The sequence below is a fragment of the Oncorhynchus nerka genome, linkage group LG9a (genome assembly GCF_034236695.1).
Source record: "Oncorhynchus nerka isolate Pitt River linkage group LG9a, Oner_Uvic_2.0, whole genome shotgun sequence".
NCBI classification, from domain to species: domain Eukaryota; kingdom Metazoa; phylum Chordata; class Actinopteri; order Salmoniformes; family Salmonidae; genus Oncorhynchus; species Oncorhynchus nerka.
The window spans coordinates 58,381,820-58,453,908 of record NC_088404.1 but is presented as its reverse complement, the minus strand read 5'-3'; the positions used below and the strand labels follow the sequence as shown (position 1 = coordinate 58,453,908).

At 42.0% G+C, this 72,089-nt stretch overlaps 2 protein-coding genes and 1 pseudogene across 6 annotated transcripts; all 3 read left to right on the top strand.

Annotated features, from left to right (window-relative positions):
- The first annotated feature begins 11,830 nt into the window (after positions 1 to 11,830).
- LOC115134590 (lissencephaly-1 homolog B-like) lies at positions 11,831 to 45,983 on the top strand. 2 transcript variants are annotated; one of them, XM_065022726.1, is made up of 11 exons: positions 11,831 to 12,024; positions 27,679 to 27,805; positions 31,508 to 31,592; positions 31,722 to 31,794; positions 33,957 to 34,165; positions 35,508 to 35,676; positions 35,936 to 36,038; positions 36,980 to 37,208; positions 37,321 to 37,422; positions 37,684 to 37,840; positions 41,970 to 43,593. In XM_065022726.1, the coding sequence occupies exons 2-11, from the start codon at positions 27,774 to 27,776 to the stop codon at positions 42,032 to 42,034; spliced, it is 1,224 nt and encodes a 407-aa protein (XP_064878798.1). In that variant the 5' UTR covers positions 11,831 to 12,024; positions 27,679 to 27,773; the 3' UTR covers positions 42,035 to 43,593. The 2 variants fall into 2 exon arrangements, with proteins under 2 accessions (XP_064878798.1, XP_064878797.1); XM_065022725.1 differs by lacking the exon at positions 41,970 to 43,593 and adding an exon at positions 44,731 to 45,983 and having other exon boundaries at positions 11,839 to 12,024.
- Positions 45,984 to 47,820: 1,837 nt separating this feature from the next.
- LOC115134589 (large ribosomal subunit protein eL28-like) lies at positions 47,821 to 58,274 on the top strand. 4 transcript variants are annotated; one of them, XM_065022728.1, is made up of 5 exons: positions 47,821 to 47,855; positions 54,381 to 54,471; positions 55,102 to 55,225; positions 55,466 to 55,584; positions 58,062 to 58,274. In XM_065022728.1, exons 1-5 carry the CDS (start codon positions 47,836 to 47,838, stop codon positions 58,149 to 58,151), a joined length of 444 nt encoding a protein of 147 aa, XP_064878800.1. In that variant the 5' UTR covers positions 47,821 to 47,835; the 3' UTR covers positions 58,152 to 58,274. The 4 variants fall into 4 exon arrangements, with proteins under 4 accessions (XP_064878800.1, XP_064878799.1, XP_029524600.1 ...); XM_065022727.1 differs by lacking the exon at positions 47,821 to 47,855 and adding an exon at positions 53,267 to 53,313; XM_029668740.2 differs by lacking the exon at positions 47,821 to 47,855 and adding an exon at positions 53,541 to 53,563.
- Positions 58,275 to 71,939: 13,665 nt separating this feature from the next.
- Positions 71,940 to 72,058, top strand: LOC115134885 (5S ribosomal RNA; annotated as a pseudogene).
- The last annotated feature ends 31 nt before the right edge of the window (positions 72,059 to 72,089 follow it).

Sequence of the window (72,089 nt, the reverse complement as noted above, 5' to 3'; positions counted from 1 at the left end):
TTAGTAGTCCCCAAATTGTATTTTTTTAATTTCACCTTTATTTAAATTAACCAGGTAAGCTAATTGAACAAGTTCTCATTTACAACTGCGACCTGGCCAAGATAAAACAAAGCAGTGCAACACAACAGTTACACATGGAATAAACAAGCGTACAGTCAACACAATAGAAGAAAATAGTCTATATACAGGGTGTGCAAATGGTGTGAGGAGGTGGGCAATAAATAAATAGGCCATAGTAGCGAAGTAATTACAATTTAGCAGATTAACACTGGAGGGATAGATGTGCAGAAAAGTAAATAAAAACAATATGAGGTAAGTAGATTGGGCGGGCTATGTGCAGCTGCAGCGATCGGTTAGCTGCTCAGATAGCTGATGTTTAAAGTTAGTGAGGGAAATGTAAGGCTTCAGCTATTTTAATTTTTCATTAAATAGATTTTTTTTCTGATGACTAGTTCAATTGCTTCTGTTGTGGAGCCCAGTTTCATAACCATATTTCCCAGCTGCTTGCTGTTATTGTGGAAAAACAGGCCTTATTTTAATTCCTTTTTCACCCTGCCAGCTCCCATTAGTTCTACTGCCGACCAACTCGCCTTCCGAACGTTCTATTCCCAGCTTATTGTTCAACGTTACAATGCCTGCTTCACTATTAGAAAGAAGAGGAAGGGAAGCGCTGCTAAAGTACACAATAGTACATTTTGTTAGACAGAAGGTGCTCTTGGGTAAAATGGCTATATTGGTGCTCAAAAAGAAAGGAGGACCAAGGCACTCTTCATATAATGAATTAAAATGCCTTTATTTGTATGGCATGTTCAATAGAAACAAAGCGTTGGATTTTTAAACTTTCTATTGTACATGCCATACAAATAAAGGCATTTTAATTAATTATATGAAGAGTGCCTTGGTCCTCCCTTTTTTTTGATGGCCTGCTTCACTATTGTTGGCAATAAAACCTCACGTTGTGTTATAGTTCAAATGTAAACAACAAATAATATTGCACTCTGGTCCCATGTTTCCTATGGTGGAAATCCAAGCATTTGTCTTTCGTCAAATATCTCACAATGTGTAGTTTATTTATTTTATTTTTAAGTCTGGTGTGAAATGGCTGGCTAGTTGGTGGGGTGCCTCTAATTGCGTTTCAATTGGTGACGTCAAACCTTGATGTTTTGTTCCCCTTGCTCTGCAAGGGCTGCTGCTTTTGTGGAGCGATGGGTAATGCTTCATGGGTGACTGTCTGTGGGCAGAGGGTCCCTAGTTCGAACCCAGGTAGGGACAAGGAGAGGGACGGAAGCTAAACTGTTATACAGGCACCATTTTAACCAGGAGAATCTCATCTTTGTAATTATGTAAGTCTTGGCAGCGACCCCGTTTGTCAACGATAGCTAGACCAGAAAGTGTCTTATTTTTTCATTACGCAGACATAAGCACAGTTGACACCATAGAGGTGCTGATGTCTACTTTGTACACTGTTTCATCCAAACAGATTGTACTGGTAAAATAAAGGGATACATTTTTAACCTCTTACAGCTACCCACCCCACTACTTTTTTCAATTTCAGCCTGAAGACATACCCAAATCTAACAGCCTGTAGCTCAAACTGTCCACTTAGGAAGCAACACTGATTGACAAATGTCACATGCTGTTGTGCAAATGGAATAGACAACAGGTGGAAATTATAGGCAATTAGCAAGACACCCCCAATAAAGGAGTGGTTCTGCAGGTGGGGACCACAGACCACTTCTCAGTTCCTATGCTTCCTGGCTGATGTTTTGGTCACTTTTGAATGCTGGCGGTGCTTTCACTCTAGTGGTAGCATAAGACGGAGTCTACAACCCACACAAGTGGCTCAGGTAGTGCAGCTCATCCAGGATGGAACATCAATGCGAGCTGTGGCAAGAAGGTTTGCTGTGTCTGTCAGCGTAGTGTCCAGAGCATGGAGGCGCTACCAGGAGACAGGCCAGTACATCAGGAGACGTGGAAGAGGCCGTAGGAGGGCAACAACCCAGCAGCAGGACCGTTACCTCCGCCTTTGTGCAAGGAGGAGCACTGCCAGAGCCCTGCAAAATGATCTCCAGCAAGCCACAAATGTGCATGTGTCTGCTCAAACGGTCAGGAACAGACTCCATGAAGGTGGTATGAGGGCCCGACGTCCACAGGTGGGGGTTGTGCTTACAGCCCAACACCGTGCAGGACGATTGGCATTTGCCAGAGAACACCAAGATTGGTAAATTCGTCACTGGCGCCCTGTGCTCTTCACAGATGAAAGCAGGTTCACACTGAGTACGTGACAGAGTCTGGAGACGCCGTGGAGAACGTTCTGCTGCCTGCAACATGACCGGTTTGGCGGTGGGTCAGTCATGGGGGTGATATTTCTTTGGGGGGGCCGCACAGCCCTCCATGTGCTCGCCAGAGGTAGCCTGACTACCATTAGGTACCGAGATGAGATCCTCAGACCCCTTGTGAGACCATATGCTGGTGCAGTTGGCCCTGGGTTTCTCCTAATGCAAGACAATGCTAGACCTCATGTGGCTGAGGTCCCTCAGGAGACCATCCGCCACCTCATCAGGAGCATGCCCAGGCGCTGTAGGGAGGTCATACAGGCACGTGGAGGCCACACACACTACCGAGACTCATTTTGACTTGTTTTAAGGACATTACATTAAAGTTGAATCAGCCTGTAGTGTGGTTTTCCACTTTAATTTTGAGTGTGACTCCAAATCCAGACCTCCATGGGTTGATACATTTGATTTCCATTGATAATTTGTGTGATTTTGATGTCAGCACATTCAACTATGTAAAGAAAAAAGTATTTAATAGGAATATTTCATTCATTCAGATCTAGGATGTTTTATTTTAGTGTTCCCTTTATTTTTTTGAGCAGTGTATATATATTATTATAGACCTGCTAGATCTACGGTCTCATTTGTATTATGACATTTCAGCTAGCTCTACTGTCTATTATATTATGACAGTCCAGCTAGATCTACTGTCTTTATTATATTACAACAGACCAGCTGTATCTACTGTCTCCATTTCACATTTCACTGGCCATTGTTGTGGGCCTGCCCTCCCCTTAACAGCCTCAAATAGGCTATTTCATGTGGGGGTGGAGCGGCAGACACGCATCTCGGCCATGCTCCCTCTAATCCACAATATGTGTATATATACACACAGTCTATGGGTCATACACATACATACAAACACCCCCACCCACAATGTATAGCCAACGTGTACTTTATACGTTTCATTACATTTTTATATATTGCTACTAAAAATGTTAAAAATCACATATTTTATATTAATTTCTAACAACGGCATTAGCATGAGAAGAACTTACCAGTCCAAACGATGTCCTCTCTGTAATACCTACATGGTTTAAGCAGACCACCATAGTCCCTATGCCCAAATATTCCTCCATTTTGTAATCAAAGCTTAGCTAGCTAAATGAATCGTCCAACAATTTCTGTCTCACTTTCCCGATCAATTTATTCTAAAATTGTGTGTACATCTGTATATCTAGACTTAGATTTAGCTTTCCCTGACTTAGTCGCCATACTGATTGACATATAAACAGCTGAAGATGCGCTTTACCAAATAGTGCTGTGCGTAACATGCGCTCCTTCCAGTATGAATCTTCAATGGCGAATGACCCTCTTTACGCCGGAGTTTACTTCTTGGGTTGGTCTTCCAATACAACCATTACATATTGCCGTTTACCTCAGCTCATTGGCTATCTACCCAGCTAGATTTCAAGATGATCAGTGGTCATTAGGTTAAAATACTGTCAATCAACGAAACAGCGGGCAAATCATTGGTGCACAATGTCATTACTTGTTGTCTTCAAATCAGTTTCTTTCAGTCAATACGTCCCGCGAAATGACCCATCATCATTTGGTTGTGTTACAAACAAACCAGTTGATTGCAATGAAACCAAACATGACTGGAAAAGTCACGTTTAGTGTGTTTTTACATCGAATGTGTAGTCAAATTGAATGAGACGGAATTCACGACAAGCGGTTCACAAAATGTTTTGTGTTAGGCTATAAAAATGTATTTTATCAAACAAAAGACCATTCATTGTGTAACAATGAGCATTGGGATTGCAAACAGAGGAAGATCGTCAAAGGTAAACGCTTTATTTTATTGCAATTTGATTTTGTTACGCCTGTGCTGGTTGAAATAGTTTTTTTTATGGGGCTCTATCCTCAGATAATCACATTGTATTTCGAGGTAAATCCTTTTTTAAATCTGACAACGCAGTTGGATTAGCAAAATTCTAGGCTTTCGAATCATGTGAGACACTTGTATTTTCATGAATGTTTAACATGACTATGTAGCGATCACCGTATGTAGTCAATTTTAATCCTGCTAACGGGTTCGGTGCGCAGAGGTTAATGTAATTAATTCTAAGCGTCACTCCAGTCAAAACAGGCTCTGCGAACGTTCAATTCCATTAATTTGCTATAGGCTCACGCTATTGTTCCAGTGTAGCCAATGTTAAGCTGTTTTTCAACCTTGGGTGACTCATTCTATTTTCCAGCCTATAGATAGCCAGAGCGAATTTACGAAACCACCCAAATGTTCTTTGAGAAAGCACAACGACTATACCATTTAGCTAACCTAAGAATAATTTAGCTAACGAGAATTTAGCTAACGAGAATAATCAAGTCAATAAACGTTGGGTAGTTTGATAGCCTATAGTTAATATACTGGCAAGTTTGATGTATAACTACTAACGTTAGGTAGCTAGCTAACATACCGGTACATACTGCTGTAATGATATGCTATGTGGTTCGTAAGGACAGAGTAGCTAACATTGTCAGGCAACATAACGTAAGGTAACTTATTTGAAAAGTCATTACTTTATTACATAGAGTAGCAAGCTAACCCTTGGTCGTTAGGGCAAATCTGGTCTAATAGGTGTGAAAAAAAAACTAACGTTAGCACGGCTATTAGACTATTCTTTAGTAAAGGTTGAATAGTCTATTGTTCAGCTGTTCCCATCTCATTATTTTCCCTTTTCCACGCATCATTCTGCTCCTGAGTGGCTCACTTGTGGGCGTGCTGGCAGGATATGGCAGCATCTTCAGTTGTCAAGAATTCTGCATACAGTAACACATTTGTATGAAGGTGTGGTTATTTACAAGTAAATTGTTATATGCTATATGGAGATACATTTGTGTATTTGTCACAAGCAACTTTTTTTTATTTCCAATCAAAAATGATTGTTCTGAAACCAACTTTTTTCCAACCCAAAGGAATTCGAAGCGGACACATACGAAGATGGCATCTCAGGTAAGCAGCACTGGGCTGTATTGACGTATTCTGAAAATGACTTCTGCTGCTTCACATTTACTTTTGCGTACGGTCATATCTTGGTTATCTTCATATCTATAAAAAAAAAGCTGTTCTCTTTCAGAGAGCGAGCTGATCAAGGGGTCAAATGTAGATATTGCCAGATGTTCACTGTCCAAGGAACAGGCCGTGGAAGCTTTATTACTGGCAAGTGTCAATAACAGGGGTAATTAAACTGTTCTGTTTTTCTCCATCTCTGCCGGTCCTGTTGGACATGGAACCTGTCTCACATGCATTCATTAAAAAAAACTTAATGTCAGCTGCTAATTTTCAGACTTGCACCACACAAACACAGTCCAGTCCAGTGAAAATGGCTATCTGTTGCTGCCAAATTATGACTTCCCTGCAGGTTAGCCTTGCAATAACCAAGTGATGAGACACATAGCCCTCTATATTTAAATGTTTCAGGTACACTCCAATAGGTGTCTGCGTCACATAGTATCTTCCATTGTTTGTCCTCGTGTCTGTTTTTCAGTATAAAGTACTCTGTAGCCACTTAGTGTGGACACCAGGTGAGACCACAAACAATAACACTCTCTTCATAGGTGAGATGAAACTTGGTTGGATCAACAGGAAGAATTATTAAAGATACTTTACATTGAAATACAGACAGATGTAGTAGTCCCAGAGTTAATGATCCAAGGTCAGTTTGGAATTTCACCTCCTGATTTAAGATGACTGGCCGTGTTAGAATAAAACAAACCGGGTTTAATCATGCTCTCTCTCTCTATCCATCTGTCTCTCGTCTGCAGGTATGTTTTGATGTGAGGAAGCCAGTCCCGTCCTTGCCACCTCACCCGCTCTTAAGATAACCTTGGGCCCCTAGTTGGCCCGACGGTTGGTTAGGAGACACCGCAATTGTGATGAACTGAGAGAATATTAGGGTAGCACTCTAATTCATTAAACATATGCTGTCTGCCACTGTTCTTACCTCTCCCCACCACGTCTTCCTCGGTTTATAACGCACACCATATGTGCATTGAAGTACAGATTGAACTTGCAAAATATATAAATACATCTATTTAGTAACACCTAATGACCTTTCAATAAAGTGTTTCACATTCTCCACTGGTTGAAATTAAGTGTCTCATTGAAATACTATCCTGTGTCCTTAGAATAATGCAGATGAACGGAGTTAGATATGAATTACAAATCAAACTATGCATATATACAGAAAACGATCATGTTTCTAGTCTATTGTATAGTTACAATATGTAATCATTGTCCCAGGAGCAGCAAACACTGAAGTGTATAATTGTAATGCAGACACAGTATCATTCAAATAATGGAATTTGATATGACTGAAAAAATGTCTCAGATTCATACGTGAACCGCACTTTTATTTGCCAAGGAAGAGTACACGAGCAGTGAAAATATTCAATGTACAGGCTATGATGTGGGAATCTCATGCGTGGTAATAACTACAGTACATGTATATAGGACTTGCATCCTTGGCACAAAGTTATTATATTATGCTCTAGGCCTATCCATAGGCTTCAATGCCATTCAGACTTGAAGTTGATACAACTATGATAGCTGAGGTTTAGGTTCTGTACTAATAGTCATACCCATCTAACGTTTTTACAGTCCATACACAGATCAGCTACGTACTGTAGCTAGCTACACATCCATAGGCAGTTATTTTTATCCTCCACCACACAATAAGCAAGTAAATAGTTGGCTACCTTACTTCAGCTGCATTGCAAGGCAAGCTTATAAATTGTACATTCAATGCTTTCGCTAGCTAGATTCTTTACATCTACTGTTTCACAAGACAGCCTGGTTTGCTGGTTTTTTGTTCCTAAAACTAACACAAATGACAAATTAATTCTAACACTAGCTAGTCAGGTAACTTGCTAAATAGAGGTTTTCATGAACTATGACAATATGCACAAACGTCTCTACATTAAACATTCCTCTCAATTGTACTTTTTTTGCTTGACTCGACTTCATAAAAATGTACATTTAGTTCCGCCGTAATGTTTTGTCAGCCATCTTTGAACGCCGCAAGGGTGGCTCGCATCAAAATTCGTCATTGGAACCACTGTTCATAAAAAACCTTAACACTTGTGCATTTGGGTCCCAACTCCCCCTTGTGGTGGTCTGGAGCAATGAAGCTGGGTACCTCAAGTCCCGCGGTGCATGCTCACAACTTTTAAAGGAGGATCACTAAGTGCTGTTAATGTGAAGTGGAAACGTCTAGGCCTAACAATGGCTCAGCTGCGAAGTGATAGGCCACACAAGCTCACAGAACGGGAGTTCTGAAGCGCATAAAAATCATCTGTCCTCTGTTGCAACATTCACTACATAGTTCCAAACTGCCTCTGGACGCAACATCAGCACAAGAACTCTTCATCGGGAGCCGAGCATGATCACCATGCGCAATGCCAAGTGTTGGCTGGAGTGGTGTTAAGCTCGCAGCCATTGGACTCTGGAGCAGTGCAAACGGGTTTGGCAGATGCCAGGAGAATGCTACCTACCCGAATGCATAGTGCCAACTCTATAGTTTGGTGGAGGAAAAATGGTCTGGGGCTGTTTTTCATGGTTCGGGCTAGGCCTCTTAGTTCCAGTGAAGGGAAACCTTAACACTACAGCATACGCAATTTTGTGCTTCCAACTTTGTGGCAACAATTTGAGGAAGGCCCTTTCAGCATGACAATGCCCCGTGCATAAAGCGAGGTCCATACAAAAATGTGTAGAGAGAGGTGTGGAAGAACTTGATTGGCCTGTACAAAGCCCTGACAACTCCATTGACGCAAAGGGGGACCAACTCCATATAAATGCCCATGATTTTGGAATGAGGTGTTCAACGAGCAGGTGTCCACATACTCTTAGTCATGTAGCGTAGCTAGACACACACACCTCTCCAGCAAAACCAGAATACTGGACACCAGAATGTGTCAGTCTGTGTACACATACGAACAATGCTACATCATACAATGACATTCTAGACATTTCTGTGCTCCCAATTTTGTGGCAACAGTTTGGGAAAGGCCCTTTCCTGTTTCAGCATGACAATGCCCCTGTGCACAAAGCAATGTCCATACAGAAAGGGTTTGTTGAGATTGGTGTGGAAGAACTGGCCTGCACAGAGCCCTGACCTCAACCTCATCGAACACCTTTGGGATGAATTAGAACTCCGACTGCGAGCCAGGCCTAATCGCCCAACCTCATTAATGCTCTTGTGCCTGAATGGAAGCAAGTCCCCGCAGCAATGTTCCAACATCCTAGTGGAAGGCCTTCCCAGAAAAGTGGAGGCTGTTATAGCAGCAATGTTCCAACATCCTAGTGGAAGGCCTTCCCAGAAGAGTGGAGGCTGTTATTACAGCAAAGGGGGGACCAACTCCATAATAATGCCCATGATTTTGAAATGTGATGTTTGATGAGCAGGTGTCCATATACATTTTGTCATGTAGTGTATGTTATGAATTGCAATTCATACAATATGTTACGAGTTCGCAAAACTTATTTGACTAATTCCAATTTGTTTTGGCTAACGTTAGCTAGATATAGTCTAAAACCAGAATGCCCGACGGGGATTGTGCAAAGGTAATTCTCTTTGCGCACCCAACAGCATCCAGGTCTCCACCGAATATCGATGGGAGCCACACCTGTTGACTGAGGTAAACAATGCAATTGTATAAACAATTATTGCATATACTGTAGTCTTTCAAATTTGTGATTGACTTGGAGTTGTTTGTCTTACTATTTTAGTATAACATACTTTCAGATCACTGAAACCCCACCTGATGTGGGAGTTGTCGAACTACACTACCAGTCAAAAGTTTGGACACCTACTAATTTCAGGGTTTTTCTTGAATTTTACTATTTTCTACATTGTAGAATAATAGTGAGACTTCAAAACAATGGAATAACACACATTGACACATGTAGTAACCAAAAAAGTGTTAAACAAATCAAAATATATTTGAGACTCAAATATAGATTTGTTTAACACTTTTTTTGGTTACTACATGTGTCAATGTGTGTTTTTGTCTTCACTATAATTCTACAATGTAGAAAATAGTACAAATAAAGAAAAACCCTGGAATTAGTAGGTGTCCAAACTTTTGACTGGTACTGTATATATGTATGGGGGGATACAACCATCCCAGCTCTGCAGATTTTGCTGCGAAGAGACAGAATCATTAGATCAGTTGTTTTGCTACAGTCCATACAGTATGTAGCTTGTTTTTGGTCGCAGGTTTAGGAATGGCTGAAGAATTGCAACATTTACCTGGAGCTAACTCTGCAAATAGCACTGCTGGTGATTTGAAAAGTCAGTCAATCGATCAATAATATACTAACATTTTTTTGCTAAAAGTATATATTTTAATTTACAATCTGTAAAAACTGAGAATAGAAAAGTTTAGAAACTTATTTTTAAACAGCACAGTTGAAATATACATGGCAAATAGAAATCAATTGGAAATGACGCAGACAATTACATTGATGAAACCCACAATCTATATGCAATATTAAAGCAGATGTTTCTTCACTGCCTCAGCATACGACATCTTCTGCACAACTCTGACCTTGGACACCTCCGATCCCCAGCAACATGGGCACCCCTACAGTTGACACACACCATTTTCCCCCACAGAACCTACACATTCCTCTGTCCCATGTCCTCCTGCACACACTTCCCACATCTTGGATTATTTTACCTTTGTCAGGTAAAAACTCTTAATCAAAGCAACAAAAAAAAAGATTCTGTCACCACTCTCCCCATCGGGTCTGCGTCGCACCAAATGGCAGGCATCACCAACACCAGGAATATTCAACTTAAATTGCTCCACCTCCACACTTAACGCCACCCCAGAAATGGCTCCCTTCAATGGTGCAAGATACAGGTCTATCCTTAAATTGCATCACACAGAGCGCCTGATCCCTCTGATCTGAAGAAACACAAAAGTCCACTTCGGGTTACCTTTCACCGACTCAACAGCACCCAACAACTTTTCCAACAAACCTGAAACCACCCATGGATCAGCCAAAAGCAGTGGTGGAAAAGGTACAAAAATCTCATACTTGAGTAAAAGTAAAAAATACTGTCATAGAAAATGAGTCAAGTGAAAGTCACCCAGTAAAATAGTACTTCAGTAAAAGTCCAAAATTAGTTTGTTTTAAATATGCTTGAATATTAAAAGTAACTGGAGCTGCTGAAATATACTTAAGTATGAATAATAAAAATTCCATTAATGCAAACAAGACGGCACACTTTTTCTTGTTTTTTTCTCGTATTTACGGAGAGCCAGGGTCATACTCCAACACTCAGACAGAATTTAAAAACAAAGCATTTGTGTTTCGTGAGTCCGCCAGATCAGATGTAGTAAGGGATGACCAGGGATGTTCTCTTGATACGTGTACGAATTGGACTATTTTCTGTCCTTCTAAGCATTCAAAATGTAACAAGTACTTTTGTCAGGGAAACTGTATGGAGTAAAAAGTACATCATTTTCTTTAGGAATGTAGTGAAGTAAAAGTAGTGAAATATAAATAGTAAAGTACAGATAACACAAACTACTTAAGTAGTACTTTAAAGTACTTTACACCACTGGCCAAAAGGCCTGGTTCCACCCTCTTCAAAAATATCACTCACACTGGACCAAACGTATCTATTATAACCATGTCCTTAAACCAAATACCTGACTCAATATTAAACTTCTCCAAGCCAAAATATCATTTTAGCCCCCTCCAGGGACATGCTAAACCCAGTAGTCCCTCCACCTCAAACACTCATTAGTTCAACACTCTAAGACTCTAGTGCTGTGGTCACTAGTTACCACAGAATTGGCCTTATCGTACAAATGTATGATAAAAAAAAAAAAGAGGTCTTAATTTAAGGTTTGGCATACGATTAGCAGTGTGGTCAAGGTTAGGTTTAAAATCAGATTTTAAGATGATCAAATGTAGAAATAGGCAGGGTTTATTCCTTTGTGGCTGTGGTAACTAGTTACGACCCTGTGCTGTGGGAAGGAACGGCCTGATATTTGATTGATGGAAAAATTCAGCCAATGGTTGCAGCAATAGGCGGCTGTGTCGGGGAATTTATTGGTCAGGAGTAAAACGTCCTGCACCCAGAGCCATCGTGTATTTACTAATGCAGACAGATTACAAGCAAAAGCATGTGTTACAGCTGTGCAAACCCCGGATTTACAACTACAAACCATTTTGAAACAAATTAGACGTTAAATTTGTCAACCCCGAGCTTCCAGATTCGGCATGTGCAAATATGTTTTATTCACAGAAGATTCATAATTCGAAGTTTTCTAAATGAGTTGAATGCTTGCAAATGTGAAATTACATTTTTCACACATGATACAAGGTTGCGAAATTAAATGACACATTTGCGAATTATGATACAAACTTGCAAAATGAACTAACACATTTGTTTATCGGATCTCAGGGATCTCAATATGCGACCAGGAAATTCAACATGTGCGTACTTTTAGTATCCGGTGTCCCAAACCTTCCTCGAGGACAGTTGGACTGCGCGTGCGCGCCGTGCTGCCAGCCCACGCGCGGTCCGGAGGCGGTAGTGACGCCTGACTGAAATACAGCAGCAGAAAACAAGATGTCACCTAGCAGGGTCTGAGCAAAAACAAAACATTTGATCGGCTTTTTTATTATCGCAGAACAAGGACTATGAGACAGATCATTCATAGAAGGGTGAGTTGATCTTGTTTTGCCATAAAACGAAGCGGTAATGATGACGATGTGGCTGCAGATTTATTTTTGTGCGCCTCCCGTCTGTCTCAAAATGGCGAAGAGGCTGTTACAGTAACATAAGGTTGGGAAACTGATTCTTGTAGCTAGATAATGTCATGATCTTGCTCTGATACATGTCTTATGTTGCCTCACAGTGAATGTTTTGGCATTTGCATCGAGTTCGTTTACATGGCACGTTAACTGGATGGATTTTAAACATGGCTATTTATATAGCAATTAACCACGGTTCAATTGGTTCACTTTAATGGTCGGGAGGTGGATTGATTAACTAACGTTCGATATTTATGTACGTTATGTTGAGACGACAATGTCATGTTTGACAAGAGGACTTTTGTAGTAAAATGGTAACGAATCGGCTGCATTTCTTTAGCCATCCCGTTAGGTGGCTAGTTAGTTAGCTGGAAGGGCGTGTTAATTGGCCATCGCTGCAACCTTGTCCCAGCTGGCTAGCTAACGTTCGCTGTTAAAATTCCTTCAATGTTAGCTATATCATGCACTGGTAAATTGGCTAAACCACATTTTAGTCTCACCTTTGCAGTAATGCAAATGTTTAATCTTGCTAAGGAGTTGCCGACTTATGTAACGTTAACCACTAACGTTAGCTACCTAGCTGGCCTTTTGGAAATTTAGCTAGTCAACAAACTGTTAATTTCAGAAGGTTAGCTAGCTATCTAAATGGTTTCCTGTTAACGTTAACTAAATTAGTAACATACTTTCTTGCTTTGGCGGTGGTTCATCATAAATAAGTTCAACAGAACGTGGTCCTGTGGTTGGCTGGCGGCCACCTTCCAGAGGAAGAGCAGTCCATCTCGGCAGAACCTGTCTCCCTCCAGCAGGTGGCGTTTCGCCCACCAAGCAAGGCGTTTTGGTATGGAGGGCAATGGGTGTCAAATTTGGTAAATCAAAATGTATGGCTTGTTTGCTATGGAATTTTTACTTGCTCAAATAGACATTTCGTAATGTTTAAGTTGTTAGCAGTGTACTGATAAGTAGGGCGCAACATGGCGTCAACTGTGAGAAAAAAACCACTATCAGAGTTGTCTTGAGATTCAAGGAATGAGGCTTGATTTGATTTATTAGGATCCCGATTAGCTGACCCCAATGGTGACAGCTAGTCTTGGAAAAGGGATTACAGACAGGACTTTACAATTTACATACATTTTAAAATCATTTAGTGTGTGTGTGCATCTATCAGTTACACATGTCAGTATATAAACAGAAGTATGTCACATGGGGGAGAGGCATTGTGCCGTGAGGTGTTGCTTTATTTGTTTCTTGAAACCAGGTTTGCTGTTCACTTGTACTAAGATGGGAGCTCCATGCACTCATGGCTCTGTATAGTACTGTACATTTCCTTGAATTTGTTCTGGACCTGGGGACAGTGAAAAGACTCCTTGTGGCATGTCTGTTGAGGTAAGTGTAAGTTGAATAAATTTTGGAATTTGTAACATTATTGTTTCTTATAAAAACAAGAAGTGACGCAAGACATGCAGTTCTGTTCTCTGCCAGCTGCAGCACTTGCCCATATGCCTGGACAATAGTCAAGATGAGCTGAAACTAGAGCCGGCAGGACTTGCTTTTTGGAGTGTGGTGTCAAAAAAGCATAGCATCTCTATATTATGGACAGACCTCCCCCATCTTTACAGCCATTGAATCTATATGTTCTGACCATGACAGTTTTACAACCTGTCTAATGTCATATCTAGGGTGTTCCTAATTTGTGGTGTGTTGCTTAGGGCACTATCCCAAGTTGATAACTACATACGTCTACAGCTGAAAGGCACCAGCTGAAAGGCAGTCTACAGGGATGACCTATTGACCTATTTTCAACTTTACTAAGGCTGGTATTTTGTTCGGACCCTTAAGTGATCCGAGTAGAAATCCTCAGTAAATATTCCATTGTACGTGTGCTTTTATGTTTACATAAGCGCACATGCCAAGGGAAAGAACCAAGTATCCTGATGGACTCATTCGGAACAGGTTGCAACCTGACTTCAACAGATAATTTCCATGTCGATGCCTGGAGGTCAGTAAGAGTTTACGTCAACCTCAACACATATGTTAAGGTGTCCGGTAGTAGTTTTACTGCACGTTAATGTGTCTTACACCATTATAGACTCCTTCATACCTATCACCACTATCTCATAGCTATGTTATCCACGGAGGAGCTAATCTCATGACGGAAGTACTCTATAAGCACTGAACCAGTCGTACGCGGTGTGATCATGGTTTATGACTCCTGAATGGAGGGTTCTATTAGTGGTATGTGTGTTGACCATCAGAAGTGTGTTCTGGAGATTCCATTCCACGTATTGCAATCTGAGTGACTTAACTCATCTGTCGCTATTATCAATAGCAATTTGACTTGTGCTGTCTCTAATCCTCTTACTGGCTGTTGCTGGACTGACTGTGGTAGCATTTAAAAAAAAAAAAATCACCTTTATTTAACCAGGTAAGCTAGTTGAGAACAAGTTCTCATTTACAACTGCGACCTGGCCAAGATAACGCAAAGCAGTGCGAAAGAAACAACACAGAGTTACACATGGAATAAACAAGCATACAGTCAACACAATAGAAAAAAAGAAAGTCTATATACAGTGTGTGCAAATGGCATGAGGATGTAAGGCAATAAATAGGCCATAGAAGCAACGTAATTACAATTTAGCAGATTAACATTGGAGTGATAGATGAGCAGATGATGGTGTGTAAGTAGTGATACTGGTGTGCAAAAGAGCAGTTTGTATTTACTTTTCTATGTGGATGAGGTATGTGGATTGGTTGGGCTATTTACAGATGGACTATGTACATCTGCTGCGATCAGTTAGCTGCTCAGATAGCTGATGTTTAAAGTTAGTGAGGGAAATATAAGTCTCCAGCTTCAGTGATTTTTGCAGTTCGTTCCAGGAAGGAAAGGCAGCCAAAGAAGGTGTTGGCTTTGGGGATGACCAGTGAGATATACCTGCTGGAGCGTGTGCTACGGGTGGGTGTTATCGTGACCAGTGCGCTGAGATAAGGCGGGGCTTTACCTAGCGTAGACTTATAGATGACCTGGAGCCAGTGGGTCTGGCGACGAATATGTAGCGAGGGCCAGCCAACTAGAGCATACAGGTCTCAGTGGTGGATGGTATAAGGTGCTTTGGTAACACAACAGATGGCACTGTGATAGACTACATCCAATTTGATGAGTAGAGTATTGGAAGTTATTTTGTAGATGACATCGCCATGGTCAAAGATCGGTGGGATAGTCAGTTTTACTAGGGTAAGTTTGGCGGCGTGAGTGAAGGAGGCTTTGTTGCGAAATAGAAAGCCAATTCTAGATTTGATTTTGGATTGGAGATGTTTGATATGAGTCTGGAAGGAGAGTTTACAGTCTAGCCAGACACCTAGGTGTTTGTAGTTGTCCACATACTCTAGGTATGAACCGTCCAGAGTAGTGATGCTAGTCGGGTGGGCAGGTGCGGGCAGCGAACGGTTGAAAAGCATGCATTTGGTTTTGCTGGCGTTTTAAGAACAGTTGGAAGCCACGGAAGGAGACTTGCATGGCATTGAAGCTTGTTTGGAGGTTGGTTAACACAGTGCCCAAAGAAGGGCCAGATGTATACAGAATGGTGTTGTCTGCGTAGAGGTGGATCAGGGAATCACTCGCAGCAAGCGCAACGTTGTTGATATATACAAAGAAAAGAGTCATCCTGAGAATTGAACCCTGTGGTACCCCTATAGATTACTAGACGTCCGGACAACAGGCCCTCCGATTTGAAACACTGAACTGTCTGCGAAGTGGTTTGTGAACCAGGCGAGGCAGTCATTTGAGAAACTAAGACTATTGAGTCTGCCGATAAGAATGTGGTAATTGAAAGCCTTGGCCAGGTCGATGAAGACTGCTGCACAGTATGGTCTTTTATCGATGGCGGTTATGATATTGTTTAGCATTGGTACTTGAGGGGAACAGTTGTCCTACCAATTTTTTTTCAGAAATGATATCCTACAGGAACACATGATATGGAGCATTTTACTAGTTTTATTGTAGTTGAATCTACACATGGCAAGGCATGACTATTTTTGCAATTTGTTTTGGAAGTGGAAGTCCACTGGACTTCTTTTACAACCAGTGTGGGACACCTCAGTAATATCTTAATGTGTTCTAAGATTACCCCTGTCTAGGGGCCTGTCTGCTCCTCACTGTTCTCATAGGGGAGTTTACAACTAGATTTGTTTTCTCCTCTGGAGGCCTTGTACGGTGATGCATGTAGTCTTGACCACCACCACCAGCGGTTGGTATCACAACCAAAAAGGTTGGACCCTATGTACAAAATGTCAGTGGCTGCATAATAGAATGACTGTAACCTTTCAACCAAATCTCCTGGTGTTTGTGCTTGAAAATGCTCAGTGGCTGTCGAGGCCTGTCAGTCACCACAGCGTCTGAGTATGGTAACCTCTTCAGTACCTGCGAACTGAGACAAGGATATCTGTCTGATATCGCAAAGAGTGATCAGGTCAGTTTTTCTAGATTGACACCATTAGTGTAATTGTAAGGGGTGACAGTCCCCCACAAAGCAGAAGATGTATCATCAGAAGCAGAGTACACTCTGCGTGTCAATGTTTTTCTTGCGGAGACTGCCGCAGTGCTTGCGGAAGTGTCCGAAGGGCAAGATAAGTTAATCCCAGCTACAGTATTGCACGACTTCAAGGAGGAGGGAAGTTGCTCATTCACAGAGACTGCTGGCTCGAAATCATAAAAAGAATAGTCAATCAGGTTTGCTGATTGAATGAGATCGTAATATCTCCTTGGATCGGATTCTGCACCGAGAGGTTTACAAACGTCTCTTTTCCAAGGGGTGCTTATGACAGATGCCCCTCGTGGATGACCGTGTTGCAGCTAGCGTTAGGGGAAGACTGTGTGGTCAGTGGAGAAGGCACTGTGACCTGTGACAATACCTGGTTGGTTTTCTGATCCATCAAGTCTGCTCTGAGTACCAGTGGTTCCGATTTGAGGCTGGTAACATACACAGGGTGAATGAGCACTACGTCCTGGAAGTGTAGTTTCAGCATGACTTTCAATGTGAGAGGCGAGGTAGTCTGAGTGAAACCTCGAAGTGTAGTGTCGCATCTTTCCACTTTTAACCAACGTTTAGTTTGCTTCAAATCCCTTTTGAGATTGTCAAACAAGGTTTGAGAGGTGAGCGATATTGTCGCGCCAGAATCAATTAGTGCATGACAAGTTAAGCATTTACTCCAGGACCGTTTCCAGATATGGCTGTTAAGATTTGCACTTAGTGGACATATGTGGAGTGGTTGTTCGCAACGATGTGATGTGTCATTTCTGTTCAAGGTGAAAGCAGTGTTCTCTGCTTTAACGGAGCTTTGACAATTTTCTTCACAACCTTTGTATCATGGTCTATAGACACAGCCTGTGGGGTTGTTTTTGTTGATCAAGCGGGCCCGGATAGCGTCTTAAATCAAATTCCTCTCATTCAACTTCCTTGCTAAGGGTGTTAAATCCTGCTGGCCTGGTGCCCCACAATTCCCCGTCTAGTCCTTGTGACTTATCTTTGACCCTTTTCTCAAATTTTTCTCATTCTTCTCGCTTTAGTTCTTCACGTAGTTGAACTTCTGGAGAACATTGGTCTACGTTTTGATCATCCGTCAACCCTTTGTTACCTGTGAAATCTGACACTTTGTGGGTTGGGATCAGGAACGTAGCGAACAGCTCGATTGTAGCAGCAGTCTTTTCAATGCTTTGATGCTTCAAAAGCTGTGCTTGCAAGCTCTGAGTTGTAAGATGGGCCCTACAGCCCACGTTAACTTGCCTAAGTAGGTAATGAAGGTGGGATACATGTTTAACAAACATTTTGTTTGAATGTTAACTTCATATGGCTGCAGGGGCAGTATTGAGTAGCCTGGATGAAAAGGTGCCCATTGTAAATGGCCAGCTCCTCAGTCGCCTTTGCTAATATATGCATATTATTATTAGTATTGGATAGAAAACAATAACGTTTCCAAAGCTGTCAAAAATATTGTCTGTGAGTATAACAGAACTGATATTGCAGGCGAAACCCTGAGGAAAATCAAAACCGGAAGTGGCTTCTATTTTGAAAACTCCATGTTCCATAGCCTCCCTTTGCTGGATTTAAAGGGATATGAACCAGATTCCTTTTCCTATCGCTTCCTTAAAACCTCTTGTAACTACCCATCCTGGATCCGGGAGAATTGTCATCAACTGACACTAAGTAGCATAACGCAACAGACAAAAAAAATCTTACTAGAAAATATTCATATTCATGAAATCACAAGTGAAATATTTTCAAACACAGCTTAACCTTTTGTTAATTACCCGGTCATCTCAGATTTTGAAAATATGCTTTACAGCCAAAGCAATACAAGCAATTGTGTAAGTTTATCGATAGCATAGCATTATGCCTAGCTAGCAGCAGGCAATCTGGTCACGAAAATCAGAAAAGCAATCAAATTAAATCGTTTACCTTTGAGCTTCGGATGTTTTCACTCACGAGACTCCCAGTTAGATAGCAAATGTTCCTTTTTTCCATAAAGATGATTTTTGTAGCCAAAAATAGCTCCGTTAGTCCTTCATGTTCGGCTGAGAAAACGACCGGAAATCCCGGACATGACAACGCCGAAAAATATTCCAAATTAGCTCCATAATATCGACAAACATGGCAAATGTTGTTTATAATCAATCCTCAAGGTGTTTTTCAAATATCTATTCGATAATATATCAACCGGGACAGAGCTTTCTTCAGTAAGACCGGGTGGAAAAATGGCTACCTCTGTCTTTTGCGCGAGAAATACACAAAGAGCCATCAGGTGCACACTGACGCAATGTTGTCGCTCAGGCTCATTTTTCAAAATAAAAGCCTGAAACTGTCTTGTGATACTAGACACATTAAGGAAGCCATAGAAAAGGGAATCTCGCTGATATCCCATTCACTGCTCAATAGGGAAGCATAGGAAGGGACTCTTATTTAGAAACCGCTGCGTTCCTGATTGGATTTTTTTCATTCTTTTGCCTGCAATATCAGTTGTTATACTCACAGACAATATCTTAACAGTTTTAGAAAACACTCAAGTTTCCATCCTAAGCTGTCAATTATATGCATATTCAATTTTCTGGTCCTGAAAAATAGCCTGTTAACTTTGGGAACGTTATTTTTCACACAAAAGACCCCTAGATTCAACAAGTTAAGGTATCAACAGTCTTCAGACATAGTTTCAGGCTTTTATTTTGAAAAATGAGCCAGAACGATTACAAGTGGTCAAGTGGTCACATGAGTTTTGCTCGCGCAACAGAGTTTGGATAGGTATTGCGTTTCCCTCTACTACTGTGAAAGACATTTGCGGTTGATATATTATCGATTATATATTTTAAAAACAACCTGAGGATTGATTATGAAAAATGTTTCTGTGGACATTATGGAAACTGTTTGAAATTTTAGTCTGCGTTGTGACCGCTCTTTCCTGTGGATTTCTGAACATAACGCGACAAACAAACGGAGGTATTTTGGATCATCTTTATGGAACAAAGGGAACATTTGTGGTGTAACTGGGAGTTTCATGAGTGAAAACATCCGAAGATAATCAAAGGTAAACGATTACTTTGATTGCTTTTCTGATTTTCGTGACCGAGTTACCTGCCGCTAGGTGTACATAATGGTTTGCTGTATATCGATAAACTTACACAAACGCTTGTATTGTTTTCTCTGTAAAGCATAATTTCAAAATCTGAGACGACAGGGTGATTTAACAAAAGGCTAAGCTGTGTTTCACTATTTCACTTGTGATAACAGAACTTATTTAGCAGGCGAAACCCTGAGGACAAACTATTCAGATTTTTTTTTGAGCTCACTCTCTTTTCAATGGGAATACAGATTTCAAAGGGACCTTCTTGCAGTTCCTATCGCTTCCACTGGATGTCAACAGTCTTTAGAAATTGGTTGAGGTTTTTCCTTTGTGTAATGAAGAATTACAGCCATCTTGAACGAGGGTAACTTGAAGTGTACTGTTAGATAGAGGCGCGTGACCAGAAAGCTAGCTACAGTTTGTTTTACTCCTGTATTGAACACGCATCATCCCGTCTTCAATTTGATCGATTATTTACGTTAAAAAATACCTTAAATACCTAAAGTTGTATTACAAAAGTAGTTTGAAATGTTTTGGCAAAGTTTACAGGTAACTTTTGAGATATTTTGTAGTCATGTTGCGCAAGTTGGAACCGGTGTTTTTCTGTATCAAACGCACCAAATAAATTGACATTTTGGATATTTATCGACGGAATTAATCTAACAAAAGGACCATTTGTGATGTTTATGGGACATATTGGAGTGCCAACAAAAGAAGCTCGTCAAATGTATGGCATGATTTATATTTTTATATCTGCGTTTTGTGTCGCGCCTGCAGGGTTGAAATATACTTTTTGTTTACTATGGTGCTATCCTCAGATAATAGCATAGTTTGCTTTCGCCAAAAAGGCTTTTGGAAATCTAACATGTTGGCTGTATTCACAAGTGTAGCTTTAATTTGCTATCTTGCATGTGTGTTTTCATGAAAGTTAGTTTTTAATAGTAATTTATTTGAATTTGGCGTGCTGCATTTTTCCTGGCTTTTGGCCAGGTCCCACATATCCCAGAGAGGTTAAATAGCTAATGGAGGACTCTTTTCCCCATGGTTTATGTTTATGCCAGCCAGGTAGGCTATACTCTCGTTGTAAATATAAAAGTTGAAAAAAATACAGTAGTCCCAGCCTACAGAAATTGTTTTTAGCGGCCATCGCTCTGTTTTCTCCCGCAATTGCATAGACTATAGAAATGTTGCGCCACATGAGCTCACGTGCTCTCGTTAAGTGTTTGAGTTACATTTTCAAATACAATCGTGGCCAAAAGTTGAGTGACACAAATATTAATTTTCACAAAGTTTGCTGCTTCAGTGTCTAGATATTTTTGTCAGATGTTACTATGGAATACTGAAGTATACTTAGAAGAATTTAATTAGCGTCCGACTTTTATTGACAATTACATGAAGTTGATGCAAAGTCTATTTGCAGTGTTGACCCTACCCTCAATTAACTTCTGGGCCACATCCTGACTGAATACATAATCAATGTTTGGAGTTTGTCAGAATTGGTGCATTTTTGTTTGTCCACCTGCCTCTTGAGGATTGACCACAACTTCTCAATGAGATTAACCTCTTGGATTTAGGGGGGCGCTATTTTAATTTTTTGATGAAAAACATTCCCGTTTTAAACAAGATATTTTGTCACGAAAAGATGCTTGACTATGCATATAATTGGCTTTTAGAAAGAAGACACACTGACGTTTCCAAAACTGCAAAGATATTGTCTGTGAGTGCCACAGAACTGATGTTACAGACGAAACCCAGATAAAAATCCAACCAGGAAGTGCCGCATTTTTTGAAACCGCCTCATGCCAATGACTCCTTATATGGCTGTGAATGAGCTTACGTTTTCCACGTTTTCCCCAGGGTGTCTACAGCATTGTGACGTCTTTTTAGGCATTTCCATTGAAGAATGGCTGTAAGGGACCATATATAGCATGTGGTCACATTTGTCTCCTGCAGAAAATCTTGCGTAAAATACTGAGGTAGCCATTTTTTCAATCGCTTCTTATGAGAAACCAATTGCCTCGACGGATATATTATCGAATAGATATGTTAAAAACACCTTGAGGATGGATACTAAACAACGTTTGCCGTGTTTCTGTCGATATTATGGAGCAAATTTTGGAAAAGGTTTGGTGTTATAGTTGCAGGATTTTCTGGTCGATTTCTCAGCCAAGCATGGTGAAGAAACGGGAGCTTTTTCACCTACAAAAATAATATTTTTGGAAAAAAGCAACATTTGCTATCTAACTGGGAGTCTCCTGAGTGAAAACATCCGAAGTTCTTCAAAGGTAAATGATATAATTTGGTTGCTTTTCTTATTTTCGTGGAAATGTTGCCTGCTGCCAGCAGAGCCTAGCATAGCATTATGCCTTGATAAACTTACAGCCAACGCTAGACAAGCATTTGTGTAATGCATATTTTGAAAATCTGAGATGACCGTGTTGTTAACAAAAGGCTAAGCTTGTGTTTGAATATATTTATTTCATTTCATTTGCGATTTTCATGGATAGGAAAAGTTTATGTCCGCTGGGTTATGCTAATGCATTTGAGGCTATGATTACGCTACCGGATACGGGTCTGATGAGTTTCCTGGCCATGGACCCAAAATATTGATGTTTTATTCGTAGAGCTACTTAGTTATCACTTTTGCTTTATGGCAAGGTGCTCCATGCTGGAAAAGGCTTTGCTCATCACTAAACTGTTCCTGGATGGTTGGGAGAAGTTGCTCTCGGAGGATCTGTTGGTACCCTTCTTTATTCATGGCTGTGTTCTTAGGCAAAGTTATGAATGAACTCACTTCCTTGGCTGAGAAGCAACCCCACACATAAATGGTCCCAGGATGCTTTACTGTTGGCATGACACAGGACTGATGATAGCGCTCACCTTGTCTTCTCCAGACAAGCTTTTTTCCGGATGCCCCAAACAATCGGAAAAGGGATTCATCAGAGAAAATGACTTTACCTCTGGCCTCAGCAGTCCAATCCCTGTACCGTTTGCAGAATATCCGTCTGTCCCTGATGTTTTTCCTGGAGAGAAGTGGCTTCTTTGCTGCCTTTCTTGACACCAGGCCATCCTCCAAAAGTCTTCGCCTCACTGTGCGTGCAGATGCACTCACACCTGCCTGCTGCCATTCCTGAGCAAGCTCTGTACTGGTGGTGCCCCGATCCCGCAGCTGAATCAATTTTAGGAGACTGCGCTTGTTGGACTTTCTTGGGCGCTCTGATACCTTCACAACAATTGAACCGCTCTCCCTGAAGTTCTTGATGATCCGATAACTGGTTTATTTAGGGTGCAATCTTACTGGCAGCAATATTCCTTGCCTGTGAAGCCCTTTTTGTGCAAAGCAATGATGACGGCACGTGTTTCCTTGCAGGTAACCATTTTTGACAGGAAGAACAATAATTCCAAGCACCACCCTCCTTTTGAAGCTTCCAGTCTGTTATTCAAACTCCATCAGCATGACAGTGATCTCCAGCCTTGTCTTTGTCAATACTCACACCTGTGTTAACTAGAGAATCACTGACATGTCACCTGGTCCTTTTGTGGGAGGGCTGAAATGCAGTGGAAATGTTTTTTGGGATTCAGTTCATTTGCATGGCAGAGGGACTTTGCAATTAATTGTAATTCATCTGATCACTCTTAAGATTCTGAAGTATATGCAAATTGCTATCATACAAACTGAGGCAGCAGACTTCGTGAAAATTAATATTTGTGACTTTCTCAACTTTTGGCCATGACTGTACATTTGCATCGATGTCAGTGATTTAAAGGCACAATAGAGTGCTGAGTACCAGGCAGTTAACAAGTTTGGTAGGTTACTCATGACCAGCAGCATCAGAGTTTGGATAAGCCTAATTCTGACTAAACGGTCATGTGGAATTTGACTGCCTTCGTGACTCGTGACTACCTGTGTGGTGGTAATATGGTCACCACAACAACCCTACCTAGGAGCTAGGTAAACTGTTGAAACATGGGAAGATATTCTGTACCTTGTTGACTCTTCTATTTGTGCCGAACATGGTTTGATCAAATGCAAAATCCATAACACAGGACTAAACCCAGGCTTTCTAAAATCGATCCTGATGTCGTCCCTGTTTTGCAACAGGAGTCGGCAAGCTCCTGCTTCAATAATACATGTTTTGGTCCAGCTTTTCTCAACGTAACTATTGGTCTGCCATCTTTGATACCATATCTAAAAGTATTACAAATGCCTTTTGATCCTACTGCCATAACTTTGTTTAGGGTAATACCTGATGCCTTAACACTACCAAAATACACATCTGACTTTGTAGCCTTTGAGTTTGTTGGCAAGAAGGTTGATTTTTACTTCTGTGGCAATCACCCTCTCCTCCCTCTCATTTTGTGTGGATTAAAGATGTTTTTCACTTTAGTAAATTGGAGGAGATAAAATATACCCTATGGGGATCTTCTGACAAATTCTACCGAATATGGCCACCTTTTTTAAACTTATTTTTATTTAAATTGGCATGTCCGTTAAGAATAAATTCTTATTTACAATGATGGCCTACCCCAGCCAAACCCTTATCCGGACGACGCTGGGCCAATTGTGCACCACCCTACGGGACTCCCAATCATGGCTGGTTGAAATTATATTTATCGGACATTTGAGAAATGTACTGGTCATCCATATGCAATGGGTGCGTTCCCCAAATAGGGGGCCGCGTACCAAATCTGGTTTGCGGTAGATTTTATTTGGCACCCCAAGTTTTCTGAGCAAAACAAATATATATTGTATTCTATATTTTCTTTTAAATTGTTGGACATAAGACTATAAAAGCACCAACAAATAAGCTCCAAGTGATTTTAATTTTGTAAATGTGTTCCAAAGTATTACCACGCATGGTTTATTAGGTACACCAGTCTAATACCAGGTCGGACCTCCCTTTGCGTCCAGAACAGACTGAATTGTCGGGGAATTGAAACGTTGCTCAATTGGTATCAAGGGACCCAATGTGTGGCAGGATAACATTCCCTACACCACATATGTGAACAATATATGTAGTCAAAAAACAATTGCATTTTGTCATAAGTTAACAAGCAATATGTGAAAACTGTTGTGGAAATCTGCAGAGCTCAAGTCGACTACAAAACTCAAAATGCAACGCTCTCTAAAGTTTGGCTGGCTAGCTAGCTAGAACACGTAGCTACACACAATACCAAAGTCAATATCAGCATGTGAAGTAGTTAGCGAGTTGTAAAGTCCCTGAAACTGCAGTATCAAATGAGGAGTTACAATCTCACCATGTATGATCCATCTTCATAATCAACAGTAGCCTAGGCGCCTGTCGCGTGCTCTCTCAGCAGCAGGTGAGACATGCCTGTAAGGCAGCGTTCAAGGAGTGAGAGTGGTGCTGAAGCCCGGAACATTTGTCTGGCTACAATTTTATTTATCGACTTTTAATTGATTTGATTGGCCAAAAGCCGGCAATTACCGGTTAACGGAAACCCTGTGTTTTTAAAACCAACCAATAACTATTTCTGTCCACATATCACTCACTTTATACAAGATGTCACCCTCATTCGCATCTCACATAGTTTCCTAGCTCTCTCAACATGCAGGTGCCGGTCTTTTAACACACACACAAGATGCAGTGTACACACTGACTAGATCCTATTGTACACGGACTCACCCTATTTTTGCTATGTCTAGATTCGCCTCATGACCCATTATGGCTTCTCATAGTTTTTAAGCTGAGAGAAGAGGGATTTGGTTTGGGAAATGTGTGACAAGACAGCGCCGTCTCTGCAGTTTTAAAGGCTGTTGCTGTCTGACTACCTGACCGGGGGCTTTAAGTGAATGGAGCCTGGTGGTGGGCCAGGCTCCTGGTGGTGGGCCAAACATTCAAATAATCAAAGCTTGATGATGAGTTGGCTATTTGAATCAGCAGTGTAGTGCTAGGACAAACAACTGGCCAAGTCCTACCTTGAAATGATATGTCAACTTTTGTTGCACTGAAAGTTTGACTGGAAGGGATTGGACCGCAGTGAAAGTTATTCACACATGTACACAGATTTACTTCCAGTGTGATAAGGGTAGTGCATGGGACCTTGAACTCTATAGTAATTTGATTGACTCAACATTGAATGAGTAAATCGTTTTATTGAAGGGTATTGATCATGAAAGTAATGTCTGTTTCTCAAAAACATTGCAACTTTAACAGTTAGTTTAAATATAAACGTTAACATTCTTGTCCACAAAACACGCTTGAGTACACCCACTTGTCACTCAACCACGCACACACACGCGCACACACACACACACACACACACACACCAGTCCTGGCATAGCTGAGTTGGCTCTTGCAGGTGTCAGAGCTGGCATAGGCTTGGTGACAATGTCATATGTGAGAGGTCAGGCTAATTTGGTTAGCGGCCTATTTATGAGCTGGACAGTCAGTGCTGCCCGGAGCCTTCCTGCCTGCCTGCCTTCTCACCTTTCCCTTGTCCCCTCCTTTCTCCACAGTCCTGTGAGACTGGTGATTAACAAGCCAGCCCACAATGGCTTTTGGTAGGTAGCCTATACTGTTTGTTTCACAGAATAAATGACTTGATGGCATAGTTTATTCTCGTGGTTCGGTGTCTCAACATGAGACAACAGACAACAAAACCGAATTCCACTTGTGAATCCTTGTGTCCTTTTCTGGTGTGTTGTGGTCTTAAACCCTGTCTCATTCTTTTTGTGGATCTGTCAGCTGGGAGAATGGACTGTCATTTCTCTTTGCTAATTTGAGCTGTTCTTGCCATAATATGGGCTTAGTCCTATTTGGTAAAATACCATATTCTGTATACCACCCCTACCCTGTCACAACATAACTGATTGGCTCAAATGGATTAAGAAGGAAATAAGTTACACAAATTCACTTTTAATGGGTCACACCTGTTAATTGAAATGCATTCCAGGTGACTACCTCCATGAAGCTGGTTGAGAGAATGCCAAGTGTGTGCAAAGCTGTCATCAAGACAAAGGCTACTTGAAGAATCTCCAATATTTTGATTTGTTGAACACTTTCTTGGTTACTACATGATTCCATGTGTTTATAGTTTTGTCTTCACTATTCTACAATTTAGAAAATATTGAACATTTTAAGAAAAAACATTGAATGAGTAGGTGTGTCTGAACTTTTGACTGGTACTGTACATTTATTTACACCTGTGGAATTTGCCTTCGTGAGAAAGGTGCCCGTCAGCATTAAACCAACAGAATACAGACAAGTTCACATAGACCTCATACAGAATATACAAAATCGGTACAGTAAACTTAAAACATAAATCTGGCATCATTGTTTGGAATATCAAATCGCATTAGAATTGCAGTATCACATCTCAATAGAATCGTGATACATATCGTATCGGCACATACTGTAAGTATTGTGATAATATCGTGAGGTCTGGCAATTCCCAGCGATACTCCTCAGTCCTGCACTGTCAGCTGTCTGGACGACTAGTCTCTGGCACACACACACAGATCCCACGCATACAAACATTTCTACAAAGAGGATGGCACCCCCACATAAACACTTGTAAGCATGTGTACACACACAGACAGACTCTTTGTGGTCTAGCCAATAAGCAGCTTAACGCCACTCACCCCAGCTACTAGCAGTCTTATGGCTCAGGAAGTACATGCTTTGCTGCAGAACCACAAATGGCTGTTGGTTTTGTTTCTGTTTATTAGTAGATTAGGCTACCCTATCAATATGCCGTACTATTAGCCTAAATATGTTCCACACCTGTCAGAGGCCAGAATGAGAGAAGTGAGCCTTGCCATTAGGCAGAATGGCAGATATCATTGTGTTTGTACCGCATTGATTAGTAATCTAATTTTTCTGTCAATAACCGTAAACTAATTTAATTTTTCCTTCTTGCTCTCCCTCCACCTCTTTGTTTTGCTCTCTCCCCTTATTCTCGCCCTTGTATCCGCCCCTCTGTTTGGAGTACCAGTTGTAGTCTCTGAGGACTGAGCAGCTGACCTGAGGACCCCCCCCCCTACACCCTCACCCCTAGTCCAGAGGGCGAGAGCAGCCACTACAGCCACCATGGTGCTGTCACAGAGACAACGAGATGAACTGTGAGTACACACACACACACGACACGGGTTTTGTACGGTCATAAATCCTGGATAAGTTATGGGAAATGACTTGTTTTCCAGGCTTGTTGGATTCTAAACTTTGAACATTGAGATATTAAAGACATGATAGATCAGTCGCATAGTATATAAAGGAGTGAGATCTGTAGAAAGACAGTGTGGCTGTGGAATGTGCTGGGTGGAAGGGAGGAGATCACAGGATTGCTATAGGGGAAACAGATGGACATCTGTGGATTAGGTAGAGGGGTTGAGGTCAGGTCAGATCCCCTGAAGGGAGTAATAAGGGTTTAGTATCCTGTTACCCTCTTCTTGTGGAACCTTAAGATGTAAGGATTGTCCAGAAGTGTCCAAAGTGGGGATATATATATATATATATATATATATATATATATATATATATATATATATATATATATATATATATATGAAAAGCTTAAATAAATCATTATCTCTACTATTATTCTGATATTTCACATTCTTAAAATAAAGTGGTGATCCTAACTGACCTAAAACAGACTAGGATTAAATGTCAGGAATTGTGAAAAACTGAGTTTAAATGTATTTAGCTAAGGTGTATGTAAACTTCCGACTTCAACTGTATATTCCCGTTAATTCCCACGGAAAGTTTCCACCTTCCCCAAAATGTGGAACCAGTCAAGGGGTCTGAATACTTTCAGAATGCGCTGTTTTTGACAGGGTCTTAAAACCTCTTGGAACTACCGCTCCCGGATCCGGGAGAATTGTCATCAACTGACAATAATTAGCATAACGCAACGGACAAAAAATATTACTAGAAAATATTCATATTCGTGAAATATATTGAAACATAGCTTAGCCTTTTGTTAATCACCCTGTCATCTCAGATTTTGAAATTATGCTTTACAGCCAAAGCAAGACAAGCATTTGTGTAAGTTTATCGATAGCCTAGCATAGCATTATGCCTAGCTAGCAGCAGGCAGCTTGGTCACGAATCAGAAAAGCAATCAAATTAAATCGTTTACCTTTGAGCTTCGGATATTTTCACTCACGAGACTCCCAGTTAGATAGCAAATGTTCCTTTTTTCCATAAAGATTGTTTTTGTAGCCAAAATAGCTCTGCTTGTTCTTCACGTTTGGCTGAGAAATCAACCGGAAATTGCGGACACGACAACGTCGAAAAAATATTCCAAATTAGATCCATAATATCGACAGAAACGTGGCAAACATTTTTTTATAATCAATCCTCAATGTGTTTTTCAAAAATATTTTCGATAATATATCAACCAGGTCAGTTGGGTTCTTAGTAGGAGCGAGAGAAACAATGGCCGCATTTGTCTATTACGCACATATCACTGAGCCACCAGCTGATCACTGATGCAATGTTGTCGCTCACGCTTCAAAATAAAAGCCTAAAACTATGTCTTGTGACACTAGACACATTTAGGGAAGCCATAGAAAAAGGAATCTGGTTGATATCCCTTTCACTGCTCAATAGGGACGCAGAGGTTTGTAAATAAGATTCACTTCCTGATTGGATTTTACTCAGGCTTTCGCCTGCATAATCAGTTTTGTTATACTCACAGACAATATTTTTACCGTTTTGGAAACTTTAGTGTCTTCTATCCTAAGCTCTCAATTATATGCATTTTCTATTATCTGGTCCTGAAAAATAGCCTGTTTACTTTGGGAACGTTATTTTTCCAAAAATGAAAATGGTGCCCTCTAGTTTCAAGAGGTTAAACATGCTCATTCTGATACTATAAAAGAAATCAAACTGTTACTTGCATGTGACTCTGATGGAGGATTTTATAAAGTGATGCTCCTTTTCCTGTCTGTCAATTACAAGATGTGCTTACAAGATCTCTTCTTGTCCAATTTGACAACTGAAAGTACTGCCACTCATCAGACTGTCAATTTAGTCTTGCCTATAGGCTAACTCTTATTGTGTGTGAAATTTGTTTTTGAAGAGTTTAGGTGTAGTATTGCTGGGCTGTGCAGGCTGACTGGCATCGTTTTGTTTCCCCTTGGTCATCAACTTGGATAAAGTCAAGGATATGTTTTGCATTATTCTAAAGGCATACTGCAACACGTAGCATGTTTTCCTTTCCCTTACAATCAATGTAATTTAGTCGTAGCATTATAGTAAACAAAACAGCCCCATATCAACTTATTTTTACAAAGTAAAGCGTAACAGAGAATCTATCAACCCCCAAGTCGGTTGTGATATTAAGATGAGCGCCAACGATGATAAATCCGCATCGTTAAAAGGTTGTTCTAAATTATATCTACCTCTTCACCCTCTACAATTCAGTTAGGCCTCATTTTTAAATTTGATTGTGAAGTAACGTGCACAATTATCGCCCATTCGTCATCCATTTAGTGGGCTGGCATCGTTTGCTTTCCTTTCGCTCGGATAGAGTCAAGGATAAGTTTTGCATTTTTCTAAAAGCCTACTGAAACACCTATCATGTGTTCGTTTCCCTTTACAATCAATTTGATTAGCAATAACGTTATAGTAAGTAAAAGTCCCGTCAGTTTCATTTTACAAAGTAAAATGTATATTAAAATTATATCAAACCACAAGGCGTACGGTCAAATTATTTGCTATAAACATGAGTGACAAAGCTGATGAATATGTGAATCATTACAGTATAGTCTTTCTGAATTAAGTCAACCTCATATCAGTTAGGCCTAATTTTAAATTCAATTGTAAATTAAGTGCACAATTTTCACCCATTTCATCCATGTGTCCATTCAGTGAGGTGAGGGCGAGGGAGACTCATTAGCGCCGGGCTGTGTACCAACGTCCTACAGCACGTTGTCTTGGCGGGTTAAGTTGGCAATAGGTCTGAGGTGAAGAAAAACGCTAAAGTTCTAAATACTTTTCTGTTTGTGATTTCAAAATTCTGACATGAGCAATGTAAAATATTTTTTTACATTTACAAAATCAAATGTCAGTGGCCGTTGGCCTTTGGCAGTTCTAGTGTTAAAGAAAGATTTTTAAGCCTTGAGACATGGATTGTGTATGTGTGCCATTCAGAGGGTGGATGGGCAATAGTAGAGATTTAAGTGCCTTTGAACGGAGTATGGTTGTAAGTTCCAGGCGCTTCTTGGTTTTAGTCGCGTGTCTCTGTAGTGTAGTACAGTCCAGTAGCTCTGCAGACAGGAAACAGCCTTTAGAAACACACTGCTCTCTGATGGCACACTGGGCCAAAGGTTGACCTCATAGACACACCACATTCTCTCTGAAAGTGTGCCCAGCCACACGTATACTTGAACACACTCACTCACACAGGTTACACTGATCCAGCAGCCACTTGAGGAGTGCTGATGTCCTGCTGCTCATAAAACATTTAGCCCACATCAGAGAACGGAACCATGCTGCCACTTTATGCTTCTTCTGAGTGTTCCATCCCTCCAGCAGTCGTCATGTTTTCATGACCACCAGAAACACTGGCTGTGATTCATTCTTCAGCATTGTTTTCCTAGAGGAAACATTTCACTGGACACACACACACTTTTCTGATACGGTATTTAAGGAGGTATGGGAGCTACCTGCAGTCAGAACACTGACTGAATGAAACATGCTGGGTTAAAACTGGATTTTGAGATTGTCACATACCCAGCATGATTATGAAGACGACCTTGGAATATAATGTGCATATTGACGGTTGTTTTGTGCTCTTTATTCTCTCTATTTCTCAGAAACCGAGCGATAGGAGACTACCTCCGCTCAAACGGCTATGAAGAAGCCTATTCCACCTTCAAGAAAGAGACTGAGTTAGATATGGTAAGCAAACGCACGCACACTAACATGCTCCAAAACTGCCTCACTAACCTATTCTTTGATTTCCTTGCAATTATTTGAAACCTAGAAATCACGCTCTCATTTGTCAATTTCTGTCTCCTACTCCCACAGAATGAGGAGTTAGATAAGAAGTACGCTGGTCTTTTGGAGAAGAAATGGACCTCTGTCATCAGATTACAGAAGAGAAGAAATGGACCGAATATGCTTGGAATTGATAGTTTTGGAAAGAAGACAGTCTTACGTTTCCAGAAATGCAAAGATTTTCACTGTGAGTCCTTAGAACAAATGCCAAAACCAAGATCTGTCATCAGATTACAGAAGAAGGTGGGTTGACGTGACTTTTATGGTGTTATGGTATTTTGTGTGTGTGTTGATTTTCCATCCCATATTGGAATTGCAGATGGTTTTTAAGCTCTGATGTACTTTGCACCATTTTAACAGTTAAGAAAAAAAGTTATTTTGTGTCATGTGTTTACTATATATACACTGCTCAAAAAAATAAAGGGAACACTTAAACAACACAATGTAACTCCAAGTCAATCACACTTCTGTGAAATCAAACTGTCCACTTAGGAAGCAACACTTATTGACAATAAATTTCACGTGCTGTTGTGCAAATGGAATAGACAACAGGTGGAAATTATTGGCAATTAGCAAGACACCCCCAATAAAGGAGTGGTTCTGCAGGTGGGGACCACAGACTACCTCTCAGTTCCTATGCTTCCTGGCTGATGTTTTGGTCACTTTTGAATGCTGGCAGTGCTTTCACTCTAGTGGTAGCATGAGACGGAGTCTACAACCCACACAAGTGGCTCAGGTAGTGCAGCTCATCCAGGATGGCACATCAATGCAAGCTGTGGCAAGAAGGTTTGCTGTGTCTGTCAGCGTAGTGTCCAGAGCATGGAGGCGCTTCCAGGAGACAGGCCAGTACATCAGGAGACGTGGAGGAGGCCGTAGGAGGGCAACAATCCAGCAGCAGGACCGCTACCTCCGCCTTTGTGCAAGGAGGAGCAGGAGGAGCACTGCCAGAGCCCTGCTAATGACCTCCAGCAGGCCACAAATGTGCATGTGTCTGCTCAAATGGTCAGAAACAGACTCCATGATGGTGGTATGAGGGCCCGACGTCCACAGGTGGGGGTTGTGCTTTACAGCCCAACACCGTGCAGGACGTTTTTCATTTGCCAGAGAACACTACTGTTCCACTGGATGTCATAAGGTGAATGCACCAATTTGTAAGTCGCTCTGGATAAGAGCGTCTGCTAAATGACTTAAATGTAAATGTAGTGTAACACCAAGATTGGCAAATTTGCCACTGGTGTGCCCTGTGCTCTTCTGAGATGAAAGCAGGTTCACACTGAGCACATGTGACAGTCTGGAGACGCCGTGGAGAACGTTCTACTGCCTGCAACATCCTCCAGCATGACCGGTTTGGCGCTGGGTCAGTCACGGTGTGGGGTGGCATTTCTTTGGTGGGCCGCACAGCCCTCCATGTGCTCGCCAGAGGTAGCCTGACTGCCATTCGGTACCGAGATGAGATCCTCAGACCCCTTGTGAGACCATATGCTGGTGCGGTTTGCCCTGGGTTCCTCCTAATGCAAGACAATGCTAGACCTCATGTGGCTGGAGTGTCAGCAGTTCCTGCAAGAGGAAGGCATTGATGCTAAGGACTGGCCCGTCTGTTCCCCAGACCTGAATCCAATTGAGCACATCTAGGACATCATGCCTCGCTCCATCCACCAACACCACGTTGCACCACAGACTGTCCAGGAGTTGGCAGATGCTGTAGTCCAGGTCTGGGAGGAGACCATCCGCCACCTCATCAGGAGCATGCCCAGGCGTTGTAGGGAGATCATACAGGCACGTGGAGGCCACACACACTACTGAGCCTCATTTTGACTTGTTTTAAGGACATTACATCAAAGTTGGATCAGCCTGTAGTGTGGTTTTCCACTTTAATTTTGAGTGTGACTCCAAATCTAGACCTCCATGGGTTGATACATTTGATTTCCATTGATGATTTGTGTGATTTTTTTTGATGTCAGCACATTCAACTATGTAAAGAAAAAAAGTATTTAATAAGAATATTTAATTCATTCAGATCTAGGATGTTATTTTAGTGTTCCCTTTATTTTTTTGAGCAGTGTAGGATGCTTTCTTGGCCAGGGCTCACTTGTACAATAGATGCAATTCTCAGTGTGACCTCTGGTTAAATAATCAATAAAAACGTGTGTGGAGTATGAGTGAAATAAACAACCAACTGAACTTTCACGTCTACTACTCTCTCGTTGTCATCTTTTCCACTCCTTTATCTTCACTCCCCTACCTTCTCCCATCCCTCTCTCCCCCAGGTGATGGAGCTGGAGTCCAAGCTGAACGAGGCGAAGGAGGAGATGACTCTAGGGGGTCCTGTGGCCCAGAAGAGGGATCCTAAGGAGTGGATCCCCCGTCCCCCAGAAAGATACGCCCTAAGCGGCCACCGCTCCCCCGTCACACGGGTTATCTTCCACCCGGTCTTCTCTGTCATGGTCACTGCTTCTGAGGACGCCACCATCAAGGTCTGTATGTGTCAATCATTTTCTAAGAGCTTGGTGTACCAGGGAGCCATAGCTCTATGCAATATAAGTTTATTTTATCTAGCACATATATACAGTTGCGGCCAAATATATTGGCACCCTTGCACTTTTCTTCAGTAATTCCCTATTTCTTCTCAAATCTGTTGTAATTTAAATAATTGCTCTCCACGCCTTGTTGGGTTTTCGACATTGCAGAACCAAATAGAATGTTGTAAAAGTAAGTTTACAAATTTAATTTAGAAAATAAAGTCGGGCACCCTAAATCTGTGGGAAATGTTCTGTGACCCAATAAAACAACATGTAGGTAGTACAGCACTGTGTTTACTAACGACTAAATGAATCATTCAATGAAAAGAACGCCCTCCTACAATCAAACATGGAGGTTTGATAATGCTGTGGGGCTGCTTTTGTCACCACTCATACTGGAGGCTTTGAACGTGCACAGGGAATCATAAAACGAGGAGATTATCAGATCTTTTGGAGTCCAATATTCAACCCAGTGTCCAAAAACTGGGTCTCTATTGGAGGTTGTGGGTGTTCCAGCAGGACAACGACCCCAAACACACATCAAAAATCACCCAAGAATGGTTTAAGAAGAAACACTGGATTGTTCTGGAGTGGCCAACCAAGAGTCCAGCTCTGAATCACATCCAAAAACCTATGGCGAAATCGGAAAACAGCAGTTGGTGGAGGGCACCCCTCAACCAGTGAATAATTAGTGCAGTATGCTGCTGAAGAGTGGGCCAAATTGCCAGTAGAATTGTGCAGCAAGCTCATTGAAGGCTACAGGAAGCGTTTGCCTGCACTTATCTTGCCCAAAGGCTGTGAAACCAGGTACTAGCTCTGGGGTGCCAATAACCTTGTTCAAGCCATTTGTGTTCATTTTTAAAATTATATTTGCAAACTTACGTTAGATATCTCTGCAGCTGCTATAGCTGCTATTCCTCCCCTTCATCTTCTCGATATCCTGTCTTCTACTCTCTTTCTCTCCTCTTCCTCTCTCCTTTTCACTCGCTCCCTTCTTCCCCCCGCTCTTGTTCTTCTCATGCTCTCTCTCCTTATCTTTCCTCTTTATCACTGTCGAGATGGGGTGATGCTCTGGTAACCGGGACAACGCTGGTAGAGCATGGAGCACTGCACCCTGGGATGCATGTGAATCTCATCCTGCTCTCAACTTCTTCCTCTCTTTGCTTTGTGCTCTCTTCTTTCTCTTTTATTTCTCTTGTAACACTCACTCTTATGCATTGACCCAGAAGAAGTTTATTGCCCTGTCATGTTGAAAAATGTTTCAACTGACTATGCGTTTGTGTGTCTCTTGCTCTAGGTGTGGGATTATGAGGCAGGGGACTTTGAGCGGACACTGAAGGGTCATACAGACTCTGTCCAGGACATCTCCTTTGACCAGACGGGCAAGCTGCTGGCCTCCTGCTCTGCAGACATGACCATCAAGCTGTGGGACTTCCAGGGCTTTGAGTGCATCCGCACCATGCACGGTGAGGGTCTGGGTGGGTGTCTGTTGTGTTCCTCCAAGTGGTACAACAGCAAACAAGCACTACCCAATGTGCACCTACCGACACTGTTAGTGTACTTACGTGGTTACTTCAACAGTGTACTTATGTGATAGAAATATAATCATTCTATCTTTGGTTACTACAATGTAATTACTGTGGTGTACTAGGTATTGTAAAGTCATATTTTTTTTGTATTAGCCTTACTGATGTTACTTTCCTGTTTCCTGTTTGTCTGTTTCAGGTCATGACCACAACGTGTCTTCTGTAGCCATCATGCCCAATGGAGACCACATAGTCTCCGCCTCCAGAGACAAGACCATCAAGATGTGGGAGGTGGCCACTGGGTGAGACACACACACTTATCAGGTGCTGAAATACTGTATCTCTTGTTATATTAGTCCAGTGAAGAGATGTTCCAACGCATCCAGACTGACACATTCTGGTGTCCAGTATTACGGTTTTGCTGGAGAGGTGTGTGTTTGTCTAGCTACGCTACATGTCCAAAAGTATGTGGACACCTGTTGAAAATCTCATTCCAAAATCATGGGCTTTTATATGGAGTTGGTCCCCCCTTTGCTTCAATGGAGTTGTCAGGGCTTTGTCCAGGCCAATCAAGTTCTTCCACACCGATCTCTACAAGCATTTCTGTATGGACCTCCCTTTATGCACGGGGGCATTGTCATGCTGAAACAGGAAAGGGCCTTCCTCAGATTGTTGCCACAAAGTTGGAAGCACAGAATTGCGTATGCTGTAGTGTTAGTTTCCTTTCACTGGAACTAAGGGGCCTAGCCCGAACCATGAAAAACAGCCCCAGACCATTATTCCTCCTCCACCAAACTTAAAAGTTGGCACTATGCATTCGGCCAGGTAGCGTTCTCCTGGCATCTGCCAAACCCAGATTCGACTGCCAGATGGTGAAGAATGATTCATCACTCCAGAGAACTTGTTCCCACTGCTCCAGAGTCCATTGGCGACGAGCTTTGCACCACTCCAGCCGACACTTGGCATTGCACATGGTGATCTTACTGTAGGCTTGTGTGCGTGCGGCTGCTCGGCCATGGAAACCAATTTCATGATGCTCCTGACAAACAGTTCTAGTGCTGACGTTGCTTTCAGTGGCAGTTTGGAACTCTGTAGTAAGTGTTGCAACTGAGGACAGACGATTTTCCTCGATTTACACGCCTCTCGGCAACGGGTGTGGCTGAAATAATAGCCGAATCAACTAATTTGAAGTATGTCCACATACTTTTGTGTGTAACTTGGTCGAGTCGGTTTCTTTCTCTAGGTATTGTGTGAAGACATTCACAGGCCACAGAGAATGGGTGAGGATGGTCCGGCCCAACCAGGATGGTTCTCTTATCGCCAGCTGTTCCAACGACCAGACGGTGCGTGTGTGGGTGGCCACCTCCAAGGAGTGTAAGGCTGAGCTGCGGGAGCACGAACACGTGGTGGAGTGTATTGCCTGGGCCCCTGATACCGCTCACCCCACTATCCTGGAGGCTACTGGCTCAGAGGTGAGGAGAACCTCTATACTATGTGAGGTATTTTGAAACGATGACACGTGTTTCGGCAATACAACTTGTTTTTTGTTCATGTTTATAAGCATTTTTTCTTTACTCTCTGTAGAGTAAGAAGAGTGGGAAGCCCGGCCCATTCCTTCTCTCTGGCTCTAGAGATAAGACCATCAAGATGTGGGACATCAGCACTGGCATGTGCCTTATGACTCTGGTGAGTGTGTGTGCGCACCTTTTACTATAGTTGTGAGCACCAGAAGTCCTCAAGAATAGTAAACCAACACCGTTAGAGAAGTGGGGACATTTTGCTGGTCCTCATTTGTAAAAAGGCTATTTTGGGGTTAAGGTTAGGGGAAATAGGATTTTGTTCGTTACCTTCCCCTCAGGTAGCACGATTGGTCATGATAACTGGGTATGTGAGGATGTCCAAAGTAGGTTTTGTTTCTCAGGTTGGTTGTGTGTGTTCTCCCTCTAGGTGGGTCATGATAACTGGGTGCGTGGTGTGTTGGTGCACCCTGGAGGCAGGTTCATAGTGAGCTGTGCTGATGATAAGACTCTGAGGATCTGGGACTACAAGAACAAGCGCTGCATGAAGACCCTGTGTGCCCACGAACACTTTGTTACCTCTCTGGGTAAGACTGTCTGTGTGCATTCCCTTAAATATTGTAGTACTAGTCAAACCCACCTGTTTGTGTGTGCGCAATCTCCAACACTTCTGCCAGTTCCACAGTTCTACCTCCACCCAGTCCATCATCAGGGTTCGTACGGTCATAAAAATTCTGGGAAAGTCATGGAATTTTTTTATGGTTGTTTCCAGGCTTAGAAAAGTTGGGGAAAATGATAAAATCCTAAACGTTTTGGAAAAGTTATTAACATACATTGCTAAATTTTCATGTCATTTATTTAGGCACAGTTTAAATCTATATTTTATCAATCAAATAAAAATCAACATATCAGCGAGGATCAGAATGACACTTTACCACATCTGTGTTTGCGCGCGTCACCTGCATGTGTGAGAGACGAGTGGGCCGTTGCTCATGTGAATCGAAATAATAATTTGTGAATTGCGAATCATAGTTTCTGGAAAAGACGATTAATGTCGTCTTCTGGATTCTGTGGCTTCAAAACTTGTTTTGTAGATACTTCCAGTTGATTTGAGCATCCAATGAATGGGACATTTTTTCCCGCTTTACCGTTTCCAGGTTGTTAAAGCCTGAATTCAAAAGTCATTACATTGAGATTTTGTCACTGATCTACACCCAATACCCGTAATGTCAAAGTGGAATTTTGTTTGTGGAACATTTTAGAAATTAATAAGACATTTCAGCTTTACATTTTTTGAGTCAATAAGTATTCAACCCCGTTGTTATGGCAAGCCTAAAGTTCAGGTGTAAAATGTGCTTAACAAATTGCATAATAAGTTACATGGACTCATTCCGTGTTCAATAATAGTGGTTAACATGATTTTTGAATGACTGCCCCATCTCTGTACCACTTATGTACAATTATCTGTAAGGTCCCTCAATCGAGTAGTGAATTTCAAGCACAGATTCAACCACGAAGACCAGGGAGGTTTTTTAATTCCTTGTGAAGAAGGGCACTGATTGGTAGAGGTGTAAAAATACAATAAAGCAGATGCTGAATATCCCTTTGAGCATGGTGAAGTTATTCATTAATTTCACCTTGAGGCCAATGGTGATTTTAAAACAGTTAAGAGTTTAATGGTTGTGATAGGACAACTGAGGGTGGATCACCAACATTGTAGTTACTCCACAATACTAGCCTAAATCACAGAGTGAAAAGGAAGGCTGTGCCGAATAGAAATCAATATTCCAAAACATTCCTCATGTATGCAACAAGGCACTTTGACGTGTACGATCACATATTTGTGATCATTGTTGAGTGCTCCCTGCCATTCTGAAAAGCATCTAAACAATGTTTTGTACTGATTGGAAATAAAGGTCTTTACAGCAAAACACAAATGAGCAAGCTTATAGCTCGACTTGTTTACAATGTAACACATCTCTGGTGAGCACAAGGGAGAAATGTAATATTGTTTAGAAAAGAGATGCGCGTCAGCTAAGCTAACAGCAGATAACATGGCTGCCGTCATAAAGAATTTAAGTTTGACTAGCAAAAACTCCCTAACCCCAGAATGCCATTCACTATAAAATGCAAATAAGTCAAAAATGGCTGGGCACATTGCCTTAAAAATATGAACTTAGTTTGGCCACTTTTCAGCATATTCCAAATCTTCGATGTACATGTTAGTGTATACAAGAACTGGAACACATTTTTGACAAATCACAAAACAAATAAAAATGTTATGACCTCGCAGATCATCATGCTAAATACAAGCCTACTGCCTAGCCTAACTGTAGCGCGAAAGCTAAACCGGATAAAACCTTTTTTTTTTTTGGGGGGGGTCATTTAAATTGTGGGGGTATTCAATTCCATGGGGGTGGAAATGGGAAAGGTATCATGGGGGGTATGATTAAGGCAATATATCAATAAATGGGGGGGACAAACAGGAAGTTTATATGCTAAATTAAAGTAAAACCCCTGGTAAGGGGGGTATGATCTGGCATAGTTAAAATCTCATGCCACATTCAAAGGAACTGGGAAATTTCCGACTTCAGTGCGTCCAAGACAACTGGGAACTCGGGGGGGAAAAACGAGACTGGGAAAATCGTTATGAATGGTCATCCAACTCGGAATTCCACCTTGAACTCAGGCCTCTTTCTACAGCTCCGACTTGAAGATCACTGACATCATGATTTGACTTTGTTTATTGCCGAATTCCCAGTTGTCTTGAAAGCACCATAAGTCGGTCGCATGAAAAATCCCTTGTTGTAACATCTTTGGTCTGACAGACACTTACGTGACAACCAGAATGTATTGAATGATGTCAACGAACATGACGCCCCACATAGCTGGCAAATAGCTTAGCATTTGCTCATCATAATCAGTAGAACCTTCAAAAGTATTTTACATATGTGTCCATTACAATCTATGCAAGAATTGGAATGCCTGACTTGTCACCAGTATTTGAAAATGTGAATAAAACCGTAAATACATTATGCTCCATACATATGGTATGCTACAGTAGAAACAACAAATTGATATACAGAAAATAAGCCACTTCCTTTTTGATAGGAACGCACACATGTCCACCAATTTGTAAGGAAAACAACAATGAAGACCATGCGGGTGCCAGCCATAAAATGTGCTGGGGGGAAAAGTTTGCACGGCCTGTTCTGACTATAGATGCGCAATATCTTCATACATGATCTGGGGAAACACTAGGGAAGTGCTTTGGCTCTCATTGAAGAAAGAAGTTTTGTCCGGCTCAGTAAAGCCTCAAACATAAATTGTCTGCAACAGTGAAATGCTTCTCATGTGAATTAATGGGGTGGAACACACCTCAATTCAAACTGTTAGAAAATAATTTTAAATTGACAAGTTGAACAGCCTAAAGATAATTAGCAGGCAATGCCTTTAGTTTGAGGGCAACGCGGGTTATAACTGTCCTGGCAACATCCCTACGGTGAAGCATGGTGGTGGAAGCATCATGCTGTGGGGATGTTTTTCAGCTGCAGGGACTGGGAGACTCATCAGGATCGAGGGAAAGATGAGTAAAGTACAGAGATCCTTGATGAAAACCTGCTCCAGAGCGTTCAGGACCTCAGACTGGGGCGAAGGTTCACCTTCCAACAGGACAACGATCCTGAGCACACTGCAGTAGTGGCTTCGGGACAAGTCTCTGAATGTCCTTGAGTGGCCCAGCCAGAGCCCGGACTTGAACCCGATTGAACATCTCTGGAGAGATTTGAAAATAGCTGTGCAGCGACGCTCCCCACCAACCTGACAGAGCTTGAGAGGACTTGTAGAGAAGAATGGAAGAAATTCCCCAAATACAGGTGTGCCAAGCTTGTAGCGTCATACCCAAGAAGACTTGAGGCTGTAATCGCTGCCAAAGGTGCTTCAACAAAGTACTGAGTTAAAATGTCTGAATACTTATGTAAATGTTATGTTTTATTTAATAGTTTTTTTTGCCAGAATTTCTAAACTTGTTTTTGCTTTGTCATTAAGGGGTATTGTGTCCTGGGGGGGGGGGTCATCCGAATACTTTCCGAATGCACTGTTTCTATTTCATGTTCAATGAATATGGAAACATGTCTAAATGTTTTCACTTTGTCATTACGGGGTATTGTGTGTAGATGGGTGAGAGATTTTTTTATATATATATATAACTCAAATATGTACGCAACATGGAACAATTTCCAAATTACAGTTCATATAAAGAAATCACTCAATTGAAATACACTGCTCAAAAAAATAAAGGGAACACTAAAATAACACATCCTAGATCTGAATGAATGAAATATTTTTACTAAATACTTTTTTCTTTACATAGTCGAATGTGCTGACAACAAAATCACAAAATTATCAATGGAAATCAAATTTATCAAGGGGGAGTGAAGGTAAAGGTGTGGAAAAGATGACAACGAGAGAGTAGTAGAAGTGATAGTTCAGTTGGTTGTTTATGGTTCTCCAACAGAGTTATTTCACTCATACTCCACACACGTTTTTATTGATTATTTAGCCAGAGGTCACACTGAGAATTACATCTATTGTACAAGTGAGCCCTGGCCAAGAAAGCATCCTACACTGCTTAAAAAAATAAAGGGAACACTAAAATAACATCCTAGATCTGAATGAATTAAATATTTTTATTAAATACTTTTTTTCTTTACATAGTTGAATGTGCTGAGCACATGGAGGGCTGTGCGGCTCCCCCAAAGAAATGCCACCCCACACCATGACTGACCCACCGCCAAACCGGTCATGCTGGAGGATGTTGCAGGCAGCAGAACGTTCTCCACGGCATCTCCAGACTGTCACGTCTGTCACATGTGCTCAGTGTGAACCTGCTTTCATCTGAGAAGAGCACAGGGCGCCAGTGGCGAATTTGCCAATCTTGGTGTTCTCTGGCAAATGCCAAACGTCCTGCACGGTGTTTGGCTGTAAGCACAACCCCCACCTGTGGACGTCGGGCCCTCATACCACCCTCATGGAGTCTGTTTCTGACCGTTTGAGCAGTCACATGCACATTTGTGGCCTGCTGGAGGTCATTTTGCAGGGCTCTGGCAGTGCTCCTCCTTGCACAAAGGCGGAGGTAGCGGTCCTGCTGCTGGGTTGTTGCCCTCCTACCGTCTCCTCCACGTCTCCTGATGTACTGGCCTGTCTCCTGGTAGCGCCTCCATGCTCTGGACACTACGCTGACAGAAACAGCAAACCTTCTTGCCACAGCTCGCATTGATGTGCCATCCTGGATGAGCTGCACTACCTGAGCCACTTGTGTGGGTTGTAGACTCCGTCTCATGCTACCACTAGAGTGAAAGCACCGCCAGCATTCAAAAGTGACCAAAACATCAGCCAGGAAACATAGGAACTGAGAAGTGGTCTGTAGTCACCAGCTGCAGAACCACTCCTTTATTGGGGGTGTCTTGCTAATTGCCTATCATTTCCACCTGTTGTCTATTCCATTTGCACAACAGCATGTGAAATTTATTGTCAATCAGTGTTGCTTCCTAAGTGGACAGTTTCATTTCACAGAAGTGTGATTGACTTGGCGTTACATTGTGTTGTTTAAGTGTTCCCTTTATTTGTTTGAGCAGTGTACATTCATTAGGCCCTAATCTATGGATTTCACATGACTGGGCCAGGGCGCAGCCATGGTTAGGCCTGGGAGTGGGTAGGCCCACCCACTTGGGAGCCAGGCCCAGCCAATCAGAATGTGTTTTTCCCCACAAAAGAGCTTCATTCATTACGTTTCATCAGCTGTCTGGTTGACTGGTCTCAGATGATCCACCAGGTGAAGAAGCAGGATGTGGAGATCCTGGACTGGTGTGGTTGCACGTGGTCTGCAGTTCTGTGGCCGGTTGGACGTACTACCAAATTCTCTAAAACAATGTTGGAGGCGCCTGATGGTAGAGAAATTAACATTAAATTCTCTGGCAACAGTTCTGGTTGATATTCCTGCAGTCGGCATTCCAATTGCACACTCCCTCAAAATTGAGACATCTGTGGTATTGTGACACAACTGCACATTTAAGTGGCCTTTTGTCCCCACCATAAGGTGCACCTGTGTAATGATCATGCTGTTTAAAACCTGTTGCGGATTGTAGTCCCTGTACAGGAATCAAAAGCAGCGGAAATTTCAGAGCGCCACCTTTAGTACTCGATAAAACTCAAACTTTCATTAAAACACACACTCAAGGTACTCAATTAAAGCTACACTCGTTGTGAATCTAGCCAACATGTCAGATTTGTAAAATGCTTTTCGGCGAAAGCATGAGAAGCTATTATCTGATAGCATGCACCCCCCCGAAATACCTGAACGCCAAACAAAAGATTTAGCGGTCAGAAATAAAATATAAAACATTCAAAGCTTCTTTGTTGGCACTTTATGTCCCATAAACATCACAATTGGGTCTTTTCCGATTTAAATCAGTCATTGATACCCAAAATGTCCATTTATGAAGGCCGTATCTGATCCAGGAAAATTCACCTTTACAAGACACCCCTTTTTTAAAATTAAAAAGTTGCATATAAACTTTTACAAATCACTTCAAACTACTTTTGTAAACCAACTTTAGGTATTAATAAACTTTAATAATCGATCAAATTGATCACGGGGCGATCTGTATTCGATAGCAGCAAGTCTTGAAATCATTGTCCATTTTTTCACTTTCATAACTTCCTCCGGTGCACCCCAAGACAGGAAGTGCCTATAAGTCATCTAACCAAGGATAAACCAGCAATGAAATGCCAGTACTGGCGACATCGTGTGGAAGCTGTAGGCATTGTAAACGGAACCTCATCTATTTTCTATCGCCTTAGACAATACATTGACTGGCGGATGAATATTTCTTTTGTGTTTTTGGTGAACAGTTTTCCCAGGGATTTTTACTCCTAAACACGTTCTGTTATAGCCACAGACATAATTTAACCAGTTTTAGAGACGTCAGAGTGTTTTCTATACACACATACTTATCATATGCATATACTATATTCCTGGCATGAGTAGCAGGACTTTGAAATGTTGCGCGATTTTTAACAAAAAGCTGTGAAAATTCGCATCATCCCTAGCTTCTTGATATGCCACACCTGTCAGGTGGATGGATTATTTTGGCAAAGGAGAAATGCTTACTAACAAGGATGTGCACGAATTTGTTAACAAAATTTGAGAAATAAGCTTTTTGTGTGTGTGAACATTTCTGGCATCTTTTATTTTACCTCAGGAAACATGGGACCAGGACTTTACATGTTTATATTTTTGTTCAGTATGCTTTATTCATATTTATTTAAGGTTATTCCACATTTTGCTGTGTTACAAGTCTAGGGTTATGAATATTTTCTGAAGGCACTGTTTACATCAAGGGTGGTCAACCATCTTCCCAGAGAGCAAATAGGTGCAAGCTTTTATTCCAGTCTGTATTTGTATTTCTTTCTCTAGATATGCACCGGACTGCTCCCTACGTGGTGACAGGCAGCGTTGATCAGACAGTCAAAGTGTGGGAGTGTCGCTGAGTCTGCCTGCTACCTCCCTCTCCTCATCTTCCTCTCTACCCTCCAACCACAGCCCTATACACCCCCCCCCAACCTCCTGCTCTTCTCTTCTAGAAGCAGCATTAGTGCTCCCCTAAATAGCAGCCACTCCTCCCCTACTCACCACCTCTATCCTCCAACCACAGCCCTATACCCCCTCCTACCCACAATCCGACACTTTCTCTCTGACACTCACCTAAGCCCAACCTCTCGCACTCTATACCATTGTTATCCAGGCTTTGCCCCTCATCTCCCGGCCCTGTTTTAAAATAAATATTGATTGTCCTTTTATGTAAATTATTCTGGATGTAGAGTATGCTTAATAAATATTACACACACATTCTCTCGCACACACACACTAAAAGAAAAAAATCAGTATTCCTTGGCTGGTGATTTCTCCAAAAAACGTGCATACTGTAAATTTGCCATGATGTGGGGGTCAAAGGGTAAATGGTTCCTGTGTCCTTCCCCAGTGGATGCTGGGTAATTGTGACTGTGCACATAAACCAATCACGTCTGTTCTTTAAGGGTTTGGTTTGGGTTTTATTTTGTTTCTTCCTGCCACTGTTATTCTGACGCTACCTAGGAGAGAGAGAAGAGTGTGAAAGGAAGAAAATTGTGACGGAGGAGTAGAATAAGAGATGACTGGTAGTGTCTGTGCGTACTTTGTGTAGTCTGTGTGTATGGCGGTAGAGAATAGAGGTTGTGTGTGTGGAGGCAAGGCTTTCTGTCCCTCTGTTTATACTCCCTCTCACTTACTGGTAAATGACTGGCTTCTAGTAGATACTCACAAGGCTCTTAAAGATCCCTATGCTGTAAAGATCACACAAATGAAGACTTTATCTCGCTCCGTCATACACACACTTCAAGGAAGATGCATAGATGAGCAGACTCTTATATTTGTGTTACACACACACCAAATACATACACAAACTTCTGCTGTTGTGTGTCCCAAGAGCACCCCATGCCCACTCATTCTCTGTTGTGTCTGCCTTGTTAACCCTCTTGAGGTCTCCCTCACCAAGGGATTTCCTTCTGCTTTCTGAACTCTTACTGCTCTATTTGTCACATACTCACACAGATGCACATAAGCACAGTAAACTTGTGTTCCAATATATCTGTATGTGATTGTTTGCAACATAAAAATATCTGTAAATATAACATTGCCCTTGTCATGTGTGCTTTTATTTTTATAAGGAGGTATGCACATTTTGCACAGCCTGGGGAGTTTGCTGTTGTAATCGAGTACTGTAGAGCTCAGAGGCTGATACTGTCCCCACTAAAACAAAAGATAAGGAAAAAGTGTCAGATCAATAAAGAAAAATAATTATTTCTCAGACAGCGCCATAAACTTTCATTTGCCTCATGCAAATTACTGTGGAAATGTTATAATGTAGGTCTCTAAGCCCTTTATATCGCTATCTACTAAGCTAACATATGGAATTATTTCAAGATGGTCATAATGTATCATAAAGCCAATAGATGTTTTATTTTAGGACTTCTGAAGGTAAAACACAGAATTCGGCCTGTACTGCTACAGCCCAAAGAAACACGTTGAATAGCACATTTTTACATGGCAAAACAGACTGCCGTAAAGATTTAGTGATGTCAGAGCAAAACCCCCGACAATGTCGTGTTGTTGAGTCATCTTTCAATGGCGGTGCTTTATTCGTTTGTAGCTCAAAATATTGTGCTTTTTTTTTTTTTTTTTTTTAACCGACGTTTGGTGAGTATGTTCTTGTCTGGTTCCTCTTGTGTGGAAAAAGACCTTTCACAAGCCCCATGTTATGAAATAGGCGCGAGCTTTATATCGCCGGAAAGAGTGAATTGAGCTGCAGCCACTACACGAAACGGTAAGTAGCATAAACACCGGGAGCTATTCAAAATGTTACTGTGACGCTAGACAGCGTCAATCGACTTCAATGGCCAGAAGGTAGCTTGTCTCTACCACCATAGCCACGGGAAGTAGGGGTGCTGCAACACCCCCTGAAAAGTCTGAATTATTTTTTATTTACAAAAGCAGTGCACTGGGCCCTTACTAGTCACGTATTAGCGGACCGATTTATAGCCAGTCTTGCTCAAGCAAAACAAATATGTAAACCCGATTTTCTGCCTGACTGTGGTGCTCAACCTGTTTTGTTAGAATTTGTCATCACAACAAAATTACATATTTTACTCAAGTAGAGCTAATTAAATTGTGTTTTCTTTGAAAAGATGGACCTGGCTGAGAATAGAACATTCAGTTTTCTGCCTGAGTGTGGCGCTGTTAACCACTATTTTTCGGGATTATCTTGTGACCAGAACAAAACGACATAGTTTACTCATAGTTATTCGGCTGTCCCCATAGAAGAACCCTTTTTGATTTCAGGTAGAACTATGTTGGGTTCCATGTAGAATCCTCTGTGAAGATGAGTCTTCAAAGAGTTCTCCTGTGGGGACAGTAGAAGAACCATTTTAGGTTCTCGATAACACCTTTTCTTCCCCCTAAGAGTGTAGAGATTTAAATAAATTGTGTTTATTTGATAAAATGGGCCTGGCATAAAAAATACAATAAAGGGAAAGGCTTAAGAAATAGGCTGATTATCTTTTTTGCATATCTTATTTCCAATGCTGGCTGCCATGGTTAACACAATGCAGGACCATGAATTCTACCTGAACTGACTCAGAAATGTAACATATGTAGACCTACAGTATCACAGCGAGGTCAAACAGTTGTGTTTTAGTCAGATTTATCCAGTACCCACAGCAGCGCTATTGATTATTCTCCACATCCAGTGCATGTGGTGTACTATGCTCTTAGTCATGCTCTCACTAACTCCCAACTTGTTTCTGTCTCCCCTTCTGGATGGCCTGAGGCTCTATGACGACAACTGAGGACACCCTGGCCTTACCTGGATGTGCCTGGTCCAATCCCACCTGGCCCCCATCTACCTGCCTGTTGCTGCCTCCGCTGGTTATTTCTTCCCAACAAGTCACTGAAACCTGAGCCTGATTTAGCTTTGAGCCTCTGCAGATGTCTTCAATACATAAAACGTATATATGTTATGGCTTTACATCCCCTGCTATATTGTGGATAAAGAGTTACCTGTCTAACAACACAGAGTGCGTTCTTTAATGGAAGCCTCTCCATCATAATCCAGGTAGAATCAGGACATGCCACTGGCTTCGAATAAAGCCAGAGTGTCTATGTATGCGGATGACTCCACACTATACACGTCAGCTACTACAGCAACTGAAATGACTGCAACGCTTAACAAAGAGCTGCAGTTGGTTTCAGAGAGGTGGCCAGGAATAAATATTTCTAAAACTAAGAGCATTGTATTTGGAACAAATCATTCACTAAACCTCAACTAAGTCTTGTAATAAGTAATTTGAGCAAGTTGAGGCGACTAAACTGCTTGGAGTAACCCTGGATTGTAAACTGTAATGGTCAAAACATATTGATACAACCTGTGTCGAGCAGCGGTCTAAGGCAGGTGTCAATACAGACCCTGGTTCGATCACAACTGGCCGTGATCGGGAGTCCCATAGGGCGGCGCACAATTGGCCCAGCATCGTCTGGGGTAGGCTGTCGTTTGTAAATAAGAATTTGTTCTTAACTGACTTGCCTAGTTAAATCAAGGGGGAAAAAAACAAACAGGTGTAAAGCTTTAACACATAGGTTTTTTTCAGCAGCAGACTATGATCGATAATGTCAAAAGACGCACTGAAGTCTAAAAAAACGATCTTTTTATCACCAATTTCCCTCAGCCAATCATCAGTCATTTAGTAGCTAAGATGGGGAGAAGTCTGTCCATAATAAAGCGCTACTCTACCTTAACAGCATTATCAACAAGGCAGGAACTACAGGCTCTAGTTTTGTCGCACCTGGTCAGTCGTGGGGTCAGGTGCCGCAACAAGGGACTTAGGAAAATTGCAATTGGCTCAGAACAGCACGGCTGGCCCTTGAATGTACACAGAGAGGTAATATTAATCTCTCCCTGGCTCAAAGTGGAGGAGAGATTGACTTCATCACTATGAGAGGTATTGACATGTTGAATGCACCGTGCTGTCTGTTTAAACAACTAGAACACAGCTTGGACACCCATGCATACCCCACAAGACATGCCACCAGAGGTCTCTTCACAGTCCCCAAGTCCAGAACAGACTATGGGAGGCGGACAGTACTACATAGAGCCATGACTACATGGAACTCTATTCCACATCAAGTAACTGATGCAAGCAGTAAAATTATATTTAAAGAACAGATTTAAAAAACACCTTATGGACTGTGAAGCAACACAGACACATACACACATGAACATTGATTTAGAACTGTAGATATGTGGTGGAGTGGGGGCCTGAGGGCACACTGTTGTAAAATCTGTGAATGTATTGTAATCTTTTTAAAATTGTATAAACTGCCTACATTTTGCTGGACTCCAGCAATAGTAGCTGTTTCCTTGGAAGATCTTTTCCCATTCAGTTGTTTCCCACAGATTTTTTTCCCATTCGGTCAAACAAATAATGCCTTATTACCATCGCTAAATTGTAAAGACATCGATGCCGGTGTGTACTTGTTTGCAGACTCTTTTTTTTATACAACTTTGACAGTACTGCTGATCATAGCACTTGGCTTGCACTTGCAAATTCAGCACACACAACATTCTATAATAGAATTGGGTTATTTGACGCATCAAATAGTGTTATTTGTGGTGTATCTTTTTTTGACGCGCAAAGACCCAAAAGGCGTTCTGTACGCAAAGACCCAAACGGCGTTCCGTACGCAAAAGACCCAAACGGCGTTCCGTACGCAAAAGACCCAAACGGCGTTCCGTACGCAAAAGAGAGAGGACTACTTTCTTGGGGACCTGAATATTTACTGGTTTTCATCAAGCTGTCCGCTCAAGGGGAAGCTTCTTAAAAACACCAGTCTCAAAGTCAACAGTGAAGACGCGACTCCGGGATGCTGGCCCTCTAGGCAGAGTTGCAAAGAAAAAGCCATATCTCTGACCAGTTTCTGTGTTCTTTTGCCCATCTTAATCTTTTATTTTTATTGGCCAGTCTGAGAGATGGCTTTTCTTTGCAACTCTGCCTAGAAGGCCAGCATCCCGGAGTCGCCTCTTCACTGTTGACATGGATACTATTGTTTTGCGGGTACTATTTAATGAAGCTGCAAGTTGAGGAATTGTGAGGCGTCTGTTTCTCAAACTAGACACTCTACTGTACTTGTCCTTTTGCTCAGTTGTGCGCCGGGGCCTCCCACTCCTCTTTCTATTCTGGTTAGAGCCAGTTTGCGCTCTTCTGTGAAGGGAGAAGTACAGTCGTGGCCAAAAGTTTTCAGAATGACAGAAATATTAATTTTCACAAAGTCTGCTACCTCAGTTTGTATGATGGCAATTTGCATATACTCCAGAATCTTATGAAGAGTGATCAGATTAATTGCAATTATTTTCAAAGTCCCTCTTTGCCATGCAAAAGAAATGAATCCCACCAAAAACATTTCCACTGCATTTCAGCCCTCCCACAAAAGGACCAGCTGACATCATGTCAGTGATTCTCTCGTTAACACAGGTGTGAGTGTTGACAAGGACATTGCTGGAGATCACTCTGTCATGCTGATTGAGTTCGATTAACAGACTGGAAGCTTCAAAAGGAGGGTGGTGCTTGGAATCATTGTTCTTCCTCTGTCAACCATGGTTACCTGCAAGGAAACACGTGCCGTCATCATTGCTTTGCACAAAAAGGGCTTCACAGGCAAGGAATATTGCTGCCAGTAAGATTGCACCTAAATAAACCATTTATCGAATCATGAATAACTTCAAGGAGAGCGGTTCAATTGTTGTGAAGGCTTCAGGGAGCCCAAGAAAGTCCAGCAAGCGCCAGGACCGTCTCCTAAAGTTGATTCAGCTTCGGGATCAGGGCACCACCAGTACAAAGATGGCTCAGGAATGGCAGAGGGGCAGGAGGCGTAGACTTTTGGAGCATGGCCTGGTGGGCAGCAAAGAAGCTATTCTCTCCAGGAAAAACATCAGGGACAGACAGATATTCTGCAAAAGGTACAGGGATTGGACTGCTGAGGACTGGGGTAAAGTTATTTTCTCTGATGAATCCTCTTTCCGATTGTTCGGGGCATGCGGAAAAAAGCTTGTCCGGAGAAGACAAGGTGAGCGCTACCATCAGTCCTGTGTCATGCCAACAGTAAAGCATCCTGAGACCATTCATGTGGGGTTGCTTCTCAGCCAAGGGAGTGGGCTCACTCAATTTTTCCTAAGAACACAGCCATGAATAAATAATGGTACCAACACATCCTCCGAGAGCAACTTCTCCCAACCATCCAGGAAGAGTTTGGTGACGAACAATGCCTTTTCCAGCATGATGGAGCACCTTGCCATAAGGCAAAAGTGATAACTAAGTGGCTCGGGAAACAAAACATCTATATTTTGGGTCCATGGACAGGAAACTCGCCAGACCTTAATCCCATTGAGAAGTTGTGGTCAATCCTCAAGATGTGGGTGAACAAACAAAACCCCACAAATTCTGACAAACTCCAAGCATTGATTATGCAGGAATGGGCTGCCATCAGTCAGGATGTGGCCCAGAAGTTAATTGACAGCATGCCAGGGCAGATTGTAGAGGTCTTGAAAAAGAAGGGTCAACACTGCAAATATTGCCTCTTTACATCAACTTAATGTAATTGTCAATAAAAGCCTTTGACACTTATGAAATGCTTGTATTTATACTTCAGTATTCCATAGTAACATCTGACAAAAATATCTAAAGACACTGAAGCAGAAAACTTTGTGGAAATTAATATTTGTGTCATTCTCAACTTTTGGCCACGACTGTACAAAGCGTTGTACAAGATCTTCAGTTTCTTGGCAATTTCACGCATGGAATAGCCTTCATTTCTCAGAACAAGAATAGACTGACGAGTTTCAGAAGAAAGTTCTTTGTTTCTGGCCATTTTGAGCCTGTCATCGAACCCACAAATGATGATGCTCCAGATACTCAACTAATCTTAAGGCCAATTTCATTGCTGCTTTAATCAGAACAGTTTTCAGCTGTGCTAACATAATTACAAAATAGTTTTCTAATGATAAATTAGCCTTTTAAAATGATTAACTTTAGCTAACACAATGTGCCATTGGAACACAGGAGTGATGGTTGCTGAATATGGTGCCTCTGTACGCCAATGTTGATGTTCCATAAAATATCTGCCGTTTCCAGCTACAATAGTCATTTACAACATTAACAATGTCTACACTGTATTTCTGATAAATGTTATGTTCTTTTAATGGACAAAAAACAAGGACATTTCTAAGTGACCCCAAACTTTTAAACGGTAGTATATGTTATGGTTAGTTTTCCTTATTTTCACTGTGGAATGTCCATGTCGATCCTCTTGGTTGTGTTGGTCCTCTTGATCCATCCACCTGTCTTCTTTGTTTGTGAGGCCTGATCCCTTCATCCCATATTTTTTTTCCTGTTATATAATTTAATATGACTGAAGATGTAGCATTTTATGCCAGGCCCCTTCCAATAGGGTATAACAGACTCGTTAGAACTTTGACCACACGCTCTCTAGACGGACTACATGCCCTCTAGACGGACTACATGCCCTCTATCAAATCAAAACTGGAATTGTTACTCAAAACAAAAGTTGTAAAAGTATGTTAGACATTTATAGAATAAATCATACCTAGTTTGATGTTTCTGTGACAGTGAATTAGTTATTGATTTATACAGTTTAAAATGGCATTTGATTATGTATTTCTATGAAGTCAACTGTAATGTTTACTCAAAACAAAGGTTGTATTATTTCTGTGCTAGAAATGTACATAATAAATCATACCTAGTTTTGATTTTTCTGTGACAAATTGTACATTAGTTATTGATTTATACAGCTTTAAATGGCATTTTAAAGATTGTATGCATTTCCATCAAATCAAAACTGGAATTTTTATTCAAAACAAAGGTTGTAAAAGTATGCTAGACATTTATAGAATAACTATATATATTATGTTTCTGTGACAATCAATTAATTAGTTACCATTTTAAATGGCCTTTGGCATATGTATGTTGAATGTGTGAATATAAAATCGGTTTAGGGTAGGGGCGTCCAACGGATCCCTGATTTTTTGTTGTTGGTTTATTTAACTAGGCGAGTCAGTTAAGAACAAATTCTTATGTACAATGACGGCCTACCAAAAGACAAAAGGCCTCCTGCGGGGACGGAGGCTGGGATAAAAAAAAAGATATCTAAATATAGGACAAAACACACATCACAAGTGACACAGCACTACATAAAGAGAGACCTGATAGCTACGACTCTGGTTAGAAAACAAGGTCATGGCTAGAAGGAATCCTGCTTTTATCAGAATGTACTTTTCGTAGCAGATTGGGATAATTAGGCTTCGAAAAGGCTTAACTAAAATGCAAAAACAATTACTTTTAATGAAAGCTCGACCCATGTAGACATGACCGATCAACAGAGGCGCACAGTGATGACGTAAGAGACAAACTACAACGTTCTGTTAGTGTCCCTCCGACATACATTTAAATAAAAAGTACATTGTAAAATTATTCAAACAAAAATAATTTATAAGCACATTTTTTTGAAAATATTGCCGTTTGTCTGACTTCTGATTCATCTTCTGATTTTCTCTCGAGAAAAAAAAATATTTCAACGTGCATGGATCTATCAAATACTCAATGTAATGCGGTTTCCGCCCTTTTCTGTCCTCTTTTTCCGCTGGAAGGTAACGTGGTTGTTTGTTCTTCTTGTAGTCGTATTAAAAATGTCGAACAATTTGACCTGTCTGCTATGTTTAGATTGCTAATTGTTTAATAACAGCGTACGTTTTTATTACATAGGTGTGATATTGATTGTAGCGATACTTTTTATAGACATTTCTAATCGAACTATTTCAAATCGGTCAGCCTGCTGTTAGGCCCTAAATCAGTCTGCCATACTACGAGGTAAAGTTAGCTGGCGTGGTTGTTTGTCCTATACAGAGCACGGGGCTTCGACGTGCGTCCTCATTTGTAATCTGGTGTAGCTAATGCTTGTCAACTATATATATTTTGCATATTGTAAATCCCTTTAATCGGAACACGCGATCTTCACAGTCCCACTCAACTGGACCATATTCATGCAATTTAGGTACCTAACTTCCTATCCTAGCTATTTAGCTAATTTAATTAGTTTGAGGTAGCCAATTACTAGTTGGGTACATTTTTGCCAACTATAGGAAGGTGACAAAACGATCCTGCCAAGTTGCTCTGTTTTATAGCCTGGCTTTTAGCTAACGTTAGCCAAACAAACAATGAACTTGTTCTATTAACGTTCGTTTTCTGCAAAATGTGCCTTTGATTCCCGTGTTACTTGACTAACTTGTATTAAACGGCCTCATTGCCAAAATCCCTTTATCGACTTCACCAGAGTCCGATAAACTCGGTACCAGTTGTCTGTCCAGTATGGAGGAAGTTTCGCGAGCCAATTTTAACTAGCCTTGGCGCAATGACTGGAAGTCTATGGGTATCTGCTATCCCTTTAACGTTTATTGTCTGTCCCAGGTTCGTCAACATGTCTTCTCATCTGCAGTGGATGGTCATTAGGAACTGCTCCAGCTTCCTCATCAAGAGGAATGGACAGACTTACAGCACCGTGAGTACAACTAACAGACGGCCAAGAATCAGTGGTCCTAGTAAATGTACCCCACATACCTGGTGGAACATGAACTAGGTCATGCTTGCAGTCAGATGTTCTTTGAGTTTGTTGAAATGTTGATAATTTGTCTGTGGTCTGTCAATTCTTTATTCACATAACAAAGAGATTAATGTACACTGAACAAAACGAGAAATGAACATACAATTCTGGCAACCGCTCTGGTGGACATTCCTGTAGTCAGCATGCCAATTGCATGCTCCCTCAACTAGAGACATCTGTGGTGTTGACAAAATAGCACATTTTAGTGGCCTTATTGTTCCCAGCACAAGGTGCACTCGTGTAATAATCATGCTGTTTAATCAACTTCTTGATATGCCACGTCTATCAGGTGGATGGATTATCTTGGCAAATGAGAAATGCTCACTAACAGGGATGTAAACAAATGTGTGATCCCATTTCTGGGATTTTTTATTTCAGGTCATGTTGCGTTAATATTTTTGTTCAGTATACACATGGATTGACGATGCAAGGTCGTGCTGCAGGATTTGTCAATCCTGCAGATTGAGGATTTAAGAAACAAGTGCAATGGGATTTGTTAGTCAAATGTAATTTGCATTTGTTTAACAGGAGCCCAACAACCTGAAGTCCAAGAACTCCTTCCGTTTCAACGGGCTGGTGCACAGGAAGACTGTTGGTGTTCAGCCTGCAGCTGATGGAAAGGGTGTCGTTGTCGTGCTGAAGAAGCGTGCAGGTAAACATGGTTCTCCATAATACCAACCAGGAAATTAAGTACAGTTCCACCACATACCTGTTTATGGTGATTCTTCAATACTTGTCATAATCCACCTCTTGTGAATCACCTTAATTGTCTTGCTGTAAAGATATTGGTAGCTGTTGTACCTGTGAACCTGACTGACATGTCGTTGATTTAGGTCAAAGCATACTCTTAAGAATGTGAATTGAGGGAGTTGCGGCTTGTTTTATTACTCAGGCCAGCGCAAGCCTGCCAATTCATATGAGAAGATCACCATCAACAAGAACTCCCGTGCCACTCTCAGCAGCCTGAGGCACATCATCCGCAAGAGCAACTACAGAAAGGACCTGCGCATGGTGAGCACACTACTAAACCACTTGTTTTTCTACTGGTCTTCAATATTTGTGCTAGGGACCAACCAGGCTTTTGAGAAAAGTCTGTAAACCCTGTTCGATTCAGGACTAGGATTGAAGACTTCTGTAGTCCCACACAAGTTTGCATCTTAGACGATGATGGGCCGATTTTCCCTGACATGGCTAAAGGGCGAGATTCTATCAAATGTGTGCTAGCCGACATCCGCATAGAGGTTGTTTTTGCAGTGTAGGAAGTGGAGCTGTGTTAGTGGTCAAATCAGCAAGCGGCTCCTTGCGTTTCCTTATTGCGGACACTGCCACTGTATTTTCCATGAAACCACACCCAACTTTATCTGACAACCCATGCAGATGTCTTACAAGTTCAAACACTCAAATGCGTGATGTTCAATCGTATACACCTTGATTACACTGATTATACCCCATTCAAATAAACATGCATTAGAATACACTTTCTTTCTTTGTTTTGAAGTTCTAACACGTTAGGGATAATACGGTAGTGGTTAGTGACAAGAGCAGCTGCTCACACCACAGACACCGCCAAAATATCCCCTATGCGGATTAGAGGTCGACCAATTATGATTTTTCAGCGCCGATACCGGTTATTGAAGGACCAGAAAGGCCGATACCGATTAATCGGCCAATTTTTTTGACAATTACAACAATACTGAATGAACACATCAATAAAATCAATTTAGCCTCAAGTAAATAATAAAACATGTTCAATTTGGTTTAAATAATGCAAAAACAAAGTGTTGGAGAAGAAAGTAAAAGTGCAATATGTGCTATGTAAGAAAGCTAACATGTCAGTTCCTTGCTCAGAACATGAGAACATATGAAAGCTGGTGGTTCCTTTTAACATGAGTCTTCAATATTCCCAGGTAAGAAGTTTTAGGTTGTAGTTATTATAGGACTATTTCCCTCTATACCATCTCGGGAGTTGAAAGGCTTGAAGTCATAAACAGCGCAGTGCTTGACGCACAACGAAGAGCTGCTGGCAAAACACACGAAAGTGCTGTTTGAATGACTGTTTACGCGCCTGCTTCTGCCTACCACCGCTCAGTCAGATACTTGTATGCAACGCAGGACACGCTAGATAATATCTAGTAATATCAACCATGTGTAGTTAACTAGTGATTATGATTGATTAGTGATTATGATTGATTGTTTTTTTATAAGATAAGCTTAATGCTAGCTAGCAACTTACCTTGGCTTACTGCATTCGCGTAACAGGCAGTCTCCTTGTGGAGTGCAACGAGAGAGAGGCAGGTCGTTATTGCGTTGGACTAGTTAACTGTAAGGTTGCAAGATTGGATCCCCCGAGCTGACAAGGTGAAAATCTGTCGTTCTGCCCCTAGAACAAGGCAGTTAACCCACCGTTCCTATGCCGTAATTGAAAATAGGAATGTGTTCTTAACTGACTTGCCTAGTTAAATAAAGGTGTATAGATGGAAACTCTGCGCCCAAAAATACAGATTTCCGATTGTTGTGAAATTTTGAAATCGGTCGACCTCTAATGCAGATGTCTGCCAACGCGGGTTAAGCTCAATCTGATTGAATTGAGGCCCGAGTCTTGTCCTGGACTAAAGTATGTCTAATGGAAGTTCTCAATTGAAAGATTTTTTTAGTCCAGCTCCAGCTTACACGGAACCCAAACTGGCTGCGCGCGTGTGCCATCGTGCATAAATGTATTGTGTCCCCCCACACCAAACACGATCACGACACGCAGGTTAAAATATCAAAATAAACTCTGAACCAATTACATTAATTTGGGGACATGTCGAAAAGCATCAAACATGTATGGCAATTTAGCTAGCTAGCTTGCACTTGCTAGCTAATTTGTCCCATTAGGTTGCTGTTGCTAGAAAATTTGTCCTGGGATATAAACATTGAGTTATTAATTTACCTGAAATGCACAAGGTCCTCTACTCCGACAATTAATCCACACATAAAACGGTCATCCCGAATCCTTTCTAGTCACCTCTCCTCCAAGGCTTTTCCTTCTCCGGACTTTATATTGCGATTGGCAACTTTCATAAATTAGGTGCATTACCGCCACCGACCTCGTTCGTCTTTCAGTCACCCACCTGGGTATAACTAATGAGAAGGCACGTAGGTACCTGCTTCTATAAATCAATGAGATGGGAGAGGCAGGACTTGCAGCGCAATCTGCATCACAAATAGATCTGACTTCTATTTTAGCCCTTGGCAACGCAGACCCCCGTTGGCGCGCGCGAGCAGTATGGGTGCAATAATTTAATAATATAGATTTCTAAATGTATTTTGCGATGTGAGCCGTGTAGTCAGGGTATTAGTGTACAGGAATCTGGCCCTTGCAGTGGACATGAATAAACCCATAGGGCTTAAAGTTGTGTAATGGGTTTATGGTCAGACTTGTAGCAAGTAAAAGATGGATCCAAGTATAACATCTTAAAGTTGAACGATGTCTTATGTTTTCCCAGGCTGCTCTGCGTCGTGCCAGCGCCATCCTGATGAGCCAGAAGCGTGTGGTGGTGGTGAAGAGGCGTTCCAAGGCTGCCAAGACTGCATAAAGTTGCAGAGTTATGACAAATAAAAATAAAAAATGGGTTTGAGAAACACTACCCTGTCAGTCTTCAATCTTTGGGTCGTAAGAATAAAGAGCAATGCCTCAAGTTGGCATTAACACCACTGTATCATGTGTTTGATGGTGTAATTTTGTTTTTGGCAGGCCTAATTTAAATGGTGCTATGCAACATCCCCTGTTTCTGATTCATTCAATCTGGTTATTTAAACCTACAGTCCATTTCCTGGTTTCCTGATAGCGATGGAACTTACGAGTGTTTTAATGATGCATCTTTCCTACAATGGCCGAATATGTCACATGCGTTTCCCCAAATGCCATGCATAGAGAACGGTCGCTTAGTGTGTCGATATCAGGGGTTGGAATACATTTCTAGAGAAACTGGAACGAAAGTGAACAGCAGTATTTTTTTAAAGCATGGGAATCGGTTGACTTTGTTCCGGGCAATTTTTGTCCAACAATGCATATGCCAAAGCCCTCACTCTCACAAACTACTCTACCGGCTAAAAGTATTTGCCTGTGTGTGCTGGTATGTAATGTGCCCTTCCCCCTCTGAAGCTTAGGCTACTGTAGCCTGACAGTTTTCATTAGAGAATGGATTACATTTTCAATGCTAGTTATGGATACTATAGTTTCACATAGGATTTATTAACTACAAAAAGAAAAGATGTGTTTTTAATTCTGGTGTCACTCTCCGCACACAAGCTTGCTAACTAGCTCTGGGAATTTCAAGGACATTAAAAGTTCCTCCTAGAAGCTGCACCTCCGTAGCTATGAACCGCTTGGCCTAATTTAAAGGGTAATTCTCAACCCCATTTTCAGCCTTTGCCCATCCACTTAAAAACAAATGCATTCAGCTGAGAAGTGGTTTGAGGGAATTGCTCAAATGTAGTTATCTGAGGCCAGCATGCCACAAGTCCACTGGCACACTGATAATTGTCGCCTCTATTAGGTTTTGATTGGACAATGCATGTTAAGTAATTTTTTATTTCTACCCCTCAGTATTCCTGAGTGAAATTTGCCAACTCAGCTGAGAACGCCATTGCCTAAATGGTCACCAGATGGCATCGCGATCAGTTTAGCTAGTTAGCTTGCTAAATGTTTTTTTTTTATATTATCACATAGGCACTTATTGAAATGACCAAGACATTCCACAAAGTTGTCAACACTTGAATCACAGAGAAAGATTCATTATGACCACTTCCTTCCATTCGTATATCGAGAAAGGTGTTGATTTGATTAAAACAATGAGGGAAAGCTGACTAAATGGGGCTAATAACATTTCTGTTGGAAGGAGAAAATTGAAAAAAGACAATTAGGATTAAAGGATTTGGTTGGTGGATCTGAACTGGTTACCTCCAATTCTTGATACGGTAATAAAAAATGGGAAAAAGGAAAATTGCCCTGCCAACTATTAACGCTCTAAAAAACAACACCCCATTGGGCTTGGGCAGTGTGATGGCAATTGCGTCGTCTGTGGACCTATTGGGGCGGTAAGCAAATTGGTGTGGGTGGAGGTGATATGGTCCTTGACTTGTCTCTCAAAGCACTTCATGATGAAGAAAGTGAGTGCTTCAGGGCGGTAGTCATTTAGCTCAGTTACCTTAGCTCTCTTGGGAACAGAAACAAGGGAGGTGGGGTCTTAGGGGAGGGGGCGGGCAAGCGAGCGATGGGGGGAAAAAGACAGTGAGGTGCCCCCCCTGTGTTTGCACGACTCCTCTGTCCCTGTGCCCCTAGAGGATATTGACAGTACGATCTCCACTCTGTCTATGGCCCTGGGGGAAGAGGGGCTGCAGGGGTTCTCTGAAACTGCAAGCCTGCGTCCCAATCCCGCCGTCATGGGCAGAGCACCTGGGGCAAGGGGAAAACATGGAGAGCCTAGTGGGTGGCGAGCAGGTGGCCCTTTCTGAAGAAGACCTGTATTCGTCGAACGAGGGGAGCATCTTTGCATCCCTGGAGGAGATGGAGCAGGGGAGCATCGGGTGAGCCTCCTGTTTTGTTTTTGGGAGGTAGGAGAATAATATTTTTGTTTCCTTATGGATACAATCACTTTTGTTAGTGTAAATGTAAGGGGGTTGAGGGATAGGGTAAAAATGAAGGACGGTTTTTAGTTATTTAGAGGGTGTGGGGTTTGATTTTTGTTTTTTAAAGGAGGTTCACCTAAGGGATAGAGGGAATGTTGTGAGGTTTGAGAGGGAGTGGGATAAGGGGGAATCAGTTTGGGATATAGGGGGGACGTTCACTCTTCGGGAGTAGAGTTTTTGTGTGGGCATAGGGAGGTTGAGGATACTTTTGTTGTTATGCAAGGGAGGGTTTTGGGGGTAGATATCACTTTTAGGGATAGTAGTTATAGGTTAGTGGTGGTGTATGGGCCACAGGTGGCGGCAGACAGAAGGGAGATGGTGGACTGTCTGACGCCCCTGTGTGCCACAAATAGGCAGTTGGTGATAGGAGGGGATTTTAATATAGATTTAGGGTAGGGGGGATAGCAGTGCAGGCGCCATCACTGGGCTAATGGCTTGCCATGGTCTGGTTGATGGAGGCCTGCACACTACTCCGACAATGGCTGGCCCCACTGGGAGTTAAGCAGAGGCATGACTATATTTCTCTATCTAGGTCTTTGGGTCAGTTGTCTGGTCGGCTGTTGCCTGTCTTCTTTTCAGATCACGACGGGGTGCTCCTGCAGGTGAGTTCTCCAGTCTGCCTCTTCGGTTGGGGGTACTGGAAATTAGATCGGGATGTGCTGGATGAGCAAGCTTTCGTTAATGCCTTTATTGGTGTGTTTCGGGGGCTTGAAGGCCTCCGGTCCATGTGCAAGGGGGTGTTAGTCAAGGTAAGGATTAGGGTCTTTATTATAGGATATTGTAAGAGGAGAAAAAGGGAGGAAAGGAGGGAGGTGGATCATATCCAAAGGTTGCTCTAGCTCGAGTACGAGGCAGGCAACCTCGGCGGGTCGGTCGACTGGGAGAGATCCACTTCCCTGAAGGAGCAACTCAGGGAGCTGCAGGAGCGGAAGGCTCGAGCTTTCCTGGAGCGTGCGCATAGTGGCTTTTTAGAGCATAACGAGACTTGTTCCGCTATGTTCTTTAAAGACGCATTTGCGACTTAAAAAAAAAAAAGACCTGTGTGTCGCCGGGGAAACGTTGGGTGGGGAGGAGTCGGCTTTTGCCACCCCGCTGAGGTCTGCCGAGACCCCCGGGTGCCCGGCGGGTGCAGGGTTCCGTTTGTGGTTATCGCTTCTCGGCCTTTTGGCTAAGATCATTTTGGGTACCGAGGTGCCACTCTTAGTTAAAAGCCGATGGCCGGAGGGCAGGATCAACAGTCAACCAGAGGGGCTGGACTGCGCAATAAGTTGCAATTCGTTTGGAAGAACAAGGGCCAGCAAATTGGGAACAGAGAATGGTTCATCAGGACGGTGATCATTGAAGGGTTAAGGGTGGACCCAGGGAACGTTTACTGCTTGCAGCGGAACATGGCGGCGGAGGGCTATGACCTGTCCCTAAACAGTGACACCTGCAAAGAGAAGGCAGCCAGTGAGCCATACTCAAACTTTCAGGTTTACCCCTTGTGCCAGTTGGGTTTAAAGGTCATCACCGTACACATTTAAATCAAATCAAATCAAATGTATTTATATAGCCTTTCGTACATCAGCTGATATCTCAAAGTGCTGTACAGAAACCCAGCCTAAAACCCCAAACAGCATGCAATGCAGGTGTAGAAGCACGGTGGCTAGGAAAAACTCCCTAGAAAGGCCAAAACCTAGGAAGAAACCTAGAGAGGAATCAGGCTATGTGGGGTGGCCAGTCCTCTTCTGGCTGTGCCGGGTGGAGATTATAACAGAACATGGCCAAGATGTTCAAATGTTCATAAATGACCAGCATGGTCGAATAATAATAAGGCAGAACAGTTGAAAGTGGAGCAGCAGCACGGCCAGGTGGACTGGGGACAGCAAGGAGTCATCATGTCAGGTAGTCCTGGGGCATGGTCCTAGGGCTCAGGTCCTCCGAGAGAGAGAAAGAAGGAGAGAATTAGAGAAGCACACTTAGATTCACACAGGACACCGAATAGGACAGGAGAAGTACTCCAGATATAACAAACTGACCCTAGCCCCCCGACACATAAACTACTGCAGCATAAATACTGGAGGCTGAGACAGGAGGGGTCAGGAGACACTGTGGCCCCATCCGAGGACACCCCCGGACAGGGCCAAACAGGAAGGATATAACCCCACCCACTTTTCCAAAGCACAGCCCCCACACCACTAGAGGGATATCTTCAACCACCAACTTACCATCCTGAGACAAGGCTGAGTATAGCCCACAAAGATCTCCGCCATGGCACAACCCAAGGGGGGGCGCCAACCCAGACAGGATGACCACATCAGTGAATCAACCCACTCAGGTGACGCACCCCTTCCAGGGACGGCATGAGAGAGCCTCAGCAAGCCAGTGACTCAGCCTCTGTAATAGGGTTAGAGGCAGAGAATCCCAGTGGAAAGAGGGGAACCGGCCAGGCAAGGACAGCAAGGGCGGTTCGTTGCTCCAGAGCCTTTCCGTTCACCTTCCCACTCCTGGGCCAGACTACACTCAATCATATGACCCACTGAAGAGATGAGTCTTCAGTAAAGACTTAAAGGTTGAGACCGAGTTTGCGTCTCTGACATGGGTAGGCAGACCATTCCATAAAAATGGAGCTCTATAGGAGAAAGCCCTGCCTCCAGCTGTTTGCTTAGAAATTCTAGGGACAATTAGGAGGCCCCCTATGTGAGGGATGACAGCATCGGGGCTTTCCTAGGCCGGTTTGGAAAAGTGAGTCCCGGGGTGATGTACCTACAGGATGGGTATGGCATCTGGTCAGGGAGGAGACAGTTCCGTATCGCACTGAACATGGATCCGGATGGAGCTGATAAGTTGGTTCACCCACCAGCCTATTTCTCCATTGGAGCGGACCGGGGATACCTGTTTTATTCAGGCCAACCAAGTTTTTGTAGACACTGCCGTAGCTTCGGTCATTTGGCCACGGGGTGCAACCTGCTGAAGTGCAGAAACTGTGGGAAACCAGGTCACGGTGCAGCCAACTGCAGGGAGGCTCGAGTCTGCAATGGCTGTGGGAAGCAGGGCCATTTGTTTAAAGACTGTCCAAATAGACAACGGACCTATGCTGAGGCAGCCGGCGATGGCCCTGAGGAAGGCGCGGCGGGATCTCCCCTACGGCCAATAGAGGAGGTTCTCGAGGAAATTCGAGCGGAGGTGGCAAAAGCCCCGGGGGAAAGTGCAGTAAAGGAGGTCCGACCGAAGGGGACTGAGGAGGAGATGGAGCTGCTGACGGGTGCCTGGGAGGATAGTCTGTTGAGTGAGATGTCAGACGACCCGGCTACCCGAAGCCCTACCCGGAAGTCTTCGGCGGGCGGGTCGACTGGATCGGCATCTTCAGATAATGGAGAGTCCAGGAAGGTGTACAAGGGGAAAAGAAAGAAGAGGAGGAAGGTCACGGACCGGGTGGCGGTGGAAGAGCATAAGAGGCCAGCGGTGGCCATCTCCAACCGGTTCACAGTGCTGAACCCTGATACCGGGGATGAAGGGTCAGATGTGGGGGCTGAGAGCCAGGATCCAGTTGTGTTAAAGGTTCCTGCGTTGGCAGGCTCTGAAACCTCGGTCGGGGGGTCTGAGGAGCAGGTCCACGGGGCTTGTTTGGTTCCTGAGCTTCCTGGGACAGGCACCTTGGAGATGGACACCAATCCTGAGGAGGCTTCAATGGACTGTGCACAGGTACTGTCCAGGGAAGACCACTCTTCCAGTCCTGGGTTAACCTGTGTGGACTTTTCCAGCCCTTAACGCTCTTTCGTGGCACCAGGCATGCCGAACAGTGACCTATACTTGGAAGGGGTGAGTGCTTGGAAGGGGTGAGTGGCTTCGGGATGGGGGAGGCTCCCCTCTGACAGACTGTATAGAGACGCTGGGTGGTCTTGTTTAGTTTCTTCTTCATTGGTATGTTTTTTTTTTACAGTTGCAACAGTGAATGTAAGGGGATTAAGAGATAGGGGGAAGAGAGGAGGGGTGTTTCAGTACCTTTCCTGTGTCTCCTTCCAGGTTTGTTTTTATAAGAGGTTCATTTAAGGGACATGGGGGATGTTTCTGTGTTTACAAGGGGGTGGGCGAAAGCAGAGTCCAGATGGGGGATAGGGGGGGTGCACTCCTCTGGGGTGGGGATTATGTTTGGGGATAGGGACTTTTCTGTGGTGTTTTTTTTTTCTTCTGTCATACAGGGGAGGGTTTTAGTGGTTGATGCAGACTGGAGGGGGGTGAAGTTTCGTTTTATTAACATTCATGCACCTGAACCTCGAGGTAGAAAATATCATTTTTTGGCTCTGCCAGATCTGTGTTACTAATCGAACTGTGGTTTTGGGCGGGGATTTCAATGTCTCTTGAAGGCACTGGGGACTTTAGCCTACCCTATTTGGTTTCTGTGGTTAAAGAATTTTCTTTATAGAACTCTTTCAGAGTCTGCGACCCCAATGGGGAGGGTATGACATGGACAAACTCAATGGGTTCCCGTAGTCATATATAGATTTTTTTTATACCTTTATCTGTGCCAATTTCGCAAGTCACTGTCTCTCCGGTTTGGTTTTCTGACCATTGCCAAGTTCAGGTAGTGTTCTCGGTAGATGTGCCGATATTTGGCAGAGGTTTTTGGAAATGAAACTCCAAAATTTTGGCGGATCTTTCTTTTAGGGAGGCTTTTAAATCCCATTATGAGATATGGGGGGATTTCAAGCCTTTTTTTGGTTCCCTAGTTGAATGGTGGGAGTGCGTAAAGCGCAATGTGCACACCCTGGCCATTTCGCACTGTGGCGCTAAGGCCCAAGCAGATAGGAATGTTTTTCAGCGGCTTCAGGGGGAGCTGACTGTCTTGGTGTCAGCTGAGAATAAGGGTGAGGGGAGGGATGTGGAAAGGATGGAGGGTTTAAAAAGGAAGTTGGGGCTGTATTTTCAGGGGAAGGCCAGGGACTTTCTCTTCAGGTGTCAAAGAGACAAGTTTGAGTTTGGTGATGCTAGCACCTCATATTTCTTTTTACAGATTAAAGCTGCCCGTGCCAAAGCAGTTATTGCTCAGTTGCGAACAGAAGGGGGGGGGGGATGGTTTCTGACCCAAAGGGGATGGTGGAAGCAGCGTCCTCTTTCTACCAAGAATCCTTTAGGGAGAAGGACATAGATGGTTCGAAAGAACGTGTCTTTTTAGGGTTTTTGAGGAAAAAGGTTCCTCCGGAGGCAGCCTCTGATCTCGATCGCCCTTTCGAGCTTGCGGAAGTTGAGGCTGCTTTGTGGGGTTTACCAACCAATAAGGTGCCAGGTTACGATGGACTTCCACGGGAGTTTTATGTCACCTTCTGGGAGATTTTGTGGAGAGATTTTCTTTCGGTAATTAACCTCTCTGCGCACGGAACCCGCTAGTGGGCTGAAATTCCACAACATAAGGTGATCGCTACATAAATAGTCATATTAAACATTCATGAAAATACAAGTGTCTCACATGTATCGAAAGCCTAGAATCTTGCTAATCCAACTGCGTTGTCAGATTTAAAAAAGGATTTACTGCGAAAGAATACGATGCGATTATCTGAGCTTAGGGCCCCATAAAAAAAAAGGTTTTAACTAGCACAGGCATAACATAATCCAAACTGCATTAAAATAAATTGTTTACCTTTGACGATCTTCGTCTGTTCGCAATTCCAATGCTCATTGTTACACAATGAATGATCTTTTGTTTGATAAAATCTGTTTTTATAGCCTAACACGAAACATTTTGTGAACCGCTTGTGTCGTGAATTCCGTCTCATTCCATTTTCGACGACACATTCCAGGTAAATAACCCACAGAGGTTTCACCTCAATCAACTGGTTTGTTTGTAACACAATCAAACGTGATGGGCCATTTCGCGGGACATATTGACTGAAAGAAACTGATTTGAAGACAACAAGTCATGACATCATTGTGCACCAATGATTTGCCCGCTGTTTCGTTGATTGACTGTCTTTTAACCCAATGACCACTGATCATCTTGAAATCTAGCTGGGTAGATAGCCAATGAGCTGAGCTAAACGGCAATACGCCATGTTTATGTATTGCAAGACCAACCCATGTAGTAAGCTCCAGTGTAAAGAGAGTCATTCTCTATTGAAGTTTCATACCGGAAGGAGAAGCACATATTACGCACTGCATTGTTTGGCGAATGCTCAGATTCAGCTGTTTATATATCAATCATTATGGTGACTAAGTCAGGGAAAGCTAAATCTAAGTCTAGATATACAGATGTACACACAATTTTAGAATACATTTATTGGGAAGGTGAGACAGATTGTTGTAGGAATATTTTTTGAACGGGAGAGGACATCGTTTTGGACTGGTAAGTTCTTATCATGCTAATGCCCTTGTTTGAAATTAATAATATAAAATATTATTTGTGATTTCTTTTCATTTTAGAAGCAATATAAAAACATGAACCGTAATTGCTGGACTATTAAGCGCACCCGAATATAAACCGCACCCACTGAATTATAAAAAATATGTATTTTGTACATAAATAAGCCGCACATGTCTATAAGCCACAGGTGCCTACCGGTACATTGAAACAAATGAACTTTACACAGCCTTTAAACGAAACACGGCTTGTAACAAAAATAAATAGGCTTTAACGAAACACGGCTTGTAACAAAAATAAATAGGCTTTAACGAAACACAGCTTGTAACAAAAATAAATAGGCTTTAACGAAACACAGCTTGTAACAAAAATTAAACAGTAGCGTCGGAGTTGAATAGCCTCAGAATTGCTTCATCCGATGTTGGATCGTTTTCATTGTCGCTCTTGTCACTTTCATCCGGAGGCAAATACCCCGTTGAGCTCATGCTGCCCCTTCAACACGCAGCAGTCCAGCCTTTCGAAACCCGTTGATGATAGTGGATTTTTTGACAATGCTCCACACTGTCAGGACCCACTGGCAGACTTGACCATAAGTTGCTCTTCGCATGCGGCCCGTTTTAGTGAAGGACTTCTCCCCACTTGTCATCCAAGCCTCCCACTGAACACGGAGCGCCACCTTAAATGCACGATTTACACTGATGTCGAGTGGCTGCAAATAATTTGAGCCATCTGCTTTTCTTCCCTCTGAAAGGTTTGTTGTCTTTTTGCACTGAGTCAGTTCCTCACGCTGCTGTTTACAAAGTCTTATAATCGACTCATTAAGGCCAAGATCCCATGCAGCAGCTCTATTTCCTTTTCCAACAGCCAGATCGATCGCCTTCAACTTGAAAGCTGCATCATATGCATTTCTCCGTGTCTTTGCCATGATGAGGGTGACAAAATTACTACCGTAATCAGAATGATGGGAAGTTTGAGCGCGCTCGATTTACGTCACATGTGACGGTGCTCAGTTTTTTGGCGGCATGAATCTTGTGAAAGCGGGAAAAATCCATAAATTAGCCGCGTCATTGTATAAACCGCGAGGTTCAAAGCGTGGGAATAAAGTAGTGGCTTATAGTCCGGAAATTACGGTAATGTCATGAAATGTGAGATGCGTGTGTCTGCTGCCCCACCCCAACCCACATGAAATAGCCTATTTGAGGCTGTTAAGGAGAGGGCAGGACCACATCATTGGCCAAAGTGAAATGGAGACAGTAGATACAGCTGGTCTGTTGTAATATAATAAAGACAGTAGATCTAGCTGGTCTGTCATAATATAATAGAGACAGTAGATCTAGCTGAAATGTCATAATATAATAGAGACAGTAGATCTAGCAGGAAATAATAATATATTCAACCTAATATATTCAACCTTCAACACTATATATATCTGTTTATTATACCTGTTGATACAGGGCTCATATGTGAAACTATTCTAACTGAACATTTTCTTTCACGGTGACACTGACTCTGAATGGGAGTCTTATCCGGTGTCCTGTGTGAATGTAAGTATGCTCTCTCTAATTCTCTCTTTCTCTCTCTCGGAGGACCTGAGCCCTATGACCATGCGTCAGGACTACCTGGCATGATGACTCCTTGCTGTCCCCAGTCCACCTGGCCTTGCCGCTGTTCCAGTTTCAACTGTTCTGCCTGCTGCTATGGAACCCTAAACTGTTCATTTTTACTCTTGAGGTGCTGTCCTGTTGCACCCTCTACAACCACTGTGATCTCAACCTGGCACAGCCAGAAGAGGACTGGCCACCCCTCATAGCCTGGTTCCTCTCTAGGTTTCTTCCTAGGTTTTTGCCTTTCTAGTGAGTTTTTCCTAGCCACCGTGCTTCTAGAATTAGAAAATGAAAAAGGTGTAAAGGTAAATGATTTTGTTGACATCGTAGATTCAGTTGAATCCTTTTACAGAAATCTTTATAAAAAGAATGATGTGGATAAAGTGTGTGTTGAAAAAGTGTTGGAGAAAATCAGTGCCAAAGTATCTCAGGCAGATAGAATGTGTGATGAAGAGATTTCAATTATGGAAATCAAGGAAGCAAATGAGAACACTCAAGGAAATAAAAGCCCAGGTTTGGATGGTTTAACAAATGAATTCTATAAAGCTTTTGTGGATATTTTGTCACCCATTTTATTTAAGGTTTTTCAGTATATGGAAGAGAATAAGGAAATCCCTGAGTCTATGTCAATTGGAATGTTAACCATCTTATTTAAAAATAGAGGCAGTAGGTTAAAGTTAGAAAATTATAGGCCTATTAGTCTTCTAAATTCAGATGATAAAATACTGACTAAAGTTTTAGCTAATAGGATGAAAAAGGTGATTGGAAGTATTATTACATCAACACAAGCCTACGGAATACCTGGAAGAGATGTTGCAGATATAATTTGTACAATTAGAGATGTTGTTAATCAAATGAAAAATGAAGGTGGTATAGTTTTAAGTTCAGATTTTAAGAAAGCTTTTGATAAAGTGGAACATAGTTTTCTGCTACAGACTTTGGAGAGGTTTGGTTTTGGGCCAAAATTTGTATCTTGGATTAACTTGTTGTATAGCGGAGCAAAAAGTTGTGTTAAATGTAACGGGAGTGTTAACAGATACTTTCCCTATAGAGAGGTCAGTAAGGCAGGGTTGTCCTTTGTCAGCTCTATTGTACAGTGTTTCTACGGAACCTTTAGCTGTTTTAATACTTGGAGACAAAGAGGTGAGGGGTGTTGGAATCCCAGGTGGTGGTGTCAGTGTTATACATCAGTACGCTGATGACACTACTTGTACTGTGAAGGATGTAGGTAGCATTGAAAGCATTATGAAAATCATAGATATCTATTGTAAGCCATCGGGGGCTGAAGTTAATATAGAGAAGATGGAAATTATATTTTTTGGGGATATCAATGCACATAAGTGTGAGATTTCATTTAAGGTAGTTAAGGATTTTATGAAGGTGCTGGGAGTAAATATTGGTGTAGAGGAGAAAGAGGCAAGGGATATAACTTGGATGGGGATCCTCAATAAAATCAAGCTAACTTTGAATTTCTGGAAAAATAGAAAATTAAAGTTAAAAGGTAAAGTAATTGTAGTAAATGTTTTGGGAGATCTAGACATGCCAGAGTGGGCTCTAAATGAATTGAATAATGTGGTGTCTAATTTTATATGGGATGGTAAAGGTGTTAGAATTGCGCAGAAAACATTGATAGCAGACTATGATGATGGAGGTTTAAAACTTGGAAATTTTGATGTTAAAAGAAAAGCTATTAGGATAAAAACAGTAAAGAAATATTTGTATGACAGCTTAGATTATGGCTGGAATTTTTTTTTCAAAGACTATTTGGATGAGAGTGGTGGATGTGAAGATAATGGTTTGTTGATGGGTCTTAAAAGAAAAATGCGTGAAAAGGTACCAGATTTTTATAAAGAAGTGCTAAATGCATGTGCAGAGTTGTTGCCTAATGTGTATTATGATTGTGGGCATATTGACCTAATTATGAATCATCCTGTTTTTCTGAATGAGAAAATTAAGTACAAAGAAAGGGTGTTATATAGTGAAGTAGTCATGAGTGCAGGTTTTAGACAGATAAAAGACTACACATATGAGGTAATTCCAGTTTTTTTTCCTGAAGAAGCTATTTTTGACACCATCCATGAATGGGATGTAGAGGTGGGTAGGGGAACAGTGAAGAATATGTACGAGAAGATAAAAGAAAGTATACCAATCACATGGGTGGATTTAATAAAGAGTGAAGTTGTTAGGGAATATTTATGTATTTCCTAATTTGTTTATTGGTAACAGTAAGGAGAAGGCTCATTTATGTAGTATCCCGGTGAAAAGATTTTATAAAATAATGTTCGAGAAAAATGTGAAAAGGCCAGCTGCGGAGAAAGTTTGTAAAGGAATTTTTCCAACTTTGGACGTAAAAAAGATATGGAAAACTTTCAATGTAAAATATAATAGTATGGAATGTGAAAGTAACGATTTTAAAATAAGGCATAATCGTATATATACAAAGGTGGTTTTACATCAAATCAATAGGGAAATAAAAAGAGAACGTGACTTATGTCATGAGTCACCGGAAAATTTACTGCATTTGTTTGTGGAATGTGAGGAGTTAAAATATTTATTTTGTAAGGTAAAGGGAATGATACATAGAAACTGGAGGGGTGATATTTTGAAAAAATATGTGTGGAATGAATTGGTGTTATTTGGCGTGGCTGGTAAATGTGAGGGTGTTAATGTTGTTTTATTGAATGTTGCTTTGAGTTTTGTGAGGTATGCTATTTTTTATAGGAGCAATTGTGTTTTTTTGAGGGGAAGAGGGTAAGGGTGTGGGATATTTATGTAGTATTGTTTAAGAAGCATATAGATATGTTTCATTGTTATGGAAGGGAATGTTTTGATGAAGCTTTTGTGGAGGGGAGTGGGTTGATTTGAAGTGTGGATGGTGGAAGAATTAGTTATAATTTTTGAAAGTACATTTACATTACATTTAAGTCATTTAGCAGACGCTCTTATCCAGAGCGACTTACAAATTGGTGCGTTCACCTTAAGACATCCAGTGGAACAGCCACTTTACAATAGTGCATCTAAATCTTTTAAGGGGGGAGGGGGTGAGAAGGATTACTTTATCCTATCCTAGGTATTCCTGAAAGAGGTGGGGTTTCAGGTGTCTCCGTAAAGTATTGGTATGTTAATTTCCTTTTGGTTTTATAGTTGTTCGGGAGTTGATTTCAACATGCCTGTTTTGTGAGATTAGAATTTGTTATGTTTTTGTTGTATTGTATTAATTTGAGTTCTTTGATTTGATAGGGGGTAAATTGTTCACCTGCCTATGTTAGTCTCGGTTTTTGTGTATTGTACATTTTATAAAATATTGTAATTGAAACTTTTTTATAATATATATATATATATATTTTTTTTTTTAAAGTATGCCTGATCTCGTCAGATCTCGGGAACTACGCAGGGTCGGGCCTGGTTAGTACTTGAATGGGAGACCGCCTGGGAATACCAGGTGCTGTAAGCTTTTTGTCCACGAGGGGGTGCTCTTGCATCTTTTCATCAGCATCACTCCCTTGTGGAATTTAAACTCTTTGTCCGTTTTTTCCCACAAGGCTGAAATATGTGCCCTCGCTTTGAAATAAGTAAGTAAGATTGGCTTGTATTTCATCCAACGATCTGTGCTACAAAGTGATGGCTACAGTATATGCAATTTATTCCACTTTTTGAGTGACACAAAGCTACTTATCTAAAATGGTGAAAATGCAACATCTGTTAATCAGACTCATTTTGACTTTAATATATTTTGCACCAAGAAATAGTTTCTCGCTTACGACCATACCGGCCTGAGTACGTCTAATCTCGTCAGATCTCAGAATCTTAGCAGGGTCGGGCCTGGTAAGTACTTGGATGGGAGACCACCTGGGAATACCAGGTGCTGTGAGCTTTTTGTCCACGAGGGGGTGCTCTTGCATCAT

Excerpts from the sequence above, each read along its gene's own strand:
- LOC115134590 (XM_065022725.1), top strand. The coding sequence starts at position 27,774 with ATGGTGCTGTCACAGAGACAACGAGATGAACT. Across the intron at positions 36,039-36,979 it reads ATGTGGGAGGTGGCCACTGG|GTATTGTGTGAAGACATTCA; the intron begins GTGAGACACACA and ends TTCTTTCTCTAG. Across the intron at positions 37,841-44,730 it reads ACACTTTGTTACCTCTCTGG|ATATGCACCGGACTGCTCCC; the intron begins GTAAGACTGTCT and ends TTCTTTCTCTAG.
- LOC115134589 (XM_065022727.1), top strand. The coding sequence starts at position 53,282 with ATGACCGATCAACAGAGGCGCACAGTGATGAC. Across the intron at positions 53,314-54,380 it reads CAGAGGCGCACAGTGATGAC|GTTCGTCAACATGTCTTCTC; the intron begins GTAAGAGACAAA and ends TGTCTGTCCCAG. Across the intron at positions 54,472-55,101 it reads ATGGACAGACTTACAGCACC|GAGCCCAACAACCTGAAGTC; the intron begins GTGAGTACAACT and ends TTTGTTTAACAG.